The sequence below is a fragment of the Trachemys scripta genome, chromosome 13 (assembly GCF_013100865.1).
Source record: "Trachemys scripta elegans isolate TJP31775 chromosome 13, CAS_Tse_1.0, whole genome shotgun sequence".
Taxonomy (NCBI): Eukaryota; Metazoa; Chordata; order Testudines; family Emydidae; genus Trachemys; species Trachemys scripta.
This window is the reverse complement of record NC_048310.1, coordinates 6,937,153-7,009,241: the sequence shown is the minus strand read 5'-3', so window position 1 is coordinate 7,009,241 and position 72,089 is coordinate 6,937,153. Positions and strand designations below refer to the sequence as shown.

The 72,089-nt window shown below is 45.9% G+C and overlaps 1 protein-coding gene across 1 annotated transcript; it reads right to left on the bottom strand.

Annotated features, from left to right (window-relative positions):
• Positions 1-15,570: 15,570 nt before the first annotated feature.
• Positions 15,571-61,777, bottom strand: KLHDC4 (kelch domain containing 4). The gene is made up of 12 exons (XM_034788560.1): positions 61,397-61,777; positions 59,226-59,317; positions 58,070-58,148; positions 55,421-55,519; positions 49,955-50,091; positions 38,434-38,526; positions 37,439-37,598; positions 27,906-27,987; positions 24,985-25,193; positions 23,520-23,922; positions 17,109-17,228; positions 15,571-16,177 (listed from the first exon to the last, which is right to left on the bottom strand). The coding sequence occupies exons 1-12, from the start codon at positions 61,493-61,495 to the stop codon at positions 16,002-16,004; spliced, it is 1,749 nt and encodes a 582-aa protein (XP_034644451.1). The 5' UTR covers positions 61,496-61,777; the 3' UTR covers positions 15,571-16,001.
• Between the last annotated feature and the right edge of the window lie 10,312 nt (positions 61,778-72,089).

The following is a 72,089-nucleotide window of genomic DNA, read 5'->3' as shown; positions in this document are numbered from 1 at the left end:
CGCATTGCAACAGCTGCAGGAGCGGAGGAACGCGGCTGGGTATGCCTGTTACATCTTGCCATGGACCGCTTCAGACATCATGCTTGGGCTCTGAGCATGTAGTATTTTTGCACTTTGTATGCAGGATGTATATTCCAGCTTCCGACATGTCCCTGTAAAAAAACGTCATTGGCAACAGCAGCCTTTAAGGATGTATTCTTTTCTATACGTCACTTAATTTTGTTCATTTTAACATCTTTGTAATGGAAGTGGCCTACTGAGGTGCCTTCCAGTCCTACCCTTCTATGATTCTATGCCTGCCTTGATTTTTTTCCCCATTCCTCCCTCCCCCGCCCCGATAATACACCTTCATTAAAGATGCAGTACCCCAGTCCTGAGCTTTTATGGTCGCAATGACAAAAGCATGGTTTTAGCTCAGTTGCTTGGAAATTCCTGACGTCCTGTTGCATTCCAAAAACAATGCAACTGTTTTCCCTGCCTACCTCCATCCCCAAAACCACATGCAGTCTGTCCTTGCCTCCTACGTCAGCTGTGCACTTCAAACGGTTAACTGCCTCTCTTTGATACAGTATATATCGGAACCCTATCTGACCCACAATTACACCTACTGCAAGGCCATTGGATAAAGCGGGTGGGGGAGTCATGAGGGTCAGATATGGCCCAAATACAATCCTAGATTTTATCTGTGACCAAATCCGTCTCATCGTTTTCCATACAGAGTGTTGGACACAACCTGACTTGTGGACTTGGCTTTGCTTTGCTTACATTTTAGCTGTTTCTCTGCTACCTTTTCAGCAGATTTCTTTATTACACTGCACTGGATTGCTATATTTTTAACCAGAAATAAACTCAAGATTAGCGCATGTGCCAGTTAAATTCAGTTCTTTTTCTTAAACTGCCACGCTCATTCCGTCTTGCCATTTTCTTTCCTTTTTTTGTTTGTTTGTTTTCCTTTCTGGGTAGAGGGTGTGGGATGGAAGGAAGGAATGGCAGATAATGCGAACCTAGTAACCTTTCTGATCATTTTGTTTCCAGGGGAACAGTCCATCTTTTTTGTCCATCTTCATTTTTTTCCCCCACTCATCTTTTTTAATATTGAATGGTTGCTGCAGACCTTAAGTGAACCAAATAACGACATAATGTAATTGCAGCCCTAGGAAATCATACATGCTGCGATATGTGTTTTGTAATTCTGTTTGCAACTCTTTGTAAAGATTCTAGAGAACTTTTTTTGTACATTCCAGTAAGTGCATGACCCACAGATACCTACAGAAGCAGGTGACATATTTAAATGCAAACACAGTACAATATTTAGATATGTATAAAACAGCACAAAAATGCATATCATTATCAAATAAAAGTACTAGTGGTTTCATGCCTAGGTTTCTCACACTGGTGACTGACTAGTTATTACTGCTTTTCTTTCAGACCTCCAAGGAATCAATATATGGCTACCCCAAATTCAACCTAAGTCCGTTTGTCTTTCATCTCTTGGTTTCTCCCTTTGAAGCACCTGGCATTGGCCACTGTCAGAAGACAGGACGCTGAGCTAGATGGACCATTGGTCTGACCTACTATAGCTGTTCTTATGTTCTAGTTTCTATGGGACTAAAAATTCAGTCAAAGAGTCTAAGATTCAGTGGGTCTGAAAGACATCTGAAGATTAATATTAATTAATCCCAAACAATGTGATTAAAAATAATGATCCCTTGATTAATCGAGGTGAGTTGAGCAATTTGTCTTAGCTCTGTGCTTTCACATCCACCCAGAGTCAAAAATAGTATTGACAAGTAGCCCAAAGAGATAAACAACTCATTGTACTCTCTCTACCACATAAGTACTGTGTTCATGGCTCTCTCTCTCTTCGGCATGTCTTAGACACGCATCACCATAGTATCTAGACACCACATCCATATATACTCTCCATGTTGTTTTATATGTATACTCACATGCATAGCTAGACAGATGCATGCAAGCAACTGTGTGATTCTGAAGACAATTGACTTTGCTTTTCAGTCTTAGGGATCTTCTCATTTTCCTAAGGAGGAAGTGGCAGCTATTTAAAACCAATCCAACCTCATGTCCTGAGCCTGCCCCCAAGCTGCAGGAATGGACCAAGCTCCCCACCCACATCCCCCACCCAGATGCACGTGGTTTCCTTGCTGGACTCCAGAAAGGCTACCTTCATATCTCACCCTGGACCACCAGTGGATCATTGTGAAGTCAAGACTTTCAGGGAAGAGTAAGAAAGAAGGATACAAAAGTCCCCCGGATTGGCTTAACTCTAGTCCATCTGGCTGTTCTTTTTCCTCAAGGAACCACCTGGATTGACAAGGTCCCTTGGAACGTGCAGTAACATCCCATGGCTCATTTCACACAGCCCTATGACATGGAGTCACCCACTCAAACCACTGACAATTGCACGCAGTTGAAACAAGCTTTTCATTTGTTCTCTTGCCAAGGTCCCTTTCTCTACATGCTAATCAGTTACCATGCTGATACAGCTGAAGAAATTGGATGTGGTTGGACTGAGTTGCAGGAGGGGGAAAAAAAGCAGCTTAATACAAGTGTGTAGTTTAAGTAACTGAGGGCCTGATTTTCAGAGATGCTGAGCTCCTGCAGCTCCCAATTATTGCCGCTGGAGTGTCGGATGCCTCGGCACTTCTGAAAATCAGGTCGTCGCTGAATTGCAGGAAGAGTGTTTAGTCTATTACTATTGTTTTTCCTCTCTGACCTACACTGTATAGATCTCTGGCAAATCCTGCCCTGAACTATTACTGAAGGCAATGCTGTGCGTGGGACCAACAGGGATAGCTCAATGGTTTGAGCATTGGCCTGCTAAACCCAGAGTTGTGAGTTCAATCCCTGAGGGGGCCATTTAAGGATCTAGGACAAAAAGCTGTCTGGGGATTGGTCCTGCTTTGAGCAGGGGGTTGGATTAGATGACCTCCTGAGGTCCCTTCCAACCCTGATATTCTATGTGGTGCGCATTAGAGACATGCACTGTGGATAAGAGATCCATAACGTGCATCGGAGGAGAGAGTGGTTCCCTTCACTCGTAACCTTGTCTCAAACCTCACAATTCCTTAGAGAGTTGCTTTTTCCTTCATACTTTATTCCTCTTCATATGAATCCACTTCAGGTTCCAACAACACAGGTAGTGACCATTCTGGTATTTAACTTTAGTGTCGACATCAGCTCATTTTTCCAGGGTATGGATAATTGTGTAATTACCACACTGACCTAGGATAACTACCGTGGGCCAGTGAATCCTATGGTTATCAGAGGGTGTCCAAAGGTCCAAATACAGAATACGCATAGGAGCATTCGTGCCTCATAGGAATAGAGCCTTACCCATCCCCCACCCTTTATGACTTCTTAGAGCTCGCTTTGCATGGCGGAAGGTGGTGGTGGTGGTTTTTTGTCCTTGAGGGTGTAAAGGTACCCAAATGCTTGGCTGCTGCTGAATGCTATTAGTACAACCAGGTATAGTGCACCTGCCGTGCAGCAGAAGGTAAATGGCCCAGCCTATCCTGGCATTGGTGGGTCGTAGGGCCATTTTCTTACAGGATAGTGGCACAGCCTGTGAAGTAATGGAGCAGTTTGGATTTTGGCAGCCCCAAGGAGGGCTGGTTCCATGTGTGTTGTACTGGTGACCCCTTTCACACAGCAAGCCTCTGAGTGCAAAGTCTCTAAGGTGCCACAAGTACTCCTGTTCTTCTTTTGCGGATACAGACTAACACGGCTGCTACTCTGAAACCCCCCCCCCCTTATGAATTAAAACACTTTTTTTATATTTAACACTATTATAAATGCTAGAGGTGAAGCAGGGTTTGGGGTGGAGGCTGACAGCTCATGACCCCCCATGTAATAAACTCATGATCCCCTCAGGGGTCACAACACCCAGTTTGAGAACCCCTGTGTTAGAGGATAATTGGTTACTTCCTGTATCTGTCACGTATTTTAACACCACTGGCAATTTTTAAATCATGATTAGACATTTTGTTAAAAATCCTGCTCTAGGAATTATTTTGGGGACGTTCTCTAGCCTGGAGGAGGAGGTCAGACCAGATGATCGCAATGGTCCCTTCTGGCTTGCAAGTCTCTGAACAGGATTCCCTTTGTCAAATATACACACGCACACTCTCACCCTTTTCTGGGTGCTACCCTCAATCTGTATCGAATGGACTTCTGTTGTGCGTACGGTATGGAATGCAGGACCCTGCTATACTTTCCCGATGACAAGCTGACATTGAGTTAAGGAGCTCCATAGCGCTGAAGTCAGAAGGTCTGGCCTCCCAAGGAAGCGGACACTGCAACGTTATCCTTTAGCTCTAGTTTCTTGCCTTGTGTTGCTGTAGAGGGGATGCTGTCTGGAGACACTTGAAATCAAACACAAGGAGTCGATTACTTGGCATAAGGACACGGATGCTGAGAACCGCAGCTAATGCTGATTTACTGCAAGAAAGGTACCATCCCTAAGCCCGATCGCAAAAGCAGATGCGTGAAATCCCCGCACCACAGCCATGTGGACATGCGATGAAGGCACACATCAGAACTGGAATGCACAGCATGGCCTCAAAAGAGCAGACACAAGGGCAAGCCAGGGGCCAAAGAGCGGCATGTGGTGTGCAGCAAATAAACGGTAATGAAAAGAAAGTGCTAATAGCACAGGTGGAAGAAGAGATCTCATTCAGATCTGAGGAAGGAAGCACAGGTGAGTCAGCAAGGTATCCAGATAAGCTGAAGAGATCAACATTACAGGGTGCTTGAGACATTCAGAAACAGCACTGAGCATCATGGAGGTACATGTGGGACAGCTGAGGCAAGCCTTGCTCTCAATGACTTAAGTTATAGGGGAACTAAGTGCGCTTCAGCAGCGCAGTCTGGGTGGCAGGAGGAGCACGCTTGATCATGCACTGAGCACTCGCTCCATCACCCATGACCCCAGAATGCCACTTGCCAAGGCATTATCAGGGGCTGATAGTCAACGTGAAGTCAAACGGTGCCACATGAAAAATCAGGCCCTTCCTTGGCATGCAGGGCTTGCAGGAAGGTGATGAAGGAGAGAGATCAGGAAGGAAGGAAGGAATGACTGCAAGGAGGAATGATCCGCAGGACTTCGCATCAAATGACATGTAATCTGACCCCTACAATGTGGCAGAAGCTGTTGCGGTCCCATCTCTCTGAGAGGTTCTGGTCTGGATGGTTTACATTGCCATGAAGATTGTCTGTTTCTCTCTCTCTCTCTCTCTCTCTCACACACACACACACACACACACACCTCTGATTGTGAGGATGATGCTGTGTGCCTCACTCACTTACACATCTTCCATACCTCAGAGAGCATGGGTGTATAAAGCTCCACCAATACATTTCTATACAGTGCATACACAATACTGATGCATCTACCTGTTTACTTTCATCTCCCAATTTGGATGAAACACAAAGCCAAGTCCCAATCGCTTGTCATTAAAAATCCTTCGGCCCCTTTTCAGGTGTGTAAGCACCAGAGGCCTATCAAAGCTCTGATTCCCCTAGATTGACTTGTTTTAACTGGATCTGTTTTTCTTCTTCGCTTCCTGTCTCTACCCTGCTGCACAATGGCAGCTTTGTCTTGCCCCAGAAGTGGCTGCATTTTGGTGCCAGGTAAAGTGATCCCGCTGAGACTATAGAAAAAGCAGTTTGAGGCTTGTGAAAGGCACCGGCGAATCATAATTGATGGCATCAGTAATTCCACTCCCACCTCTCCACATGCTGACAGCATCTCAGAAAGCAATTCTCTTGATTAGTTGTAATGCTGAGGCATTCTGCTCTAGTGATGAAGGTCAGGGCAGCCACTGGGCCCATCACCATGTAACAGGTTGATAATAAGCAGAGCTTCTTGACATGAACTAAAAAATTTGATGAGCTTCTGCAACCCGAGGCCTGCATTTGTGAAAACCTTTGTGTTCTCGTCCTTCCCATCTCGCTGAGAGGCATGGTAGCTCAAGGTTTTCTCCATTAGAGACATACCAGCAGGGCCCATCAATGGTACTCAGTGCAGGCAGGAGGGAGGTCATTTCTCAAAAGCCTGCAAATGGAAAATATGTCCAGATTCATTCCAGATGAGGTGGGTGAGAACCAGAGCAATCCAGCCCCTGGCGCCAGGAAATGCCAACAATGTCCCTCTGCAGGAAATACCACACAGAGTGAAGGAAACACCTGTGGAATAGAGCTGGTTAGGAATTCTCCACTGAGACTTTGTTTTGCCCATCAGAAAATGCTGATTTGTCAAAACTGAAACTGTTTGCCGGAAAAGGTTGCTTCTGACAAATCTTCCACTTGGAAGACATTTTGGTTTCAGAGTGGTCAAAACAGCCTGTTTTGACATTTTCAAAGTGAAAACTTTTGAAATGACTGAAACAAAACACATCAGCTGACCTTATCCAAACTTTTGTTCAGATTATGGCTTCATGAAAATTTTCTAGATTAATTTTTTGTCATGATTCTGGAATGGAAAAAAAATTCTCATCCTCTAAAATTTGAGTGGGACAGGAAAACCATGTCCTGCCCTGCTCTAGTGCTGTGAGATGCACGTCTCTTCTCCTGTCATCCTGCATGGCACGGTCAAGCAGCAGGGAGAGAAGATGGGTGGTGAACTGGAGACATGCAGACCTCTTGCTGGTCATCCACGAACATAAATCAAATACTTTTGTCATCCCTGCTGGACTAAATGGCTTGATTAATTTAACTGCCACTCCCTCACACTGATATCTGCCCTGCTGCTGACACCTCTTCTATCTGACCTCTGTAACCTAAAGCCACTTGGGGAAACCAGGTGTCAAGGTGTCACCCCCACTCTGAACTTTAGGGTGCAGATGTAGGGACCTGCATGAGATAACCCCTAAGCTTATTTACCAATTTAGATATAGTAGCTGCCACCACCAAATAGTTTAAACAAATGTTTATGGGAGTGTCATTTGGAAACTCTGTCTTCCCCCCAAATATTTCCCCAGTCCTTATCCCCCTTTTCCTGGCAGGATTGAGACTGATTCACCTCCCACCAATTCCTGGTGAGCCCAGATCCAAAAAAACCCTTGGATCTTAAACAAGGGAAAATCAATCAGGTTCTTAAAAGAAGACTTAATTAAAGAAAAAAGGTGAAAGGAATACCTCTGTGAGATTAGCATGCAAGCTACTCTCACAGACAACAGATTTAAAACACAGAGGATGTCCCTCTGGGCAAAATCTTAAAGTTACACAAAGAAACCCTATTTGATTCTCCCTCTCTGCGAAAGAAAGACACAAAAGAAAATAAACAATCTAATACATTCCTTCTCTAAACACTTACTACTTTTAAGAAATGTTAGATGGCTGATTCCTGGATCCTTCATTCCGGAACAAAACTTACTGAACAGACAAAAGACTGATTTCCCTCCTCCCTCTTTGAAAACATTTTGTCCCCGCATTGGTTCCTCTGGTCAGGTGTCAGCTGGGCTATGTGAACTTCTTAACCCTTTACAGGTATAAAGAGGAATTAACCCTTAACTGTCTGTTTATGACACCAGGTATCTAAAATGGACCCTGTTTTATGAGGAAGGGCTTTAGACAGTCATCTGATCAAACTTTCACCATACTTAATTCTTCTAGTGCCAAGAGCAACAGATGACAAGGTAGATACAGGCAGTGCCTTTGTTAGTTTAAAATGAGGAGTGGATAGCACCTGAGAGTACCGGTATGTGAGGCGTTTAGTGCTAGGTCACTAGTTCAAATCCAGGCCAGGCCATTTGTGACTGAAAGCGGTTATCTGATGGCAGCTGGAGGGCCTACGCAAAATGAACTGGGGGGGGGGGGTCTCAGTCCAGTTCCAACCGGGCCCAGTAAACCACCACTACTGGCAGCTTCACCAGAGACACCAAGGACTCAGCATGCCTGTAGTGTGTTTCACTCAGGGGTCAGCAGGGTGTGGCTCGATTGTGGGGGCAGAAGAACTAAGTCCTGAGCTTCCTACCTCCCTGCTCTCTTTGGCTTGGAGGTGTGGTTGCAGCCCCCTCGCCCCCAACACAGAGATCCCAATCAGTCTCAGCAGCTCACTCGTCAGCTGTCTTCCTAGCATCCAGTTATTTTGCCTCAGCAGGGAGTGGGGGAGGGAAAAGAGTCAGGCCCTTACCCTCCCATCTGGGGTCTTACCCACAGTCCAGACCCTTCTCCTCTGGCTCGCTTTGCCGCCAGAGGCTGCCAACTGGCTTCCTCTCTTTGGACAGCCTCTCCTTCACTCACCGTCAAGTCCCCCTTTGAGCAGGTCCTCCATTGGGCACTTGTTCCGCAGCTGCTGAGGGGTGGGGCCCTTCTGACCCAGTACTGCTCCTTCCCTTCCTTAGGCTCTGTGCGGGGTCTGTAAACACCATCATCACAGTGCCGTAAAGATCAAACAAGGTCTTCACGATTAGAGGAGGTCCCTTGAGGAAGGGGTGAGGGTTGGGCAGCATGCATGTGAGAGCTGCATGTTACCCATACTTGTCCTGTGGGTAAACTTCAACTTCCAGGTTTCGCAACCTGCTACCTGACCTTTCCCAAGCAAACCCGCGTGAATCAGAAATGACTGGGCAGTCGCTCCAAGCTGCAGAAGGGACCCCATCACAGAACAACGTCCCCAGCTTTCTGCCAGTACACACGGAGCTGGTCCGTTTCTGGATTAGCCAGGGCACTTCATGATCCCACCTGGTATCCAATAAGCTCTTATGTCAAGTCTTGTTCATTTCTATCTATTAGCCACCCACCCACAAAGAGATTCGCATCTCAATTAATAAGGATGAACAATCTTTTTTGTTGTTGTGGGCTACAACCCATGTTAACCTTCAACTAGACATGAAACCACTAATCTTTACATTGTTGCCTTTTGTCTGATTCCTGAAGTAAATACAAGTTTTCAGTCAGCATCTTCATTTATTCTCCATTTCCCCCCCAAGTGCATGCCAACTGTTTTCTGGTTACAGTGCAATTATTGTGTGTGTGGACTAACAAGGAAAGGGAACACTGAATATATTCTTATCTTTCTCATACATGCAGTGGCGAAAAAAAAATGCCTTGGCCTTTTCTCTTTATTTTATTTGGGGGGAGAGGTGGAAAGCAGCTTGATTATTTACCAAAAAAGAAAAAAATTCTTTCCTGAATGTAAATGCTTAAATTCTAGCCTTTTTGCAAAATGAGCAACGTAATACATTTAAAGGGACACTGCCAAAATAAAAATCACATACAACATACACACACTAAAAAAGGCACCACCCTTCTATATGTTGCTCATCACCCCTTAAATCACTGAACATTGAAAAAATTTGTTTTTTTATGAGAAACCGTGGGCTCCAGTAGATAAAACACTGGCCAGGAGACCTGGGTTCTAATCTCAGCTCTGCTCAACCTGCGGTATGACCCTGGGCAAAGTCACTTCATCGTTCTGTGCCTCAGTTTCCCCCATGAGGATAATCGTACGTACCCTTTTTTTGTAAAGCCCTTTGAGACGTCTGGGCAAAATGCACTATGGTCCCAATCCATTGTCAACTGAAAGGTTTCAATGGGCTTTAGACTGGTCCCCAAAAGAGCTAGGCATTTTGAGTTGAGTTTATTGTTTGACATAATTTGGTCCCCAAATATGCGGTTTGTTCATATTGTGCATTTCCCTCAGCTTGAGCAATGAAACCAGACTTGGTGGCTTTGCTTTCTGGTTTCACACACAACTATAGGAGCTGCTGGTGCTCAGTTCCTCTGACGATCAAGCTATCCGTGCAGCTGTGGTTGGGATTCCAACTTGGCAGGAGACGGTTTATATATATATATTTTTAAAGCTTTCATTTAAATAATAGAAACACATGAAAGCTTTTCAGTCCATTTCAGGGTCCCGATCCCACAGTTAGGCCCATATGGACAGATCCTTGCTCCCCTGCAGAGCTTCACTGATTTCATAGATTTAAGGCCAGAAGGCACCATTGCAATTCTCTAGTGTAATCACCTGCATAACACAAAGCAAAGGACATCCCTGCATTAATTCCTGCTTCAAGGCCAATAACTGTAGCTGAAGTAGAACTTTTCATGAGATTCCATGTGGTTTAAGGCTCTAGCCATGGGGTGCCAATAGCAGGATTAAGGCCTAGTTTTGCAAAAGCTGTTTGTTTAAAACAAACAAACAAAAAACCCTAAGCCTAAATTTTGGGGCCTAAACTACTTGATAGCACCCTTTTAACACTAGCAGCAGCAAGGTATTCCCATGGCCCAGGGGCTCCCCACAAGTATTCCAAATGGGTCAACACAGTTTGATTTTCCTTCTGGCTGGTTGGGGGGCGTGCGCGCGCGCACACACACACACACACACACACACACACACACACACACACACACTAATTTGAGCTTTATTGTGGCTTTTGTTTTCAGTGAATCTCAGCAAACTCTCCTTTACAGCATATTTCGCTCCCAGGACAGAATTGCTCAACATAGTTATTCCCATAAGAAAAAATATAAAGACAAACCAGGAGCCATTCCCCCTCCCGCCAACCCCATTCCGGTGAAAAGCTAGCTTGGCACAAACACACACAACTACATTTCAGATTCACCCTTTGAAGAAGAATAAAAAGGGGAAAAAGGAAAAATTCAAACCACTGTCACACTCTTTCTAGTGCATCTGCTGCATAAGGCTCTCTCAGCAGTCTTACACGGGCAGTATGAGAAAGAAAGAACCTCCCTGATACAGCTGCTAATGTGCTTCCCTTTTTTTATTTTATTTTTTTTTTGCCCATCAGCTAAGGAACCAAAGGCTATGGAAAGATGCAAAAATAATAAAATAAATTTGGCAAAATAAATAAATAAATAAATAAAAAGCATGCTACCCAATCTGTTTTGAATTCTGGAAGGGAACACTGAAATAGAGCCCTGCTTCCCGACCCTGCTATTTTTTAATTGCTACTTTCGGACAATAAAAATCAGCAACACAGCAAAACTGCAGGTTCTACGACTCTTTACGCACGACCACGGATGCGACACAAAATGGACTAAATGGCAGTGAGATGAAGCCTTGTGAACTAACCCCACTGACAAGACAACACACTGCTTGATGCTTTTAATGGAGCGAGTGCTGGTAGATTCCTTCCCTGGGTATCCACAAACACTGTTTTCACCGCTCCCCTGCAATTTTGCATGCAAGGTGCTTCCTTATCAGCTATGTTTTTATCTTAACAATTAAATAGTATGGGCAGCTTGTTTTATGGAACCTTGTTTATTTAATCTCCATTTTGTTCTAATTAGTCTCAAGGAACCTACTGCCACTCTCCTGAGAGCTACATTCCCTGGCGACATCCCACAGAAGCGATACACAAAACAGTCTAGGGTTTCTCCGCACGAGGGGCGCTGGCTCTTTACGGGGTTGAGTCGTTGCTGTAACTGAGGTGCCCGCACGCCCTCCGTTATTATCCCTGTGGGCGACAGCAACGCTCTGCTGGAAGGACAGCAACGCCCTTGGCACAGCGGCTGTTTAGGGGAGCAAGGGCGTAGGCGACCAATTCAAAATGCTCATGCCCCTGTCCCCCTCCCCAAACCCAAGACGTAATAGTTTCCCAGGGTAGAACATTTTACTACGCAAAACAGGCCTGGTTGCTCTCACATAGATGAGCACAAGGGATGTAGAGGAATCACTGTCCCACGCCCCTGCACTTGGAACAGCCAGGCTCCCAGGGCCTGTGTGTACAGCAGTGTTAGTTACTAGACACCTCACAGGGGTTGTGGGTCTCACCCTCCTGCTGGCATGAGAAACCTTTTAAAGGAATATGGCTGGAGGGAGTGCATGCATGATGTATGAGAGAAGGAACCCTCCTGATATAGCTGCCAATGTGCTTCCCTTTTTTACTGCTGCCCCTGCCCCCCCGCCGCCACCACCACAGGCAGTCTGGCTGCCTCTGGGCTCTGATAGCACAATGCTGCCCCTCCACTCCTGATGGGGTGGTATATGCCAGCTTAATATAGCTGCTGCCCCAGAGGGCTACCACAGAGGGTGCAGTTAGACATTTGCCTGCCCAAGAAAGCAGGAGGCAACGCAGTTCAGTTGAGCAGCTGGGCACCGGCCTGGCAGTCAGGAGAGCTGAGTTCGAGTCTCAGCACTTCTACTGACTGTAAGCAACTCACTTCCCCTCGCTGTGTTTAGTGGGGGCAGTGATGATGACCTTCCTTCATTGTCTATGGATGCAGAGCAAAGAATTTTTGGCATGATGATTCCCACAGAAGGTCCTGGGAGTTTTGAGCACTTTGCACTCCCAACACCCATAGCAGCGAAGTCAGGAACCGTTAGGACAACAGCAGCCACAATTCCCCCAGCATATTAAGTAACCTGATGTTTCAAGCCAAGCCACTATCAACTGCAACATGCAGCTGCAGCCCACAGAGCCTACACACCATAGCTTGCAATGCTCTACTTGCTCTGGACCCTTTCTGGTTGAAGCACTGCCCTGTGGGACTTGTAGTCTCTACAGGTTGCACCTAATTAACGATGGGGAAAATCTGCTCTGTACTTTTTTCAAAGTAGATGTAGCGCCTGGAAAGTTGCCAATGTATCCTTTAGTCAGGCAAAATTCAAGCACCTTTGCTTTACACCCATCCTTCTCCGATTGCAAAATGGAGCGATTCTGCGTCAAGGGATCATAGCTTGTGCCTGTCGCTCCTGCTGCCATCAGTCAATCCTTGTTAGAAATACTTCGTTTCAGTTCCTGGCCCCAACATGCTGCTAAGTGGGTAATCATGTTTTCCATTACCCTTCTAGCTGCGAGTCTGTCTTTGTCTTGGGTATCAATTTCATAAAAGCTTTTAAAGGAATAAATAAGGGGATCGCTGTGGAATAAATGAGATTCTCTCCTGAAACCCACAAACTCAGGCCATCTCGCAGATTGCTCAGAGTAAAAACAAAACAATACAAACCAGGTCACAAGTACTGCTTGAGGCTGAACTAATCCTTCCACATAGGGCCATAACCAGGGCAGGGCAGCCGCCCAGGGTGCAAAGCCGCAAAGCGGAAAAATGGGGTGGAGAAATAACTTCCCCTCACCCCCAAAAAATGGCAGGGGGCACAAATATGCGTGCTCACCCCAGGCACTAAAATGTCTAGTTACAGCTCTGCTTCCACACCAATGACGTCGGCAGTGGGTGGTGTCTTTAACATGGAGGCAGGAGCAAGGGGTTAATGGGGCGACAGCACCGTGTACAACGGTCCTCTCCCTAGTTCCAAGTGCAGCTTTTACTCGTGCTCAAAAGATGCAGGGGCACAGACCCATAGCAATGGGCACTGCAGCCACGAGTACCAAGGCCACCACTTTCATCTGTAGCTATCTTCCCCTCAGAAGAGCAGCAGAGGCCTTCTTGGAACTCCTGGCAAGCACTCATCCCGTTTGGCCTCCCAGCTGGAGACACATGGGGATGACTGGCATGAGGCCAGCATTGGCAGATGGTAGCCACTGTAAAATGCTTCTGTCTTAACTACTCAGCAGGCTGGGGGATTTTGGGTAGTGGATAGGCCCGAGCATCAAAACACTGGCTCTCTCTATCAGCCTCCCACTGACAGCTGGTTCAGCAGGCTGGGTACTCTCCCCTTCTGGGCTTAGCATTTACTCCCACGTCTCCCATCTCATGAGCCAGTCACCCACTCATTGCCGTACTTCATCGTGCTTCAAAACAGGTCGACCTAAACTTGGCCCCAATTCCCACCTGAGCTGGCTACGTCGAGCTTTCCCTTCAGATCAGCTCTAAGGCTCGGCTCCTCAGAGGTATTTCACCTCAAAAGGTGAAATCAGTGGACGTTAGGAGCCTAAATACCTTGGAGGACCTGGGTCTAAGCCGTGCAGCGCTGCTGAAGGCAAGCGAGCGAATGAGACCCACCTAAGTCCTGCTGCTTGTGTGAGTCAGCAGAGAAACTCCACACCTCCAGTCAGTGGTTGATGTTTCTCACCCAACCTTGAGCAGCTCTTCCAAATAGGACCCTAGAGCCCAGCCACTGTTCCCTCCGTCGGGCATACCTGTGATGGGAACTGTATGTTGGTCAGCTTGTGGGGACACATTTGGTTCACTCGCAGACATTAAGACTAGAAGGGACAATTATGAATATCTAGCCTGACCACCTGCATAACATAGGCCATATAATCTCCGCCAGTGTATAATTTTGGCTTCCACCTCCTGTGCTACCTCAGGATTTGAGCCCGTACCTCTGGCACCATAAGCAAGAGCCAGGCTAACTCTCCTTTGGGTTTCAAACAATGCCTCCTTCACTCACGCCATGGGGAGAGCGACCATTAAGCCAAAAAAGTGACACTGCAAGGCAGCTACCACCAGTACACGTTGCTGTCACAGATAAAGTCGTCATGCCACCAAGCAAACGATTCCAAGCCACTGTCGAGGACCTGTATACAGTGTGCCCCTTCTGCTGAGCTGGCCTGGATTGTGCTTTAGGGTATTGAGGAGCGGACTACACCAAGACATATAGCTCAACCTCCCTTCCTGTACCCTGCCATGACGAAACGTGGGTGGAACTCCTAGAGCTGGCAGTTTTCCGAGGCAGCAGGGCCAGATTCAGGGGAGCCAAAGGCTTATGCTAGATGTGAATTTGCTTGTGTATGCAATCCTCTACTGAGAGGTAGACACCTCTGATAATTAAGGGATGGCATCAGTTCCATAGTGACTCTCAGCAGGCCTTTCCTGGATAGACTGTCCTCTTGCTATAAAGTCGAGGTGGGGGAAATGAGACAGGCACCCATCAAGAGGAAGATGAAGGATCCCACTTCAAAAAGTCTCCCTCAGGCTGGGCATTTTTATGTTGATATTTCTGAATTAAAATAAAACCTTCAGAGATGTAGGCAAATGCAGGAGCTGGAGAGAGGGACTTGGAAATGAGCATATGCAAGAGAGGGACCCTGGAAAATACAGCTCCCTGTCCTTATTTAGAACGCACTGTCTCTCGAGATCCAAATATCCTCCGGAAATAGATGCTGAGAAAAAATTAAACATGGCTAGATGAGGCTGCTGCCCAGCAGGAAAATAGGCTGCACAATAAAGAGTTGCAGATCACAGCAGAACTCCACAAAAATAATACTCAGGAACAGGACGAAAGGAAGGGAGGGTGCCTTCCAGAGAGGATCCCACCAAGCAATTGTAGGCTTGTAAACCTGTCACACCTCCGTCCTCAATCCACCTGGTCAGCTCTTGTCGACACCAAGAGAACGGCCAACCCAGTACAGAAACAGGACTATTAGTGACTAAGCAGTCTGGCCATCGAGAGGCTTTCCACTCCACGTTGTCCGAGCACTTGGGGACAACAGACCCGCACTAGGAAAGAGATCTTAGTTAAATTTGAAGAGGAGTGAACTTGCGGGGGTCCTAAATGGAACTGCTTTGCATTTGAACCTTAAATGGATCTATAGACCGTTTTGCCAATAAGAAAAACCAATGGTATCAGTGGGGTGATTAAGGGGATTCTGGTGGATGCAAAGGGGGCCCCCCAAAATTTATTTTGCAAGACAAGAGCAAAGGAATTAAAAGTTAGGAGGGTTAATTCAGGAAAAAACAAAATGACTCAGCCAAACAACTTTATTATGAAAGCACTTAGAAAAAACCATACCCAGCCCCTGGCCAGATGAAGGACATCTGGGGCTAGGAACCTCAAGTGATGTTCTGATTCTGTTAAGCAGTCTGTCTTCAGCCAACTTAAACAGCTGTCAACAAATTTACAATGTGTATTCAAATTTTAGCAGAACACATTCCCGGCCAGCAATCCTGTTTACGAAGGCTTGTTTACAGGGTGATAATGGCAGAAATATACTGTTAGAGAGGCACGCCAGCCTTGGACTGCCCGAGACATTAGTGTGTAGCAGCCAGGGGCCTTTGGAACCTACGGTACATACCGGATAAGAGACACATCAGGTTTAGATGGTTGGTTCAATTGGCCGTCGTCCCAGTGAGGTGTCTGCACCCACACTGCTCATTCTCAGCATCACATGCATTTAAACCGAACCTTCATAAAAAGTCTTTGCCATCGCATGTGCCAATTTCGCCACCTTCTTCTCCTTTGCATCAGGGCCCATATTGTGGCGGGCTAGTTTAATCCAGTATTGCTCAGTCCTGGGCAGATAGTCTGTGTATTTCTCATCAAGCTGAACAGATGGGTGCCGCTCCTCTTCTAGCGCACGACAGGAGGGAAACAGAAAGGAAGAGAGAGGTCACAAACAGCTGATGAAAGCAATCTGCTTGCCCGTGTGCCGGGCTGGTTGAGAGGACGCTGCAGCGAACATATTTTAATGCGACAGTTTAAAGACTATCGATAGCTAGGGGAAATGGTTTTTCTCCCCAGGACACAGGCAAACCTGGAACAGAGTGTACTATGGAAATAGGATTTCTTTTGGAAAGCTCAACTTGCCGCTGGATTTTTGCCCAACTGTTGGAGTCTCTTCTGTGGGCTTGGACAGTGCCTGGAGGTCCTTAAGTTGGGGACCAAATGGAACAAGAACAATAAATGGCTTTAAATGAAAGGACTAGTAGCCCTGGTTGGAAAGGCAAACAGACATATGTGCAGTGCAAACATACTAGCTGAAAATGCCCTCTCCCCACCCAATATCCCCCTTCTGAGCCCACACGTAGCTGTGTCAATGAACCTCAATCCTGACCTGCAAAACTCCCTGCAGCTCTTTCTGAGATAGAGGTGGGAAGTAGTGGTCTAAGCACAGGACAGCAAAGCCAGCAGATTTCTAACCCATGACCCCCCTCCCCCTGACGGCTTAGTGAGGACTGACACCTGTAACCGTACCCGGAAGGTGAAAAGCGCTGAGCCATTACCAGTTCCTAAATTCCCTGTAGCATCTTATTGCTGGAAAATCCCAGGGGGCTCAAGCGGTCATTAAAAGGTGGCCTGGGTTGCTAATAAAGCACAGCAGCTTCAAATTCTGAAGCCACTTCATAAAACCAGAGACAAGGCTGAAAACCAGAGACAAGGCTGAAAGCTCTAGAACATCACAAACTGGAGCAAGGCAGCCAAAATTGCAGATTGTGGGGCAAAACACACCCCGAACAACTACCAATCCATGTGTTCTTCTCATTCCTTTTAGCAGAATTACCTTCATCATCTTCACTCTCTTCATCAGAGCCTTCCTCCTCATCATCACCACCTCCCTCTGCACCTTCTACATCATCCCCCTCCTCATCGGACTCGGACTCTTCCAGCCATTCTTGAGTTTCTTCAACAGTAAAACAAACATATACAATGAATAAACAAAACACAATAAACCCTCTTGGGGTGGCTGGAATTGTTACTGGGAGAATGAGACAGTCAGACAGTGTCCCGTCTTTCTGAGCTGAGCAGTCGTCACATAGCCACCCTGCAGTTCAGCCACCATGAGACACCAAGTTCTGAACTTCAGTAACTCCTCGCTTAACACTGTAGTTATGTTCCTGAGAAAGGCGACTTTAAGCGAAATGATGTTAAGCGAATCCAATTTCCCCATAAGAATTAATGTAAATAGGGGGGTTAGGTTCCAAGGAAATTTTTTTCCACCAGACAAAAGATAGATATAGATATAGATATATATACACATATACGCACACACACACACACACAAAGTATTAAACAAACAATTTAATACTGGTACACAGCGATGATGATTGTGAAGCTTGGTTGAGGTGGTGAAGTCAGAGGGTGGGCTATTTCCCAGGGAATACCTTACTGCTACACGATGAACTAGCACTCGGCTGAGCCCCCAAGGGTTAACCCATTGTTGTTAATGTAGCCTCACACTCTACAAGGCAGCAGGAATGGAGGGAGAGAAGACAGCCTGGCAGACAGAGATAGAGACACACACCGTGTGTGTGTGTGTGTGAGATGTGTATTGCCCCTTTAAGTACTCTGACCCCACTCTAAGTACATTGCCTTTTTAAGTAGATCAGCAAGTTGAGACAGTAGCTGCTGCCAGCAAGCTCCCTCCACCCTGAGCCCTGTCGTGTGTCAACCCCTCCCTCCCCCGCTCACTCTATGGATATGGGGTAAGCAGGGTGCAGGAGCGGGGGGGACACCCTGACATTAGCACTCCTCTTCCCCCCGACCCCTGCACAGCAAGCAGGAGGCTCCGGGGAGCAGCTCCAAGGCAGAGGGCAGGAGCAGCACACGGCAATGTGGGGAGGGACAGCTGAACTGCCGGCAATTGCTAGCCTGCTGGGCGGCTGCAGCACAGGGAACTTATGGGAACAGGGATCTGATGGGGGGGCTGCCGGTCCACCCTGGTTCCAAGCCCCCACCAGCTAGCTCCAATGGGCTGCTCTTCCTGCAAGCAGTGGACAAAGCAGGCGGCTGCCAAACAATGTTATAAGGGAGCACTGCGCAACTTTAAACAAGCATGTTCCCTAATTGATCAGCAACCTAACAACGAAACAACATTAACCGGGACAACTTTAAGTGAGGAATTACTATACTGATTAGAGTTTATATGCATGCATGAAACAGAGATGGGGGGGGGGAAAAAAGGCCGATAACAGCTATGGAAGACAGCATGGTTCAGAGCCTGGGTTGATCAAGGACACCTACGTTCAATTCCCACCTCTGCCATCTGCTGTGTAACCTTAGGCAAGCCATTTCATCCACCTGTGCCTCAGTTTCCCCTCTCACCCTTTGTCTGTCTTGTCTATTTAAACCAGGGGTTCTCAAACTGGGGGTCGGGACCCCTCAGGGGGTCACGAGGTTGTTACATGGGGCGTCGCAAGCTGTCAGCCTCCACCCCAAACCCCACTTTACCTCAAGCATTTATAATGGTGTTAATTTATAAGGGGGGGGAGGGTCACACTCAGAAGCTTGCTCTGTGAAAGGGGTCACCAGTACAAACATTTCAGAACCACAGATTTAAACCGTGAGCTCTTCAGAGCATGGATTGTCTTCCACTGTGCCTGTACAGCACCTAGGACAATGGGACCTCGATCCTGGTTGGAAGTTCTAAGTGCTACCATAATACAAATAATAAAAAAAAATAGTAAGAAATGCAACGTTGGCGCTTGCCCCACAGTCTCATTAGATTGTAAGCGCCTCAGGGCAGGTGGCTTGCCTTCACAAATGCACCTCAAACGAGGCTGGCAGCTATACCGATTGCATCTGAATAAATGAGAATGCTGACAGTGCTGTGCAATGCCACGTGGGATGGGAATTCAAGGGCTCAACTTCCATGCTCCCAGTTTCCCTCCTACAGCCCATTTCCCATCCTCATCTACATGAGAACAGCACAGAGAGGCACTGAGCAAACACGGGAAGCAATGAGGCTGCATTAAAAGGCCACTGAGGGAGAGGAGAGAGAGCACGAGTGGTAGGGGGAAGAATAAGGAAATTCCATCCGGATTATCTAGTTATACAGATGTGAAAATGGGAGGGGGTTGAAGACACAGCCTTACCAGAGAACCTGTTCTCTACACTCACCTCAAAATCACGTGCCAAAGATATTAAGTGAGAACCAAGGACCTGGCTTTTAAAGCTTTACCCTCAGGGGCATTTCTGAATCGATTTGACTGGAAGCACAGGGTAGCATCAGTGGTTCTGGCCTCTCTGAGGGCCGTGGGTACTGAGGTGGATTTAAGTGAAAGCTTGGAGTGAACATGCTGTAGGTGGATTCATTAGGGGAAAGACCTGAATTAACTTTCCTGACGCCATGCGGAGAAGCCGCAGTCAGTATTGCCTGCCAGACATTGCCCCACTCCTAGAGAATAACCAACAGGCAATATGCTTGCAAGGCTACCCTGAAAATCTGGACCTCCAGATCTCTTTGGCGGTGTGCAGGAACTGCCGCGGTTAGTGGCAGGGAAAGCAAGCGGCAATGAGCTCTGAAAGCCTGGGGAGTGTCTAGGCGAGGGCGTCACAATCATGTGTGGAATCCCCTGCTTCATGCCGGTCGTTTTGACACATCTGTATACTGAAATGTGCTCAATTCTTGTCCCTCCTGCTGACTTCAAAGTGACCCCATTGATGATTTTATCACCTCCTCACAGCTCAGGTGAAGTGGAAGCCCCTTTATTTCTGGCTACGGAGTATCACTCCCAGTAGGAAGCGAGCAGACTTGGCTCATAAGATTTCCCAAATTCCTTATCCTCCCTGCATTCACCCCAGGCAAAACTTACTTTTACACAAAAACCACTCAGGGCACAATGCAGTACCATTAGGAGAGGCCATAAACATGCTTTATGACCAGGGGATTAAGGGAAGAATTTGTGATCCCACAATAAATAAGGCCAGTCGACTGGAGGTCATGAGGCCAGGGAAGGTTCTTATACGGATTAAGCTATGCCAAATTTAGTTCCGCTGTGTGTAAAGGGAGCCTGCTGCCAGCAAGTTAAAGAATACGGTCCCTCCTGAAATCTGCTCTGCAATGATTCACCTGTTTCCATGTTGCCCTAAATAGACCATTACTGAAAGACTGTAGGCTTAGGTGAGATTTGGCCCCAGTTACCATTAGTGCTGGAATAAGGCTAACTCTGACTGTCCTTAAAGTATCAGGTGCTGTGCGGGTGAACTCTAGGTTGAGATTGAATACAAGCAGGACACTGGATGCAGAGATCCAGGCCATGTGCATGAACTCAGACTGTGGCTTTGAGAACAGGATTTTATGTCGGAGCTGCTTTAGTCTGCCTGTCTGGGAGAAAGAAAACAAACCTGCTCTATCATCATCATCATGATGGTTGCACAGCACAGCGGCCGGAGCACAGGAGAGGGAGTCAGGAACCCTTGAGTTCTAAACCCTACCTGTGCCACAGACTTTCACTGTGGACTTAGGCAAATCACTTGACCTCCACTGACTTAATGTCTTCATTTGTGAAGTGAGGACGTAATTTCCTCTCTCGCCCCACTGGCTGGCAAAGATTCACTTCCCTCCAGAGACAGGAATGACAAATGGCTAGTTTGGAGACTGCACATGAATGCACAATGAGTGAGAGGAAGGATGATGTAGTAGTTAGGACTTGGGAAACCTTGGGTCCAGTCCATGCTCCGCCACAGACTTCATGTGTGACCTTGGGCAAATCACCTAGCCTCCCAGAGTATGTCTATGCTGCAGTTAAAAACCCTCTGCTGGCCTGTGCCAGTTGACTCAGGCTCGCGGGGCTCAGGCTGTGGGGCTGTTTAACTGCAGTGCAGATGTTCAGGCTCAGGCTTGAATCTGGGCTTTAGGGCCCTGCGAGATGGGAGAGTCGCAGCCGCTACACCGCAATTAAACAGCCCGTTAGCTTAAGCCTCTTAGCCTGAGTCAGCTGGCACGGGCCAGCAGTGGATGTGTAATTGCAGTGTGAACATACCCTCAGGGTACATCTTCACAGCCAAAAAAACCCCCACGGCAGCGAGTCCCATTGCCTGGGTCTACAGACTCCGGCTCACAGGGCTCATGCTACAGCGCTAAAAATACACTTGTGGATGTTCTGGCTCAGGCTGAACCTCCGGACTCTGAAGCCCGGGGAGGGGGATGGGTTTCTAACCGTGAAGCAGAACATCTAAAAGCTATTTTTAGCAGCGTAGTGCGAGTCCCAGAAGCCGGAGTCTGTAGACCTGGGTTCGGAGATTTGCTGCCATGGGGGTTTTTCGCTGTGGAGGTGTACCTCTGTGCCTTGGTACCCCACCTATAAAATGGAGATAGTAGTCCTGCTCTGCCTCCCGGGTGCTGTGCGGATCAACATATTAAAAGACTGTGAGGCGCTCGGATATTATGGTCTGTTGTGATAACTGGGCTTAAAAATTGACCCTAATTGTGAGTTCAACCGTAAAATGTATGTGAAAGTCCGTAAGATGTCACAACGACATCTAACGAGAGACGTTGATGGGAAAAGACATGAACGGGAGACAGAAGAACTGCACTAGTCCAAACAAAAAGGCTACAAGGGCTGTGTTAAGATCATGCCTGGTAAACAAGGGAAGTGAGAGACTGGAAATCAGTGAACCAAAATTGGTATTTTGGAAACGAGGCCTAACTGGTGGACAAAATGATGAGGGGGGTTGGCTATTTCACCCACCACTCCCTTTGGGGTCCTTGAAGGGGACGACTTTGGGAGAAAAACTGACTACTGGAGGGAGCTTCACCATTATGGCTGCTACCCCACTGTCTCCTGGGACCTGGACCTTCCTTGTCCTAGCCCTGAGAGATGCTCTGACCAGACGGGGCCAGAAAGAAGAACCGAGGTGACGCCACCACCTTTTCTGGCTATAGCTGAATCCCAACCACCACCTGGGATGAAATGGGATTGGACTTTAACAGCAATAGCAGCAGTAGCAACAGCTCCAGCTCCTCTCAACTAACTTATTTTTTCCCCCACCGGACAGTTTTTACCATCTTTGATCCCATCTAAGAGAAGGTCAGACAAGGTTTTTTTTTCCCTTTTAAAACTCTCTCCAGTTAAAGGCAAAAGGAACAAGGGAGAAAAAACTTTAAATAAAACAGTTTAGAGACCTCTACAACATTATCTAAAATAAAAAAAAAAAATTAAAAATTAATGCAATAGCATTATTTGCACACGATAATGCTGTGTTTTAAGGTGTGATATCCCTGCTGTCTACCAGAGTGGAGTATATCATATTGAACAGGGAGATTATTCACAATTCCCCTTCTTTTTTTGCTCTGATGCTTCATGGGATATTGGATCTTAAACTAGCTACTAGTCCAGGAATGAGTTTTGCCCGTCCGGCAACCTTAAACGGCACATATTTGGGAGAGAGGCTGAGAAAAATGTTCTGTGGGAGGGAGATGGCAGCGATTTGAGAACTGCTCAGAAGTTTAAAACTTTAGAATGTATCTTTGGGGAGATGAAGTAAGGGCAGAGTGTAGGTGGGATTAAAGGAGCAAGATAAATGCAGTTAGTCACCTGGCTATCACCACTACTTACACTCCGTGGTATAAATATTGTAATTAACTGGCGTGTGCTCACAATTACACGTATGTTTGACAGAGCTAAAATTCGGTCGGGACGCGGGACAAATACCTAAATATCGGGACAGTCACGATTTTATCGGGACATCTGGTCACCCTAGTTTGCAAGCCACTGCCCTCTGCTGGATGGAATCAGAACTACACACCCGTGCACCAAAGGACTTGTATTGTTATCGGCTAACAGAGATGCTCCTTCAGCTTACATTTTAAGCACATGTGTTTTCAAAGCAGGAGGATCTGAGTTCTGTCCCTATCCTCACCACAAAGTTGTGTGCAGCCCAAGCATGCAGCATGGTGAGAACTGTGAAGTATCTTGGAGCCCATGAATTTGTACCCTCCCAAGCTATGGTCTTTCTGAAAAATGCCAGCGTTCGAAGGGTTAATTTCAGCTACGGCGAAAGCCACTCCATTTTTTTCATGGTGCTGCTGAAAACCGCACCTGCCCAAGAGCCCTCTTGGGAGGTGCAGGTGCCATATCTGCTGGAGATGGTGCTGGCAGGGCTGGCATGGGTACACTCAGTGGATGCCAGCGCCAAGTATTCTAACTGCCTGAAATGCACAGGAAAGGATTAACCCGCAGCCATAACTTACTTGGATCCATCTCCACCAGGACCTTCCATTCCTCCATCTTGTGGAGGTCGATGCTATAGAGGTCATTGAGGGTGAACTGGCGGTCCCCCACTTCAAACATCCCCCCGTAGACATAGAGAACCCCATGCTTCACTGCCAGCATAGCATTTGAACGTGGGCACGGCTCCACCTGCTCGCCGGAGGCTTCATCACCGGCCTCTTCTTCGTCTTCAGACCTCTCCGGCTCCACTTCAGGGGCAGAGACCACCTGCTTGATCGTCATGACAGTCCCATCCTCTGCCACCACCTCTTTGACGATCTCCACGGGGCCCTGAGGGGGCTGGCCCTCTGCCTCTCCATCCCCGGCGCCCTCTGCCTCAGCCTTTTTGCCTCGCCTACGTTTCTTCTTCTCAGATTTAGGTCCCTATTGATAGGAAGTACATTAGAAAAGCTGTCAGAGAATACGGTATGCGACTGTGAATCTGAGCAACACTTACGTACAGCATAACACACCATACAGTGGTGAACACAATGCACTGAAATGCAATTTGGGGATTCAATTAAGGTTTATTGGTGCCATAATTCTCAGAAGATGGGCACATGCTCCAACCGAACAGTGACTGCTCCTCTAGCTGTGACGTGAAGAACAGGAAAGGCTGTGGTGTGCAATTGTTGCTTCTATTAATACAAAAGTGTGTGCTGGGGCAGGAGAAACACAGCACACTCTCACTCACACATACACACAGAGATCTCACTAGTTTGTGGTTGGCGCAAAATACAATGACCCACCATTCTGAGAAATCAAAACACTGTGACTGAGTGCTAAATGACAGCACCTTAGCAGGAAGAACTCCAGGTCTTTCAGGGTGCTGTACCAAAGGGCTGGGAAACAGTTTGCCAGGAAATCAGACACAAACTTGCTCCTGGAGCTTTGCCTGTTGTTATGCGACTGGTTTTCCCTCTTTCAGAACAGACCAAGAAGCACTGGGGTCAGGAGGAAGGAAGTTGAGTCAGGTCATCTGCATCTGGTTTACTCCTTGAAAACAGTTGGAGTAATGCCAAAAATCTGGGGCGACATGTCTGAAGGTTTAACATTCTATCTCCCCCTTCATCAGTCAGCTAAAGGGTATGTTTTCACTGCAAAAAGAGGCATGTTTTTATATCAGGTTATCTATCTCACGATAAAATCCACCATTGTGGTTTTTACCCCAATGTAACTAGTCCAGCTCAACCGTATATCCTTATGTCCTGGAGTTCACCTTGACTAGCTACATTGAGATAAAAGCCCCAGTGCTTCGTTTCCACAAGGATTCTATAATGAGATAGCTCCCGCAGTGTATCAAATTACGCCAAAAAGTTGTGACTTGTAGCTACACTCTGAACAGAATTAGATTTAAAACCATAACGAAGTCATAAATCAGAGAAGCTTCAGATTCCATGGGCTAAGATAAACAGGGAGGAGTTATTGTATATCTTTTTCCAATACCTTTAGTTGTCCAGGAAACCAGCGGTTCTTTCCCATATCATAGAAATAAATATCACTGAAGAACTCTCCTTCAATGCGCTCTTCCTCTTCTTCGTCATGCACACCTCCGAAGAGAAGGGATCGGTTATTGGGGCCTATTGCCACAGAGAAGCCAGACCTGGGAGTTGGTTTCACACCTGACGGGCTAAGCCGATTCCATACCCACTTGTCTGGTAATGGAAAAAAGAGAAGGAAACAAAGAAAGTCAATTCACACAGGGGGTGGCTGAAAATTCCAGCTGCTTCAAAACTTCAAAGGCCCTTCAATTCTATAGTAATATCAGCAAGAAACTCACTGACCCATTTTGGTTTCCTTAGCTATTTCACAGTATCTTCAACAATTTCTTTAAATAATGTTAATCATAACGATTTGCATTTGCCAGTTTAATCACCCAGCTAATCCATGTGTTCCATTTTCCATTCTTTGCCCTCAGAAAGCAATTGTGTATGCAAATAAAAATTGTACATCTGCTCTTTAATACAAAAAGCCATCTTCGAGATATGCTTTTCAGAGTGGGGCGGGAGGAAGCACATGTGTGTTTAACGAAGGAAGAGCTCATATTTCTGTTCATAGCACAAGTAATACACTGGCAAGGTCGGACTTAATTCCTCTGTTTATTTGCAGCCTAGAATGCCATAAGCAGCTGCAATGCAAACTTTACCCACAGAGTGCATTGCAAGTAGAGTATTGGCCCTGGAATACAAAAAAAGCTGTCTCTAGGAACGATTGGGAAGCATGCCGCATTCTGGTACCTTTCCCGGGCCTCTTCTACCAGCAGCCATGGTCTATGTTGCCTTTTAAGTGCTCTAGTCTTCCAGGAAAGAATACCAGGCTTACTCAACAGAGACTTCAGGTCACACTTAAAAGCAGTACCCCAGGGTGGAAAATAGCCTGCGTTCCAAGCCCTCCTCCTCCAAACCTTTCTAACCCAAATTTTTAGCAGCTCCATTCCAGTTCTGAAATGCAAGACACAAATATGTTGTAACCTACATAGGACTGAGTGGGCATTGGTAGCCATGCAAACCAGAATCCAGCAGTGGGTCACTGAAGAGTAGCGTGCCTAATCTGTGTGTTTGGGGAGAGAACAGGGTTCATACTGGGACCGGCAAGATGACAATTGCTGAAAGGTGCACGGAGGAAGAATTAAGTCTTGACAACTCTATCCAGCTTACTCATTTGGTTATATAAACAGTGGCTAGTGGATATTAAACAGGAAAGATCATAGTAGGTAGAGATGGGAAACACCTACTAGATACATAAGTCATTCACTCTGTATGCACAGGACACAGATCCTGTATTGACAAGAAAGCAAGCGAGGGCCAGGTTTTCAGAGCTGTACCGATTCTGCTCTGGGGAACGGACATTCCAAAATTTTGTTTTGAAAAAAGAAAAAAAAAATCCAAACATTTTGTTCTGACCTTAACGAAACTTCTCCGAGGCTCCGAGCTGCCCCGAATCCTAGCAGCCTGTGAGGTGGGGAGCCTGGGAGCACATGCACGCCAGTTCTAACTTGTAACACAGCCCTTCCCTTCCCCTCAGCTGCTCTGGGCCTAGGCCTCGCTATGGGCAGAGAATGCCAACTGGGAAAAACCGCACGGGGGTTTTACTGCGCACACACATGAAGACTCAGAGGAGCAAACACCAAACCCAACAGCATGAGGACAAGAGCTAGCATTTACACTTTGGTCTCCACGGCTTGAAAGCGTGGCCTAACCAGAGGCAGGCTTGAACCAGAGCAATGGACCTCTCTATCCCACTGTGATAGAGGCTGGATCCAGAGCCAGATCTGGAGGCAAACATTGCTACCTGGGGCGGAGTCAGAACCAAATCTGGACATCACAGAACACTGGAGAACGTCGGATTCAGTCCTAAACCCAGATCTGAGCCAGATCTCAAACTCAGCCCTAGTCCTAACCCACTGGACCTGCTAGCTCGCTCTCCCTACATACACGTCATGGCTAGTACTAATCACAGCTCCAAAACCTATACCAGCAATTGGCTTGGGCTGCGCGCAGAGGCACTGCAGCAAGGAGTAGCAATGACACACCCTATTGCATTCCCCTGCCACAGCTGCACTAGCATCATTCGACCCTCTCTCTGCTCCAATTGCTTTGCTATTTCGCTTACTAGGTTACTCTGTTTCTGTCCCGTCCGTCAACAAGGTGCTTTAAAGGAGCAAATCCTGTACTGCTCCTATGATCCTGTAAGTCTCTGAACATCAGTGACCCAGTATGATTCCACTGCTGGGAGAGGGGCAGCATTGGAGGAACCTGTACAAAAATCACGCACCCTCTCTGTGCCAGAGATCCCATCCCTGCAAGGACTGCCATGCCCTTGGCATGTGGGTAGCAGGCATAGGGGAGGGCAGGCATGCAATAGGATCAATCTCTTATGGAGAGAGGATACAGCAATTGTGAAATCTACTGCAGCTTTGGGGCCACAGAAACAGATGCTGAATAGCCATGGGTGCCTAAGAATTCCTTCTCCATTGTCCTCTACAAAGCTGCCTGCATGCCTGGGTGGGGGAAACGTTTGTCCCTAAACGCCCCACATGTCACCCAATTCATCTCATCTTCCCATTCAACTTGTATTTTCCTTTTTTAAAGCAAGAATCCTGGTACAAATCCTCTAACTGCTCCTGGAAAGAAGAGACATTCAAATCAACTTGTCCTGGGGAAGCGGTCCATCTGGTCTGCTTAGAATCGAGGCAGATCCAGCGACATGGTGGTTTTCATAATTGGTGAAATTTGTTCTGGGTAGTGTTCTTTTTTTTTTATTATTCATCTTCATTGAGAGGGAAAGAAGACTGGCATATCAAAGTGGCTCAGCATCAACCACAACCCGGCCCTGTTCCCTCTTACAGTCGCTGAGTGGCAATTCACCTTCCTCCTTGCCCACGCCTTCAGCCTTCAGCAGGAACATGTCGGTGTGCAGAGTGCCTTTGTCAACATCTTTCTTAATTCTCTGCAAAGAAGAGAAGGATAAAACACAAAATAAAACACTTTGCAATGGCCCAACACATCTGATTCTCCACGGCCTTGCACCTGGCAGTCATCTGCACCAGACTAGTAGAACTTTACACCCAGTTTGCAGAGCTGCAATTGACAACACAAGGGGCAAGGCAGTAGCCAATCAGGCCCAGTATCTGTGCACCCCAGCCTTTAACTAACTTGCTCAATGACTTCCTTCCCAGGGAGGGAAGTTGCCATGCACGACGGAGATGACGAGAAGGAAGTAGCTTTAAGTGGTAGTGACAAATTTTATAAAGAGAGAAAGAAGGGCATTATTGTGGCATCAAGAAACCCAAGATCTATTCCTGATATTCCACCGACTTCCTGAGAGACCCTCAGGCAAGTTACAAGCTCCGTGCCTCAGTTTCCCCATCTGTGAAATTGGGACGATGACACCTACTGCACAGGGGTGTCATGACCCTAAATTCACTGGCATTTGTAAGGTACTTTGGGATTCTGAATCAGAAGGCACAGCAGAAGCTGAAAGTATTATGGTTCAAGTTCCCCTGAACTTCCGTTATTGCTCTCCCAGGTCATGCTTAACTACAGTTGCCACAATTCCCACACGATCCCTCAGGTCCCCTACCCGGCCATGGCCAGTTATAACAGGAACTGAGGTGAGGACAGCCTTCTGCACCTTGACTACGTCTGTCACTGTAAGCGTTTGGCATCAGCTTTCTCTGCTAAACAGACTAAAACAAGGGGCCCAATCCCGGTCTTCCTGAAGGCAGCAGCAAACCTCCCACCGACTACAGTGGGAGCAGGACCATGCCTCAGCAGATGTAATTAGATGCATGGTTTTAAATGCCATTCCTCTCCCCCACTTTTGTTTCTTATCCTATGAATTCCTGTACTTCGGTGCTCATAGCAACATGTGTTATTTGAAGGTAGCAGTATGCAATGCCACCGTGGGAGGTCTCTTAATAATGTCATTAGCCACCCATCCTTCAGTTGGAGCTCCCACTTCTCGTCCCCCCAGGAGTGGTGGCATTCAACATTCTGCGCGCAACAGATTCGTTCTGAAAACAGGATCCAGGAAGCGCAATGGGAAGTGGGCCCAAGCCAGGATGGTCTGGTGCAAAATTCAGGAGTGTTCAGATCCCGGATGTTGACTCAGGCCCATCTCAGAGAACACAACACAACTCCATCTCGTACAGCATCTTGTATACAAAACATACCCAGATTCAGAGAGTCCAGGGCCAGGAGGGACCACTGTGATCATACTCTGACTTTGTGTATAACACAGGAAAGAGAACTTCCCCCAAATAACTCCTACAGCAGATCTTTTAGAAAAACATCCAGTCTTGATTTAAAATTGCCAGCGATGGAGAATCCACCACGGCCCTTAGTAAATTGTTCTAATGGTTAATTACCCTCACTGTTAAAAACTACACCTTATTTCCAATCCGAATTGGTCTAGCTTCAATTTCCAGCCATTGGATTGTGCTACCCCTTTCTCTGCTAGACTGAAAAGCCCAGTATCAAATATTTGTTCCTCACACAGGTACGTACATGAGTTCAATGAGACAGTTACAACAATAATAATACATTCATAATACACCTCTACCTTGATATAGCGCTGTCCTCGGGAGCCAAAAAATCTTACCGTGTTATAGGTGAAACCGTGTTATATTGAACTTGCTTTGATCTGCCCGAGTGCGCAGTCCCACCCCCCCGGAGCGCTGCTTTACCGCGTTATATCCGAATTTGTGTTCTATGGGGTTGCATTATATCGGGGTAGAGGTGTAGTATATTATAGTATGATTATTGTTACAGGGTCAAATGTTAAACTATTGGGAGAGAGGAAAGAGAAAGGCAGAGACAGAAGAAAGGGAGGCAGGACACGTTTCCAGCTGAGGTTTGAAATGGGACATGGAGTGCACAGGGAGGCTGCAAGGATCTCTGGAGAGATTCAGGGCAGCTGGTGGGAGCAGTGGGATGAGCTCTGGCAGGTTGGTTCAAGGAAGATGGAGGAAGGTTTTTAAAAACCAAAGGGCCAAATTCTGTCCTCAGGTCTGTCCACACCAGCTCCCGCTGAATTCAGTAGGAGCCTCACACGTACCCGTAGGCGGAATGTGACTCTAAGAGGCTGATGCGAATCCCACCGAAATGAATGAAAGTCTTTCCGTTGACATCAATGGGCTCTAGACCAAGAGGACAGCTTGAACTGCGACATATTAGCCCAATGCATCTCTGTTCTTCCCTGAAGTATTAGGGAAAAACACCCTGCACGTGGGTAAGAGAATCATTGTTTTAGCTCCCGTCCTGAGAATTCTCACCGCTGTTGGGACACTGGGATTTCGCCACCTCTCCCACTTTTGTTGGAAATGGCATCCCACCCCACCAAAGAGGCCCAGAGGAGTCCCTGGGCTGCAGAAAAGTGCTAACAGCCTTTGATCACTATTCGGCTCCCATTGACTCCAATGGAAACAGCACTGGTGCCCTGATTTCTACACGGGGTCTGTATCTTTAAACTATGGGTGAGTATTAGTGTCCCTAAGGGTGAAAGGAAAGATAGCGATGCGCACTGCAATCCGGCTTTGTTACACATATGTTACAGAGTCTCACAGCAGTTGCCGACTGAACCTCCCACAGCTTCCCATGCCCCAGCGGCCAGGGGAGGCACTCCCTTCCAACAGCGAGGGGCAGATCAGTCTCCAGCCCCAACCTCGCCCCTGGCCTCTTCAGAGCCGGCAATGTCAATTTACACGTGGGCTGAGATTTTCAAAGCACTCAGCATAAGGCCAACTCTGTGGTGAGAGTTTCACCACTGACATCAATGGGAGCAGAGTTAGTGATTTGAAAAATCCCACCCAGGGTGGTTATGGGGCATGAGCTCCTGTCCACAAACTCATGCAGCTCCTCAAGACACACTTGAACCTTGGTTCCAGATGCTGAACAGCAAGTGTTTTGTCTGCTACTACATCCCCTGCTCCCATATAACTGCGTGAGAATGAAGAAATTGGTTGCTCCTAAGTGTTCCTGTCCAAAAAATTCATTATGCTCTGGATTCAGCAGGCCTTAGTGTCCCCTACCTTGAATTTCAGCACAACAGTAGAAGTCTCCCAAGAAATACAAGTGTACATTTGACATCCAAACCTCTTGCCTACCACATGCACTGGTGCTTGGACAGCACACCAGGAATTGTATCATTTGCCAGAAGTGCCGCATTTTGTTGGTGCACTGAATGGAAACACTACACTGGAAGTATTCTCCTCTTCTGGGGTGGTGCCCGGTTGCCTGCAGTGCTCTATATATAACAAGTCTCCAGACCCAAATACAGTAGCCATTATTCCTGCTGCAGAACTTGAGCTGAGCGAGGTAGGAGCTTTGGGATGCTGGGGGCAGAAACTCTGTAGGACATCAATGACATTTGTGTCTTGGGAGAAAGAGGGAAACAGCAGGAGCTCTTTATGTCCACATCGGCTGTTACTAAGAGACCAAAAGAAAAAGAAAAAAAAGCCACACAGCAAATGTCTGACTTGATGTATATTTCTTGGGTGTAATTAGGGGAGCTCTGTGCTGCAGGTATCAGCACACAGAAAGCTGGGAGCTTTCCACTGTGGACAGTCTAGTAACCATCTCCCTGGGAGGAGCCTCCAGTGCAAAAAACAAACAAACAAAAAAGCAAGAGAAAGAAAATGTTCCCTTCAAGGAAACACCCGGCAAATACCAATTCAATTAACACGGTTAGTGTCCACATCAGCATCTCATCACAATAAAGGATTCATGTTATTTTCCCTACAATCCAAGCTATGTTCTGGCTTTTTTTTAACATACGGGCACAAGAGAGTGTGTGCGCACGCGCGTGTAAGGGGCACATAACGATGAGGGGCATAGATCTGCTAACAGCACAGCTGTTAACCACAGCAATCTGAACAGTGCGGGGTGGGGGGAAATTACATGTTCCGAGTGCTGTCTGCTCCAGTATCATAAGGGCTATGAGGAAGAACTGCATTATTTCTCACCTGAAAACCATGTGGCTCCCTGTAGTAAACACACTGTATAGAAAACATGATAATGCTTTAAGGACGGAAAAAAAATCGATGAGGTGGAGTGGGAGTTACAATTCCTTGTTTTCAAAGAGATGCCTCTCTCTCTCTCTCTCTCTCACACACACACACACACACACACACACACACACACTCAAATCACTGTTAAAATGCACAGACACCAAGCAAGATTACAAAGCACTATGATTCAACAGAAACATACGGTTGCTCTCTGACCTGGCAATATTAAGCACCTTCCTTTTCACACAGAGGTCCACATTTTTAAAGGGGCTTCCACCCTCACTCTAATTTCCCATTATATAAATGTTGGCATCCAATTCCTTGTTTTGCAAGCACAACTCAGAGTGTTAGATCTCTACCTTATATTGTTTGCATCCACAATTCATAAATAACATGAGCCCTTTCCAATTTCAAAGTTCTTTGCAAGCATTCACTAATGAATACTCACCTCAGCCCTAGTGTGGGAGGGAGGGTCAGGCTTTTCATCTCCCTTTGACAGAAGGAGAAACTGAGGCACAGAACGGTTAAGTGGATTGGTCACAGTGTTTACAGCCAGGATAAGAATTCAGGGCACTCTATAGTGAAGTCATTGAAACTCAGCTCTGTCTTAACTGATTTTAAGTGCAAAATCAAAGACCATTGTTGAAAGTTCAACCCACAGGAGTCTTGGCCAGGATGCGGGAAAGAACCTTTTGATATTCAAGAGACTCAACAACTGATGACAATCACATGTCATCCCTCTAAGCATTTCAGCAAGTGAGAGCCTAACCAAATCTGCTTTTTAAAAAGAGGCATTAGAAAGCTACCCCTTAAAATGCACTATGGCATACTTCTGTGCATTCAAAAATCTCTCTCCCACAAGGTGCCCTAATGCGGTTTCTAGCCAATTTTCACCGGTGAGGTGTAACAATATTAGCTTCCTGACGTCTCCCAGCTGCATTCAGAGTTCTAGTCAGGCACACTCTGCTAAGGTTGCCTAGCAATAGCGCACTCTCATTACTTTAAACAGCCCGAGATGCAGTAGCTGCAGCGCTCTCTTTCTCTGCCACACACAAAAAAAGAAAGCCAAAAAAATGGGAATGTCTTAAAACTAAGATGAGTGGGTGAAGAATGAATATAAATTAGCCAAGGGGATTTTTTTGTATAACCAGAGATAGCTGATAAGATCCCCTTAAGTTACTTTTCAAGGCATGAGGATGACAGCAGCCAAAAAAGTAGCCCCTGCTATTTTCAGCCTGCATGAAAATGAAAGAGACTATTTGCTAGAATACATCTGAATAGAGGGATACTGTGAAGATGTATAGTAGGTATATTGCAACAGAGGGTCCTGTGGCACCTTTAAGACTAACAGAAGTATTGGGAGCATAAGCTTTCGTGGGTAAGAACCTCACTTCTTGCATCTGAAGAAGTGAGGTTCTTACCCACGAAAGCTTACGCTCCCAATACTTCTGTTAGTCTTAAAGGTGCCACAGGACCCTCTGTTGCTTTTTACAGATTCAGACTAACACGGCTACCCCTCTGATACTAGTAGGTATATTGTTCCCAGTGTTATTGATAACATCGTAGATTAGTAAGGCTCAAAGAATTTTGAAATTTATATTTACTTTCCACTATTTACCTGCTGGCCATTTGCAATCTGCACTTCACTCGTCATGGAGCAGGAGTGAAGGAGCCAAGGGGTTGGAGCAGGGGGCTGAGAGTTCAGAGCCTTGGGTTTGAGTCCTGGCTCTGCCAATGCCCTCCTATGTGGCCTCGGACAAGTCACTTCATCCTCTCTAGCTCAGTGTCCCCATAATACTTACTGCTTAGCTACCTGACAGACTGGTCGTGAGGATCAACAGGTGCATTTCAGATGCTGTGCATCATACACACACACACCACAGCAAATAACATTTAGGCTGCAGCTAGGATCAAAATAGCAATAAGATTCATCATCAAGGCTAAAACTGTGTGGTCAGCTCCCTGCACTGTAGGGGAGCTTTAAACCCACAGGCCCTGTACTATCCCAAGGCCCTGCACAATATGCACTACTGGCCCTCCAGCCCAAATGCCATCTAACGCTAACACCAGCAACCCATGGCATAGACCAAATTCCCTCCCCTCCCTTGCTGCCTGCCCTTCCAGCTCACGTGGCAGGCTGGGTGGGACAAGTGGACAAGCTGAGGGGGGAAAAGGATCTTCTGGGGAGGGAAACGTTCCTGATCAAACGTAGGAAAATGAAAGATGAGAGGACTTCGCTTAGGGCTCCACAAAGCTTGTGTGGTGGTATAGCAGCCTGGATGGCAGAGAGAAGGCTGGAGCTCCAATCTTAACAGTGAACGTCCTGGTTCTGAGTCAGATCATTTTCCCCCCAGCCATGCCTACTAAGCCACATGGCTGAGCTGTTCGGAGACAGTGCTAAGAAGGAGAAGCTATTACAATTGATACTTGCTTTCTTGAACCATCGTATGTAATCTCCACACTGGAACTGGGCCCAGAGACCTCCGTGCAAATCGCACCCATTTACACCAACTCTGACCTTAGCCCCAAGAAAAATCTCCAGCTGGCTTTGTGAATGGAGCTCCATTTGGTCACTTGGCTTGTTACACATACAGGCTGCAGAGCCTCATTCTGTCTAGCTGAAATTTTTTCATAGCTCTCTTCAATGCAGTCTCTCTCCTCCAGTAGCTGAGGCAGGAACCGTGTCTTGCTCGGTGCTTGTCCAGCTGTGTGCAATGCCATTGGTTCTCAGTACAGCATTTCACACACACACACACACACACACACACACACCCCTGCACCCCTCTCATTGTCTCTGGGAGCCTATACTCAAATTATTCTAAACAATGCACAGTTTGCTGATTGACTTCACGCTAAATCTAGAGAGACTCAACTCCATAATCAGCTGTCAGCAGAGATATCAAGTACTAAACAACCATTCGTTGTAATTTTACTCATCTCTGCAAATGAAACTATCAGGACAGGTCTGAAAATTGTCACCTTGACATCTCCTGGCAGCTACAGGCCACACAAATTAATTCTGTCCAGTGCACTGGGTCACAGTTTGCAGCTACGATACAACAGGTCTTTGGATTTACCCACTAAGCGTGAAACTCACCCATGCTCTGGGGGACACACGCAAGGCCCCAGGTATCACTTAAGCCCAGAACAGGGATGTGCAGGCAGATCAGTCATGCAAAGGGATGGTCTCCGCTCCCCTCTGGACTACACAGAAAGGGGTTCCATGACAGTCATGAACAGGGCCGTGTGCGCCGTGAGAGGCTTCTGGATTTACCGGCCCAGTACCTCACATAGTGTGCAGACCAGCAGTTGCCACTGTTTTAGTCTAAAAGCTGTCCTTTAGGTCCATGAGGAACTGCACTCTATTCGAATCCCTGCTTAGCGCCCTGCTCAAAGGCCAGCTATTTGGCTGAAATTCAACCTTCCTGGTTAAAGCCCAGACATCCTCGCTCAGGTCCTAACACTATTCATCTGCCAAATTCCTAAAAGAAAAGTAACCCGGAAACATTGCGACGCAGCTCAGCTTGGTACAGCCGCCAATTGTAACAAAAAAACCGCACAAGCTTTAATTTCCATGGGCTGCAGCACATAACCCAATCCCAGCTGCCTTCGGTGGCCTGCAGAACCCCCACATCTGACAAGCAGGTTTTGCTGCTCTCCAATCTTCAGAGCAATTGGGGAGGAAAAGCAAGGAGCAGGACAAAGCCTATTCAGGTGGAAAATCTTCCATATTGCTATTACTACTTAAACAAATGTGCATCCGAGAAGATGCAGCCATGAGCGCAGGGCCGTGAGGAGGCACAAATGTTTCTAAATATAAAGCTGGAATATTTTTCCTCTCTTCTTCGCTCATTTATTCAGATCAGAAGAACAGTGCATCCTCCTCCCCCGATGCTGCACTGCTGGAAGAAATGCCTTTCTGCTGAGTTATAAAACCCAGATCCTGCTGCTCCGGTCTGCATTATAAACATTAAAAGCGTTTGCAGGAGCCTTTTGCAAATGCTGCCAATGAAATGTTTACTTCCTGCCTCCCAGCGTGGAGACAGGGACACTTGGTCAATGAGGACATATGGTCAAAAGGGCTGGCCTGTATAAATTACCTTGATTAACAAGGCAAGAAGCCCTGCAAAGGAAGCCTGGTGCTGATCAAAGGTCTCCTTTTGGCTGACTGAGTTTGCAAACTAGCTGTGCTCCCTTAACCCCTTCAGCAGTGCGAGAAAGGACATGCAGGCTGGCAGCTCCTGCCTTACTGCCATGCGTGCTGGAATGCAGGGGCAATGGGGCTGAGCAGAAACACTTTCCTATCTGGGATCAGGAGGGCGAGACATTCTTGGTCCCAGGCCGGGCATTTATATTGGCTTTGGGGTGGCATGACGGGGCCGGAGGGTATTATCAAGAAAGGACAGCCCATCTGCCACAAGTTGAAAAATCATGGGAAATATTGGTACTGATGCCTCCTATGTTCTGCCCTGCGGCCTGCTACTAAGTCCCCCAACCCCAATTTTGGCAGCTGTGGTCTTCAGTGTAGGTATCTAATAGACTGAGACATGACCCGTTAAGGGCCAGTGAACTCCCAGATGCTGGTTGTTACTGGTACGAGGCAGGAAAAGACCATTTATCAGACACTGGCCAGCTGGCCAACAGTCACTGATGATACTCTAATGATAATACACTGGATTTATCAGACACCATCAGCAAACTTTGGTTCTGGACTCCTACGGCTTCAGGCCCAGCAAACCTGGGCTCAGAAAAACACATCATTCATTTACAGAAAACAACACAGGAGCTGCCAGACCGTCAGACCCCATGTCCCAGCCACTGCGGTATCCTGTCTTCAACTACAGTGACCAGATGTTCTGATTTTATAGGGACAGTCCCGATATTTGGGGCTTTTTCTTATATAGGCTCCTATTACCCCCCACCCCCTGTCCTGATTTTTCACACTTGCTGTCTGGTCACCCTATCTTCAACAGTGGCCAGTACCACATACTTCAGAGGGAGGTGGAGAAAACGCTACAGTAGGCAATTATGGGATAACCTGCCTGTGGGGGAGGTCTCTTCTGAACTCAGGGCTGTGAGTGGCTGGTATATGCTCTGAGACTTTATCTCCAATCTTTTATCTACCTACTTTAGGTCCTTATCTGAGCCCCATTTCTGTAATATCTGAGCACCTCACAATTTGTAATGTATTTCGACTGAACACCCCAGGGCTGCGCTATTATTCCCATTGTACAGATGGGGAACTCACGCACACAGTGTCTAAGTGACTTGCCCAAGGCTACGCAGGCAGAGCAGGGAATTAACCCAGGTCTCCCAAGTTCTAGGCTAGGGCCGTAGCCAGCAGGCTCTCCTTCCTCTGACTGCCCCAGTTCACCAAGAGGAACCTCTTACCTGTTTGGAGTAGCCACCATAGACGATTATATTGCCCTCTGGAGTGGTAGCCATTTGGCAGCCAGACCTTGGAGCAGGGCCAGTCCCTGACGGAGACAGCTTGGTCCATGTGAAAGTGTCCAGGTTGAAGGCATACACATCGTTGTAATACACGTAATCTCTAGTTAGGGCACACAAAGACTGCCATTTAGCACAGGGTAAAATGTCACTTCGGGGACACAATGGGGACGCTCTGAAGAGCTGGACAAGTAATTTAGCCCCTTGTGGGCCTCACCTTTTAAAAGCAGGTTCATTTCCTCTGCAGCCGATGAATTTATGACATGACGTACAGTGTAAAATTTGAATTTGCTAGGGCAAAAATTACAAGTGCACAGCACCAATGTACAGCTGACAAAGCTACTTTAGCAGGTGGCAAAAACCTCTCCCAGATTCTCTGCTCTGTATTAATCATTACTTCCAAAGGAGTCCCAGCAAATCCTGGCAAACAGTAGAGTCCCAACAAAAGAGTTAACACGTTAACTACTTTTTTTGAGATCACCTGAACCAATAAAGAGTGCAACGCTCAAAACACCCTATTCTTCATGTAATTTATCTAGCTGATCAAAGAGGAGGTTGATCATGGTCTATACGTACCTGCGTGGGGAGAAGATTTCTGACGGTAAAGGGCTCTGTAATCTAGCCGGCAAAGGCATAACACGAGCCAGCAGCCGAAAGCTGAAGCTTGGCAAATGGAAATACCGTCTTAAATCTTTAACAGTGATGGTAATTAACCAACAAAATAATTGACCGCGGAATGGATGGGCTCTCGCTCACATGAGATCTTCAAAACAGGACTGGATGGCTAAAAGATATGTTCTAGCTCAACTACGAACTGTTGGGCTTGATACAGGAATGAAGAGGGGAAATTCTCCGGCCTGTGTCATGCTGGAGGTCAGACTACGTGAGTGTCATGATGCCTTCTGACCTTAAATTCTATGAATCCTGGAGCAACCAACCTGGCACTCTCGTGGAATCCTCCAAAGACGATTAACTGTCTCTTGCAGGCTACCATTCGGTGTCCACTTCTTCCTGAGGGCCCCCCGGTTACCCTGAAAAGCAAGTGATTACACTGATCAGGGAGGGTTCCTTTTACTGACTTCAGAGTTCGTTCTTATTTAAAGATATTGGCAACAGTTCGCTGAGCTCATTCAGCTTCTCTGTGCTACCCAAGATCTAGAAGCCTTCTCAATTATGACTCAAGCAGCTAATTTTCCAGGAGAGTTTAATGAATAGCAGCTAACTCCCACGATTGAGAGAAAGACAGAGAAAACAACATGGTCTAACGATCAGAGTGCAGGACTGGGAGCCAGGAACTCCTGAATGCTAGTCCCGGTTCTGACACTGACTTCCCTCTGAGGTCTTGGGCAAGTCACTTATCCTCTCTGCCTCAATTTATCAGCCTGTACTAAGGATATAATACCTGACTCACAGGAAAAACAAAGATGCTTACATAGTGTTTTTGTAAATCACTTTGAATTCCTCAGATTAAGGCATTCTAGCGGTGTAAAGAGTTGTTATTATTTTAGACATTACATAAGCAGGGGGATAGCTGTCAATGCCCAAAAGCAGTCGGAAGAACCCAACCAACTGAAAGCAACATTTTCTGAAGAACAATAAAGATCAACCACATTAACAGAAGTGAACCCTTATTTGACTGATAGGCACATTAGAAATCAGCCTGAACCAACTCTCCCAAACTTGGGGGACTCTAGATACAGCTTTGTGCTTGAGGCCCAGCACAAATTCATATGGAAACTTCTTGTTTATTCCCTTGTTTGTTCTTTACCTCGCTAGGTAAATTCTACACATATTAATCCCTGCTAAGGCACCAGTCCTGCGAACATGTATGTGATTAGCACTACTGAACTCAACGGGACTCCTCAAATAGATAAAGTTAACTCATGAGCCCTTTGCAGAATCATCGCCTAAATGAATACGGAACTGCAAGCCACTTGTTAATCAAGGGTTGAAAGAATCCACTGCTATCCTTCAATTGGCATTATGTAGCTATAAAAAGCCAAGGTAGATTTCCACAGATAAGAGCAAATTAGCCCTAAATTCTCCACAAAATGACAATCTCACACTAGTCAGAATAAAAAACCCAATCCGAGGAGTAGCGCGTAGGTAAGAAATGAATTAAAATTGCTCTCATGTATTTTTATTCTAGCAGGAGGAGGTGCAGTTTTCTAGGCTTTTGTTGTTAAAGGCATCTTCCGTTTGATCATGCATTAAAATCACTATTTTCTTTCTCTCTGATAAAGGAATTGCCAGTAGGTTTCCCCAGAGCATAGTGCCTTTTTTTTTTTTTTTTTTTTTTAAGAGGGGTTTTAAATCAATGTTTACAATAAAATAAAACCATGCTTTCAAGGCAATTTTGGACCCATAGATATTCTCGGTCTCTACTGTCAGTGTTCTCTCTGAAGCCAATTCCCATTTCTGAATGGTAAAAAGTGTATTCATTGATTTTCATGACTGTGCTTAATAAACAAGCACACGCAACTGTGCAATCAACTCCATGGTTTCCAAACAATTAATATTCCAATTGGAAGCCTGACCCGAAACCCAGTGAAGTCAACTGAAAGACGCCCATTGACCTTCGCTGCCCTTTGGATCGGAAGATTTTTCTTCCCCTCCCTAAAAAAAAATCGCAATTTAGAATGCAAAAGAGATGCTAAAACATGGTCACTGGAATCAGCAGGCACCTTGCTGGAATGGGCCTTAAATGAACGTCTACTCTAGAACATTTGATTTAAAACAAAAATCCTCCCAAGATACAATCCTTATTTTTAAAAATACTTTTATCCTGAAACTTCATGTCAGGCGTCAACTCCCTCCTCCTCCACCTCAAAACAAGGCACTGGAGAAAGCGAGGTATGGGGGGGGGGGGGAACGACTCTCTTCCATTTAAATTGCAAAGGGAATCTGCAAAATCAGAGGCAGATCCCAAGGGAGATAGAGAGAACAGCACGGCAGAGAGATTTTCAAATAAACTGGTCCCCAAATGGATTTCTGCATTTCGGAGTTAAGATCTCTTCGAGCTAAGATCTCTCCCATGCTCACCAAGATACAGCATTATTTAACAAGATGGCAAGATTTAACCCCAATGGAGCAAAATGTATCAGTTTAATTTGAAAATTTCACCCATCTTTTATATTTTGTAAGGGTTAAATAACACTTTGAATAAGCACAAACACCCCTCTAAACCCTAGACCAGTAATGTTCTATACACTTCACTGACATAGGGGATCTCTCTATTCTACGGTTTTTTACCTAAGTTTCCCACCATTGTTACCATCAGAGCAGCTCCAAAGTAGGAGCATTAGAGTAGACGAGCCACTGGTGTTTTAACCACTGTGTCATCTAACCCTGCCCAGAATAGGTCTAGACAGGGCAATGTTAAAAACATCAGTTGCTACGTAAGTCTTGTCTATACTAGTACCACCATCGCCGGTAGTGGGAATTTTTTGCTAGAAAACTTAGTGCACCGTAGTAAGAAAACTCTCTCGTCTGAAGAGTTTATAATCTTTAAAAGGCAACACACAAATAAAGAGTGGGGAAATCCCACTCAGCTCTTAGCTCATGATTTACTTTCAGTTTTTAATCCATTTTTATCATAATTTTCAGATAAAACCCTGGAAAGTTGAAAAGAAAAAGCTCAGAATCATCTAAAGATGTACCTGTCTATAGAGACAGAAGGTTTAACACAACTCACACCACCAAATAGGAAACTTCATAATCTGGTCAAGGAATCCTGGCAATAATGTAAAATACTGTACCCTCTTCGTGGGCCAGAAACACATTTCAGAGACGGCTGAGCAAGTCTATGATTAAAGCTTTGTTCCATGGGGGTTGATATCACAATGCAGCCAGGTGGGAGAGAGCTGTAAATTCTCAATGCTTTTATCAGGAGAACAGGACCTAATCTAGACACGGAAAGGATGATTCTAATGGAGTTACACCGGCACAAATTCAGAGAAACACCACTGATGTCTGCGGAATTACTCTGTATTTACACCAACGTGACTGAGATCAGAATTCAGTCCCTGGACTCAAGAATTCATTATTTACCTGGCTAATCGTACTCCTTCCCTCAGAAAGTGATAAGTAAATCTTGAACAACATGTTTCTATTTTAGTATATGTGCTGCCGAATGAGGATGACCTCTTGGGATGTCCATAAACCTCCCATCCAGAGGCTCTCACAGAGATTTTACACACTAATGAACCTAGTTTCACAAATACCCTATGAGGCAAGAGATATTTACCTCAATTTACATAAGAGGAAACTGAGGCACAGCCATTCCGGGGCCCGATTTTCAAAGGTTTACATTGGAAATATGTGCACAAAAGGCCTGTTCATTTTCACACACAAATACCATAACTGTGTTCACTTCCCTAGCTATTAAATGCACAAGTAATCTGTTGTGTATCTAATTTATAATTTGCACATGCAATTACCACACTGATGCACAAAATCACAACATTTGCACACACAAATTAAGTGTGTGTATGTGTGCTTACTCGATTGAAAATCAGCCCCTCAAGTGACTTGCTTGTGCTCACAAAAGATATCTGTGGAGAGGTAGGCACAGCCTGGCTTCCAGTCTGCACCTTCAACACAAAACCTTGCGGGAACCGGGCCTTCTGGCTGCAATACTGCCAAGTGGTGCGGAAGCAAGAAGAGCTGTCATTCAGACAATGCCACACTGAAACGCATCCTAAACCCCAACGACTCATTCCTAGATCCCAAGGCCAGAAGGGACCATCGTGATCATCTAGTCCAGGGGTCGGCAACGTTTGGCACGCGGCTCGCCAGGGTAAGCACCCTAGTGGGCCGGGCCAGTTTATTTACCTGCTGACGCGGCAGGTTCAGCCGATCGCAGCCCCCACTGGCTGCAGTTCACCGTCCCGGGCCAATGGGGGCGGCGGGAAGTGGCGCGGGCGAGGGATGTGCTGCCCACGGCTTCCTGCCGCCCCCATTGGCCCGGGACGGTGAACCGCGGCAAGTGAGGGCCGCGATCGGCCGAACCTGCCGCGTCAGCAGGTAAATAAACTGGCCCAGCCCGCTAGGGTGCTTACCCTGGCGAGCCACGTGCCAAACGTTGCCGACTCCTGATCTAGTCTGACCTGCTGCATAGCACAAGCCATAGAACTTCCCCCGAGAAATTCCTAGAGCAGATCTTTTAGCAAAGAACATCCAGTCTTGATTTTACAATGGTCAGTGATGGAGAATCCGCCAGGACCCTTGGTAAATTGTTCCAATGGTTAATTACTCTCGCTGTTAAAAATGCACACCTTATTCCCAGTCTGAATGTGTCTAGCTTCAAACTTCCAGCCAGTGGATGTGTTAGACCTTTCTCTGCTAGATTGAAGAGCCCATTATCAAATATTTGTTCCCCACATATATACTTACAGAGTAATCAAGTGAACCCTTAACTTTCTGTTTGTTAAACTAAGATGATGGAGCTCTTTGAGTCTACCACTCTTAGGCATTTCTCTAATCCTTTAATCATTCTCATGGCTCTTCTCTAAACCTTCTCCAATGTATCAACATCCTTGGATTGCAGGCACCTGAACTAAACACAAGATTCCAGCAGCAGTCGCGCCACTGGGGACTGCTCCAGCTTGCTTTGTAAAGGGTGTTAAGCAATCGCTCCTAAAATGCTGTCCTGAAATATTTACAGCATATTTCACAAAACTGTCCGAGAAGTATCACCGTGCTTGTTAGTGCTCAGGGGCTCCAGTGAAGGGGGTCACAGGGTAGACAGAGTTCCATATAGGGAAGTATCAACCCGGCTTTTGGGGGTTCATTGGCTCACTTTGGGGCGTGAACTGGGGCCACACATAGAGAGCTGTCTGCCTAGAAATGAATGCTTTCTCCAGGAAGAAAAGATGCAAATTGATTAAAACTTTGTTCTGCTGTAGAGTGGTCAACAAATAATGTCTGGATTGGGGCCTCTGGGCACTGTTGTAACACAAACAAACAAACAAAGGTGGTTTCAACATAGCTGCTGGAATTTTAAAATATGCGTGCAAAATGCAAACAAGTAAAAATGGCTGCAATAATTACACGTCACATGTGTCCAGTAGTGAATATTGCTGCTTGGATCTGTGTGGTGACACACACAGCACAGGCATTAGGATCATATGCTCCATTTACCTCTCAGCCTTTGCAAAGCACTGGGGCTCTGTCTTTTCTTATTTCAAAACTATCAGTATCAATTAGACCACACGTCTCAAGCTTCCTGTGACGTCACTAAAGGCCCAGTAGCACAAACTGCTAGGCTTTAAATCACTAAGCCATCCTTTCTGGCCTAAGCTCCAGGACTGAAATAACTAGATTTCCTAGAAACGTAAGTTCAAATCCCAGCGGGATGATCTCAACTGTTCACCCTACACAGGTTCACACATTCAAAACCTTGTGGTTCTTTCAGTGGGGACTTAAAAGACTACGGTCTTGCCTACACTGCCTCTGTGCTAGATGTCCAGATATGTCTTTGTGACTCATGCCAGAAAGGGTTAAGCATCCTGTAGGATAAATGACCCAAATTCAACCTTTAGAGACATATTGGTAGATAATGTTTGTGTTTTTGTGTGTTTACATACATACATATATATATAAATATGTCAGAAGTTAACAATGTAATCAAACAGTTCCTGTCTATGCTGTATTCAGTTAATGAACTGTAAATATAGTGATATCACTGTATTGATCTCTCTTTGAAGTATATAGCAAATCACCTGCGAAAGGTGGAAAACAGGCAATTGCCTTTTGTTAATCCGTGTAGCTAATTACTGGTGATGCTTAGGAAATAGGTCTACTTCAAAGTCTCGATAATTGCCTATTGTTCGCCTAAGAACACCGAGCTGTCAAGAGAAGGCCTGGAACTGTCTTGGGCCCTGATCCTTTTCATCTCAGATCTGCTGGATGCTTTATACAGGGGAAGCTTGAGTCGTAAGCCTGAGATCTCCAGTCCCAGCCAGATCACCCTGAATATGAATATTGGACTATGCACTAGTTCTGAAAGAACTCTTTGCAACTACAAAGCTCACCATCTCTACTATAAAACTGATCTCAGAATGGTACTCATGTCTGTGTGTATGTATACTGATCTTTTAACTAATACTCTCTCTCTTTTCTTTTTTTAATTAATTTTAGTTTAGTTAATAAGAATTGGCTGTAACTGCGTATTTGGGTAAGATCTGAAATATTTATTAACCTGGGAAGTAATGTGTCCGATCCTTTGGGATTGGTAGAACTTTCTTATATGATGAATAAGATTTTCAGTAATCCTCATCATATTCGACTTGGGTGGAGGTCTAACCTTCTGGGTAACCAACCAGTAAGGTATTATAGAAGCGGTTATGAGGCTAACTTTGGTGGATCTAAGTACTGGAATGACAAACCAGGTGGGGATTGTCTGCCCCATTCTTTGCAGTTTGCCCAAATTAAGTACCCTCAGTATGGCTCCCCTGGGACCTGGGTCACAGTCTTATAATATCTGACTCTTATCTAGCGCATTTCATCCATAGATCTCAAAATGCATTGCAGAGGACATCAGTATCATTATCCCCATTTTACTGCTGGGGAAACTGAGGCACAGAAGAGCAGGTAATGGTGTTACCATGTAACCTTGACTAAAATTTCATCTGCCTCGCCACTGGTGGCTAATTTACCATGCATCAGTCTCCACCCCAGAGGTGGCTGCATTCAATAGAGCTACATGTATATCGTAGTATGTGAAGGGCTTTGGGATTATTTGTTATGATTTGCATTATAGTAGCAGCTAGAGTCTAAGAGCAGAGACTGGGGCCCCACTGTGCTAGGCGCTGTACCTACCTACCATAGTGAGAGACCGTCTCTGCCTCAAAAAGCTTGCGATCTAAATAGACAACACAGTACAAGAGCGGTAGACAGGAAGTATTATCCACATTTTCCACACGGGAAACTGACGCACAGATTGAGAGACATGCCTAAAGTCACAGACGAAGTCTGTGTAATCATTACACTTTAGTATCAGAGGGGTAGCCGTGTTAGTCTGGATCTGTAAAAGCAGCAAAGAGTCCTGTGGCACCTTATAGATTAACAGACGTATTGGAGCATGATACGATGCACCGACGAAGTGGGCATTCACCCATGAAAGCTCATGCTCCAATACGTCTGTTAGTCTATAAGGTGCCACAGGACTCTTCATTACACTTTATTCGCTCAGAAGTAAATATTCCAGTTCGAAATGTCATGGAAGCTTTGAAATAAATAATGTAAGAAATTATTAGGACTCTAAACACAAATCCCACACACGCTCTTCTTATTATTCGCATGACAGTTGCGTTTAGAGACCTAAATCAAATTCAGGGCCCCATCATGCTAGAGACAGTCCCTGCCCCAAAGACAGGACAGACAGAAAGTGAAAGAAAAATAGCAGCATTATCTCCATTTTACAGATGGGGAACTGAAGTACAAAGAGACTGAGTGACATACCCAGGGTCAGACAGGAAGTTTGTGGCATAGCCAGGAATTGAACTCAGGACTCTAGCGCCCCAGGAGCTTTTTACAAAAGGCTATTATTGGAAGGGATGAAAGGGGTCGAAATCAGGTGCTCCAAGATGGTTCTAGGAAGCCATGCAGCCCAACAAACACTGAATGCACCTCATACACGATGGACTGACCTGTCAAGTGTGCGCTTGCGTCACCTGAAACCACTCCACATTTCAAAGCCCACAGCAGGGTAATCTCAATAAATCAATTTTTGGCACAGTTTGGAAATTGTCTTCCATTTTTCCAGCCATTTCTTTGTTTTTGTTTTAAGATGAACACAGGGAAAGGCTGGAGAAACAGCTGTTTAGAACAGGGGTGGTTTGTTGCTCAATTCTTTTCCCCAGCAGTTCTCTCGCAACACCACCTGCTATCCCAGTGGCACGGATTAATCAAATCAACAGTGTTAAGGTGCTGGCAGAAGGCAAACTTGTAATCTCCCATATACTGGGCTCCGCTGTTTCACTGGATAAATTTGCCCACTGCATTCATTCATCTCCATGCAGGCTATACAGTGTGTGTGTGTTAAGCTGATGTTGCACCTGCTAACTGAAGCCTCAGAACACGAGAGTTGCTAATGCAACATGACTCCAACGTAGCCACACTGGTCCAGCAACTCCACAATCACCACACTCATTCATGTTTTTGACACGCAACTCCAGTAGGTATTCAGGTACTCTGCAAACACAGACTTCAACAGGTACGGGCTTCTAGTAACAATGGATTGATTATGCCTGTCGTCACCCATCCCCATGGGAGCAATAATCCCAACAGGTAGCCAGCATCTAGACCTCCATCTGGGCAACCACTTAAGCAGGTGTGTAACTTTATTCACAGCAACATTCCCATAAACTTCAATGGAAATACTCTCATGAATAAAGCTACACACATGCAGGATCGGGGCCCAAGAGAGCAGGCAAAAGTTCCAAATAAAGCAAGTGCAACATGTTTCACGCCTCTGACAAAAACGTAACACAGCAGATTTGATCTGCTTTGTTTGTCCTTCCCCCCTTCCCCTGCAGACTGTAATCAAGATGCCACATGAAACAGCACAAAGACAGCAGAAACTTGATTTTCGCACTCGGTCAGGTTAGCATTAAAACAAAGACGTCTCCCCCCATCCTCCGCGAAATCTCTCATTAACACAGATCTTGGACCTCTTCCCAAAGAGGAGGCGGAGATGCACTTTGTTTTTATTTTAACATCAGGAGCATAGCACATGTGCTATCATGAAATGCAGACCAGACTGAAAGACGCTTCCAGCAAGCGCGTCGCCTGCAAAACAAGGGGACAAATGGACACAGGGTTGCAAGCCATGTGGCCATGGTGACATAAGATCCCAGGGAAAAGGAATCGTGAATGTTAAAAGTTTCAGGGCTTGTTAAATGTTAATGGGATGCAATGATTATCCACATGCATAGAAACAGGAACATTGATTTAATTACGAAATAGTTACATTTCTAATTATAATCATATATTTGAGGGCAACAAAATTTAATCCCAACCAAGTGAATTGCAGCCAGGCATCACCACAAGCAACCAACGAGAGGAAGTACATCTACAAACAAAAGGAAGTACTTTTTCACACACCGCACAGCTAACCTGTGGCACTCATTGCCATGGGATGGTGTGATGGCCCAAAGTACAACTGGGTTCTAAAGAGAACTGGACAAGTTCATGGAGCACAGGGATGCAAGCCCATGCTTGGGGTCACTTGGGGTGATCACTCCAAATGTCCCTGATCTGTACACTCCCCCCGAAGCACGAATACAGGCCACAGAGACAGGAAACTGGGCAAGACAGACCATGGTCTGACCAGTTGTTCTGTTCTTATGTGGCAATGTTTCATGGGGGAGGTATCATGCTCTCCCAGCAAGAAGAGGTACCTAGTCCTTCTGCTCATTAAACCTGAAAGCTGGTATTTCAATACGGGCCCAATCCTACACAGTGCTGAGTGCCCTCAACTCCCATTGACTTCAAGGGAAATGTATTTATCGTTCTTCAAAAACTATATTCCCCCACTTGCCACGTTTGTTGATCATAACCATGCACTGGAAGTTTGAAACCAAGATCTCTTTCCATTGTACAATGCACATGGGTTTGTCACTGTGGGGCTGGAATATCTAACAAATCCCACGGCACCTCAAGAGCTACGCATCAAAGGGCGAGTACATACAGGAGTAGGGTCTGACCCAGGAAGGTGCTGAGGACCTTCTGAAGTCAATGAGAATTGAGGGCACGTACATCTGGCAGGACTGGGCCCCTAATGAAATGCAAACTTTAAATCCGTCTCAGCAGTGTGCAGAAGCTCATGCTAGGTACCTCCTCTCCTGCCAGAGACTTCATCCTACCAGAATAGTAACCCTCAGAAGCACCTGGATATTTTTGGGGGGTGGGAAGGGAGAGAGAGAGGGGGGAGGTCACCTGCAGAGCAATGCACTAGCACAGATTTTTCCAAACTCATATGAGCAAAATAGGTAGATCAGTTTGCAGGGACCCCAATGACCATAACTAGTTTTTTATACTTTCCCCTGAGAAAATATCACCATTTTTGAGGATTTAGCTCAACAATGACTCCCAGCAAATTAACGAAGTAATTCATTGGAGTAAACTGCACGTCCCCTTCGCATGATAAACTATGTCTGTTGTTAGACTGACACCTCCAGGTCCAAAACTAATTAGAGCAAGTCTGGTGTCCAGGTGCTAGCACTAGGTGCTAGCAGTCTGAAAGTTAACCAACTCCCTCTCAGCCTCAAGGGGGCTGTTGAAAATGAGAATCACTTGGATTCTGTTCGAGTGGTCAAACGTCTGAAGCCCATGCCAGGAATCCCCCATAACCGTTTCTTTGCATTGTCACTGACAGCCTCTGCATGTCACACACTTTCCATCCCAGGGTTTCAAAGGGCTACATTAATACTAGCAACTTAGGCCTCTGACATCTTCTTGGGAAGCAGGAAAGTATTCTTACCCCCATTTTACAGATGGGGAAAAACAGGGACGGTCACCCAGCAAGTCAGCTGCAAAAATCAGGAGAGAAACAAAGTCTCCTGATTCCCAGTCCTGTGGCTTAATCCCCTGACCACTGTCCTACTATACGTGCAAAGAACTGTAAGAGACAGTCCTTCTTGCCCTGAGGATCTCACACTCAAAGCAGACAAGACAGACACAGTAAAAATTATTATCCCCATTTTACAGATGGGGAACTGAGACAAAGAGAAATTAAGTGACTTGCTCTGGGTCACAGAGAGGGTCAGTAGTAGAGCCAAGGATTGAACCCAGAGCTGCTGTACCTCAGTCCATCACCTTATCCTCAAAGACACCTTCATCCTCTTTTGTAAATGCATAAAAGCGAACACAAAAGCTAGCAGCCAAAGTGCAGGGAGGTGCTGATATGCAAAAGACCTCAGCTATTCCACCACTGGGCCTCTCTGGGACGGTGATTGCTAATGGTGTGCAAGAGCTTTGCTCTGCGGCCAGATATTTAAACATGTTTTTAAACCAGAACTCAAAACCAAGGCAAGGTCTCTCCAAGAGCCTAGACGGATGGAGCAATGAAAGGGAATTGCATTAAAATAGGATAGCTGTCGCTGTCCAGAGCAGGAGGGGAGAATAAGCCACACGACACAGTGCTGGTCATGGCAGAAAACGACAATGCAGAAAAACAGCTGTGCTGCAGAACTCGTTCGATAACAAAGCGCTACAGTTTTGCCCACTGAGAGCGTCTCTCTTATTTTCCATTGATTCCTGGGTGCAGGCCCCCTGGGAGTCACAGAGCATCTCCACCTTTTCTAGCACATGCACCATGAGAAATAATCAGAGCCCACAAAGATAGACCTGAAGACAGCTGGAAAATCACGCAGCCACACAAGGGACCAAACCGGGCCTGAGCAAATGCAACTCCCACTGAAGTCAACAGGGTTAATTTCAGGACATCTCACTTACTTGATTTGCTCCCAAGTCTTGGTGGCCAAATGCAGGACCCAGAGATCCTTGTAGTGGTAAAACTGCTCTCCGTCAGGAGAAGCAAACTCTCCACCGAATACCCATAGCTGTCCACCACCCTGGGGCACCACTGCAGCCTGCCAGGGGAGAGAGAAAGAACAGGTCAGATAGCCTTTAAAAAGTCAGGGGCTCAGGAATTTAGTCAGTCAAACATGCAGCTGCTTCTGGAATATGACAGACAAATAGCACCAACTATTGTGGCATTGCTTGGCTACGGTAGCTCTTAAGGGATGGAAGGACGAGAAATCTGGAGATTAAATTCAAAATTGCTTATTGTCTACGGTGGATTTCTGGTGCACCCTTCACTGCAGCATCATGCTGCCAGATCTGATAACCTGGCTCACACTGGGAAAATTCATTGGGATTTATCTTTCAAAAGAAATGTTTAAAGTCTCTCCCACCAGCAAGAGGGGAAGCTCCCTAGAAGACTATCATGCCAAAGACTGGGGTCTGGCAGCAACTCTCCGATCGTTCAGCTGTAGCCATGCATCCCATAGACAACACACTGGCTGTCTGGGGAAGACACAGTGGCATACTGAAAGGGGGAAGTTCCTGCCTTCTTACATGTAGATAAAGTGCCACAAAAGGGCAGACAACCTCATGAGAGGAACCACCATGACAGGAAAGATGGTCCAGCGGCCTGAGAATCAGCCTATGATTTGGGAGATCCAGGCTCAATTCCTTGTTCTCGGTCTCCCAAGATTTGGGCATGAGCCTAATTTATACTTGCAGAGAGATAACGCATATGAAAATCATGGATCTGCAGGAAAGTATGTTGTAATATAGATACCTACCTGGCTATCTGCTTGTGCAAACACATGATTTCCACTGGGATCTGGTATTTGCAAACAGAAGTTGGGCAAGTACAAAAGCATGTATGTCATTGTGCGCACCACGTTGAAGATATGGCTCCAAATCAATTCCAAAGCCAAGATCCCAGCTTCACAAATACTTGGTAGCATTTGTTTGTGGCCGTTCTCACCCAAAGCCTATTGACTGTAAGGTGGAACAGCAGGATGTCATGCCAAGGGGAGATTCTGTGTCAGAGGCTACAGCTAACAAACCAGGCTGCAGATATGCACAGATGATCCAGAGACGCACTTCTGTTTACTCTAACTGCTAGCTAATGAGGGACATGCTTTACAAACAAAGTTGCAGTGAAGGCAAGAGACTAGTCAGTTAACTTTGCTGAATTTTCTCCCTGTAACAGTAATTAAATATCAAACAGAAAATACACCGCAAAGCGCTCCAGGTAAAATTAAAACAAAAAAATGACATGAACAGTTAATTGTCTGTTGCAATTCCCTGGTAGGCAGCCTGGTAGTAAGATTTAATTATTAGAGTGCCACCTGCTGGACACTGTCACTTCAAACAGCCAGGATTAGCAGTGCTTGTATTAGCAAAAAGGATCTCCTTTTAACAAAAGAAAACAGTAACTTCTGGCAATTTAATGCATTCGTTCTATGACACCATATTCCATGCGTATTTAAAATTATTATTTGAAGTTACTTTCCCAGACTTATCTTGTGGTTTATCAAAAATGCAGCAACTAATACCACACACATGAACGATGCATTTTAGATCCTAACCCATTTGAAAATGTAAATGCTTTGCCTGCCTGTGTCTGATTAACAATTTTATGTACTCATTAGTTAATACTTGTCACATCTACCATCTGGAATATACAACCTTAAATACTCCAATACCTTACCTATAGGTTTCACTCAACATCTATTTTAAGATTTTTCTTAGGAGATTTTGAAGTTGCGTAAATATAATTCACTACAAACAGCTTTCTGTCTGTCTAGTGTAAAGATTCTGGGAAAACAAAGGGCCCGATCCTGCAAGCACTTACTTCTAGGCGTAGTACGTACTACACCGAGTCGTCCCTTTGAAGTTACTGGGACGACTCACCGTAGTAAGTACTACCACACTTAGGAGTGAGCATTTGCAGATAGGACCATTAAATGTGAAAGGAAATTTCCAAGAAACCTAAAGACTGATATCAATCTTCCTTCTAGGGTCACACTTCTGCCTACAGAAAATGCTAGGGTCCTCATCACAGTGCACAATGGGAAAGGAATCAGTGTTTTAGAATCCTGTTTCCTTGCAGCTCTTTCCCCTGGTGGTGTAATTCATCACAAACTCTTGAGGCAAGGATCGAGTCTACCTCTATATTAGCACCGCAACCAGCACTAAGGGGCCTGATCCTGACTGGAGTCTTTGGGCACTACAGTAATATAAATATTAAATAATAAGAATTTCACAAGCTATGTAAAGTTGGACTAGGTCAAGACTTGAATCAGGAACCCAGGCACTGCGGGAAACGGAGTTGCCAATTCAGCAAGTGGAGCTGTTCCTTCAGACTCAGTAGCTGAGTCTGCTGTGAAACCTAACAGAAATTTGACAATAGTTGAGGCTGCTGGCCTGCTGAGCCCACAGCCTGTCATGCTGACCAATCTTGCCTCATGGTTTCCTTGTATTCTCCCCTAGGTCGGTGTGTCTCCATCTGTTGTCTCTTCTCTTATGCTGAGATTCTAAGCATTTGGGGACAGGGACTATCATTTTCTTCTGTGTTCGCATAGCACCTAGCACCAAAGGCTTCTGGTCCATGACTGGAGCTCCTAGGTGATTCTATACTACAAATAATAATACCTGGTCCAACATGCCAGTATGATGCCAGTGATACTGTGCCGCTGTCTTTCAGATGAGAGAGACAGCCAAGGTCCTGACCTCTTGTGGCAATCAGAGATCCCTTGTTTGTTTGGGTTTGTTTGTTTTGATAAATCAGATATTTACCCTGGTGTCCTGCCCACATTTCATACAGAGCAGTTACACTGCTCCTGTCTGAATTCCATATTGTTTTCACTTCGTCCTAAACTGCTCTGCACATGTAAAAAACTGTCCCACCATAGCAGTGGATGCATTTCAGTGACATTGCAGACCCTTTACCTAGCTTGAAAAGCACTTTGAGATCCAGCTGAAGGGCGCTACAGAAGTGCAAGGTTTTATTAAGCAACCTTGGGGGCTTTAAACCAACCAAGTAGTATTCATTTAAAAGCCCACACACACACCACCCTACCCCGAGACCACTTGTGCTGTATCAGTGTGTCATGGTGATTCTGTCTTTACCAACAGGGGGAAGAGAACATCAGAGGAGGCTGGGTTAGAAGAGAAAAAATCTATTACTTTTCTAATCACTATAAAAACTCCCAACCCATGCTAATCGTCCCACACCTACGCCCCCAGTTCTGCACTGTGAACCACACCAGCAGCCCCCTACTGAAATTAGTGGGGGGGTCTGCAAAGAGGTTTCTCAGGCAGCACAAGCAGACGATTGGGGCTTTAGTCAGCATCATCACGCTTAACTGGGAGAATTTAAAAGTACCAGAGGACAGACATGGACGACGTGGAGCAAGTCTGCAGTTTAGGTTTGCTGTCACAAGGGTAAATGACAGTTGGATCCCCACCCCAGACCAAGCACGTCACTGGACAACTGTCTCTGTATGTTACTGCAGGTTGAGGGAACAGTGTTCTGATACGGTGTGACAAATAACGTAGGGTTACCATACGTCCTCTTTTTCCCCGGACATGTCCGGCTTTTCGGCACTCAAACCCCCGTCCGGGGGGAATTGCCAAAAAGCCGAACATGTCCGGGAAAATGGCGGCTCTGCTCCTCCCCTGACTCTTCAGCTCTGTTTAAGAGCCGAGCTGCCCGAGCGCTATGGGCTTCAGGCAGCCCCCTTGCCTCCGGACCCCAGCCGCCAGCCGGGCACTTCCCCTCCCGGGCTCCGGCGGCGCAGGGTCCGGAGGCATAGGGGCTGCCCAAAGCCCGAGCGCTACCAGCTTCACGGTTTGCCGGGCAGCCTCCAGACCCTGCGCCCCCGGCTGGGCACTTCCCCTCCCGGGCTCCAGCTGCGCTGGGGAAGCGCTGGCCAGGGGCACAGGGTCTGGGGGCTGCCCGGCAAACCGTGAAGCCGGTAGCACTGGGGCAGCCCTTTCCCCGTGGCTGGGAGTGGGAGGGAGGAGGGGGTGGAGTTAGGGCGGGGAAGGGCGGAGTTGGGGTGGGGCTCGGTGGGGAAATGGGCGGGGCCAGGGCCCGTGGAGGGTCCTCTTTTTTTATTTATTAGATATGGTAACCCTAAATAACGTGTTCCTAAGGCAACTTTTTATACCTACTGGGCCAGATTTCCTCCTGCACCAAGATCCACCCTCTCCAGCAGGCAGCCAATACAACTGGCCAGTGTAAAATGAGTTGGGAGAGGGCTCAGCCTAGTTCCCAGGGCACAGCTGTTTGCATAATAAAAACCGCCTCCACAACTGGCACTGACAAGCAACCGTATTAGCAAATGCACCAGAGGAGAGAAAGACTGAACTGCTCCCTCACCTAACTTGAGCTGGTAACTCAGAGGTGAAGGGCTGCACATCCTCGAAGGAACAACAGAAGCCTGCTGGGTGGAGTATCTCAGAAATTACAGAATAATTTCCTCTGCATAGGCATCAGTTGCCTCTGCAGAATATGGGGAAATTGTGTGTGACAGATATGGCAGCTCCTGCTACATCCTTGGGAGACTTTACTGAATTAAGTTTAAATATCTTTGGGGTCCACTGTATTAATTGCACGGTTTATGTTCGACTGTGTCCCACTCCATGGGGGAGGGCTGCCACAGCTCCTCCAGGAACCAAAACCATGGATGGTGCTGAAGGCGTGTACTCAGTCCAACTGGATTCTCCAGAGACCAAAGGACAAAGAAAGAATTTTTGGATAAACAGCCGGAGTTTAAACTGCCTTGGGGCTCTTCTTCCTGATCCAGCAAACACACAGGACTTTCTGCCCAAGGGGGCCACAACTCTTGCGGAAGGGTTGGAAAGGCTTTGCTGTTACCGTAGCATTAGAAGGAGCTGTGTGGTCACTTGTAAACTGCAAGCAATACACTGGTCCTAGCCCTCGAAGACAAAGCAAGGACTGGCCATTTTCAGCAGTCTGGCTTGCTGGGAATATCACAGTGAAAGGCAGGGAGCTGTACAGCCTTAAAACCCCCTGGTCAGGAGGGAGAGAGACGTGGGTCTCTGCCCCAGAGAGGTGACAATCACCATCACCATGCCAGTCAGGTGGTCAGTAGTATATTGCTACTGCTATACTCTTATTATTCAAGCACAGAATTTTTAGCCATAGAGATTCTATGGCAGTTTGATTCATTTAAGTCACAGTGAAGGATCAACCCTCTAATTTCTCAGTACAACGAGCCACAGCTTGATCACAATGTTGGCATCGCATTGTGACTAGGATACTAAGAAGTCGTAACCCCTTGGAAACACAGCTGTCTATTACCATAGCATCTCGAAATACAACGTCAAGAGTAATTCTAAGTGCTGTTCCGTTGCCTGGGAGGTTAAGTGCTTTACCTGATGTGCACAGCGCCTGGGAGGAGGATTTGGGATATCTACTTTACTCCAGCTGTTCTTCCGGATGTTGTAAATGTACAGTTCATTATACAGGAACGTCTGTGGGAGGGAAAAGGAAAATGGGTATCACCAGAGCTCACCATTTAACTTTACCTAACAGAAGCGTGTCAAATTCTCAACCTGCCTCTACCAGACATTGAAGGAATGCAACAGTCCTTTTCTATTAGGCAAGAACAAGACAAGACCAGCCTTCTGGGTCCATGGCGTCACTCTGCTCTCATGCTAGGGGATCAGAGTGCCACAGGCAGGATTGGGTTTATGGCTTGCGGGGCCCTATGCAAAGCAATACGCGTATGGAACCATCCTGTTCCCACCCCATTGGTGAGACAGTCCACCCACCATCTCCCTGCCTGCAGTCATCTCAGACGGCAAAGAGCCACCACCAGCAGTCTGAGGCTCTGTTGTCACTGCTGACCTACACACAGCTTACATGGGCCAAGAAGCCAGGAGGTGCGGATGAGGAACAGCTTTCTAAGCCAAGGACGCTACTTGGGGAAGTCAGGCTGCAGCGCAACCTGCTGGTGCCTGGGTAAAATGATACCACTGTGGGGAAAATCAGGGATGGCTCCCTGGCTGGTGGATTGGGTGCGTGTTTGAGATGTGAAGCTCCTGAAAGATGGAGACCAACACAGCTGCACAGCCTAAGGCTGCCCATGATAAGGGGTCAACAAACATGGGGACAAGGGTGATCCAGTGGGTAGATCCACTTGGACTTCCAGCAAGCTTTTGACAAGGTGCCTCACCCAAGGCTCTTATGCAAAGTAAGCAGTCCTGGGATAAGAGGGAAGGTTCTCCCATGGATCTGTAACCAGTTAAAAGATAGAAAACAAAGGGGAGGAATAAATGGGCAGTTTTCAGAATGAAGAGAGGTAAATAGTGGTGTCCCCCGGAGGTCTGTACTGGGACCAGTGCTGTTCAACATATTCATAAATGATCTGGAAAAAGAGGTAAACAATGAGGTGGCAAAATTTGCAGATGATACACAATTACTCAAGATAGTTAAGTCCAAAGCAAACTGAAAAGAGTTACAAAGGAATCTCACAGAACTGGGTGACTAGGCAACAAAATGGCAGATGAAATTCAATGTTGATAAATGCAAGGTAATGCACTCTGGAAAACATAATCGCAACTATACATACAAAACGATGGGATCTAAATTAGCTGTTACTGCTCACAAAGGAGATCTTAGAGTCATTGTGGATAATTCTCTGAAAACATCCACTCAATGTGCAGCAGCAGGCAAAAAAACTAACCAAATGTTAGGAACCATTAGGAAAGGGATAGCTAATAAGACAAAAAATATCCTAATGCCTTTATATAAATCCCTGGAACGCCCACACCTTAAATACTGTGTGGAGATCTGGTCGCCACATCTCTAAAAAGATATATTAGAATTGGAAAAGGTACAGAAAAGGGAAACAAAAACGATTAGGGGTATGGAACAGCTTCCATATGAGGAGTGATTAAAAAGACTGACTTTTCAGCTTGGAAAAGAGAAGACTAAGTAAGAGGGGATATGATGGAGGTCTTTAAAATCTTGACTGGTGTCGAGAAAAATAAAAAAGGAAGTGTTATTTATTCCTTCACATAACACAAGAACTAGGGGTCACCCAATGAAATTAATAGGCAGCAGGTTTAAAACAAAGATAAGGAAGTATTTCTTCACACAACGCACAGTCAACCTGTATAACTCATTGTCAGAGGATGTTGTGAAGCCCAAAACTATCACAGGGTTCAAAAAAGAACTAGATAAGTTCCTGGAGGATAGGTCCATCAATGGCTATTAGCCAGGATGGAGCACCATGCTCTGGGTGTCCCTGGACCTCTGATTACCAGAAGCTGGGAGTGGATAACAGGGGATGAATCACTCGTTATTTGCCCTGTTCTGTTCATTCCCGCTGAAGCATCTGGAATGGGCCACTGTCGGAAGACAGGATACTGGGCTAGAGCGACCTTTGGTCTCACCCAGTATGGCCGTTCTGATGAGTACTATAAAGGCGGTGCTCAGCTAGGATAGACTGAAAGCAAGGGGAAATGACTGACACAAGTGGAACTTGTTAACAGCCAGCGCAGGCTAGGGTAGTGCTGAATCAAAGCCCGATGACTATAAACAGACTTGAGCTTTCAGGAATCACAAGGAGCTTCCCGCCTCCAGGAATATGGTAAATCAGTGCAAGATTTGCAGGCAGAAGCTGTTGAGGGATCACCAGTGCTTACCCCTTCTGGGCTAACAGAAGCATTTCACTTTCATGGTGGGGCAAACACACAGTACAACAGGAACCAAAGACACGGGGCAAATATGGTCCATATCAAGTCTAGAGAAATTATGATGCCCTGCAATACTGATGCTTGTGCAATCACTCTGACCCCTTACTGGACCCCAGTGCTCCTTGATCCTGCTGACACAGCTGAGCTCAGGTGTGAGACAGTATTAGCATGGAATTAAAGGCTATTTTGCTCTCATTCTGGGAAAAATGCATATTTTATGACCTCCGCTTTGAATTTTTGCTCCAGATGAAACCCATACAAATTACAGTCAAGGCAATGGGGAGGGAGGGGGAAGGATAGATAAATGGAAGAATACTTTACTTTTTGGCCATTGAAATATTCACCTCCAAAAAGGATCAATTCGTCTCTCTCGGGATGAGCAGACAAGGAGGCATTCAGCCTGCGTCAGAAAGAGAGATGGGCAGATATCAGCACATAACAGAACCATTTGTAACTCAGCTTGGAGGCTACTCACTACAGGTCTGGATGCATAATTTAACAAGCGCTAGCACTTCTCCCCTCCAGGCCAAAGTGCCTCTCCATCACCCACACCGCTACAAGTTTCTGATATCTTTTTTTATTTCCAAACCAAAAACTTTCTGAAGAAATTAACTTTTTTGGAAACTTCCAGAAAGGCTAATCTGAAATCCTCTCCTATTTTAGGAACACACATTACATTGTCATTAACCACGGCCTTTGACATGATTTTAATTTTAATGCTGATGGATAAGGAGCAAAGATTAGCTTTGTCATGGCACACAGCTATGACTCTAATTGGACTGTCTCATTTTAAGTTATCTGCATCATTCTTCCACAGATACCGCTGTTCGCTTAAGGTTCCCCCACCCCCTGTATGTAACAGGAGTTGACAGCATCTAGCACTTCACAGGATCAGACCTCAAAGAAGCTCATTGTTAACTGATCCTCCCAACATCTTTGTGAGGTAGGCGAATATCATTACCTCCTCCTTACAGAGGGGAAACACTTACAGAAAGGTCAACTGTCGTTCAAGACACTGAATCAGTGGTAGCTACAGGACTAGAACTTTGCAGTGCCAGGATACCGGTCCTGTGCTCCGGCCACTAGCCCACTGTATCTTGTATCTCACAAGGCATTCTCATAACAATTTTACTGGTAGCGTGCCCTCAGCTTTCCAGCCCAAGTCACAAGGTTCCCCTTCATTCATCTATGTTATACCGCCCAAAGCCCTCAGACCGAACCACCAGCTTTGATAAGATTCCCCACTTTGGCTCTTTTTAGCAGGCTGAAGGGAAGATTAAAAAGTAGCTGTTAGCAGAGTAGTGTTGCTGGTCCCTTTGATGCTCCGAGGACTGAATGCCCTATACATTTTTATCCTTCCATAAAAGCATTTTGGCCTGATACTACATCCTCCACTCTCAGGATATAACTTAAACACGTTTCATTGATACCACCACTTGCTGGATAACAACAGTCAAGGTTCCAGGTGATCTCTTACCTTGGTGAGGGTGGGGGACAGGCTGTCTCAATTATCTGGGTCTTTTTAGCATCTAATGTCTGGAATTCTGCTATCAGGGCTTCAAGATCCTCCTGAAAGTAAACAGCCAGTCAGGCATGAGTTTCTTGACACATATTGTCATCCCCATACCATGAAAACCTACACTAGCCACTACTTCGATTTTCCTATTTTCCTTAAATTTGATTAGATTCATCTCATTAAACTATGAGTTATCAAGGTTATATATTTTTTCATGCTACACGAAGGGCTGGTCTCCACTACTGTATATTTCTGAATTTGTAAGCAGGTTGTAACACAATGCCATGGTTAGTGCACAGTTCCTACCCCTACAGAGGTGTTTCACCTTTGCTGGTGAGCAATTCTGTAGCACAACTGGTAGTTGAAACCCAAGTCTTAGCACAGGGCAGCTGTTTCAGCATTTGTCTAACTGATGTGCAAATATAATCAGACAGATGTTAAAACCCACTGTTGTTCTTTCTTGGCCTGACTCCTGTGCAAGTACAAAGATAAATGTGTTTTCTATTTCAAATTTATACTTCATCTGGAGAGACAACTTCATGTGTTATCTTTTATTCTCCTTCAGTTTCTGTAAATTAAAAAACAGAACACACACAACCTCAAAGCCCCCGAATTATGCAAGAGTCAAAGAAAATCTCTTCCCCACTCCCTCTTTAGATAAGAGTTGGAAAGTTATAACCATCCATGTGTCCTAACAGTACGAGGACTGTTCATTCTTTCTTGGTCCAACTTTCTTTTTTTGCTATACTTGCGATCGCTGGGTAAGACACTTGAATGAATTAGTTTAAACTTTCTCATTCTGCAGCAGCAGGGGGGCTGGGAGTAAAGGGACACTGTCTCAGGTCAAATTAAATTTTTTTTTTTTAAATAGGATTTGTCAAATTGATTTTTTTTTTTTTTTAAGAGCAATAGAAATGTTTCTAGGATTTTTAAAGCTCACGGAATCATACAAATTGGAGATGGGGAAAATGAAAGATTGTTCCCTACAGTAAATTTTCTAGCTTTCATTCAATTAGGTTTAAATGCCTCAAAGCAATGGGGTTTACACTAGCTTCCTTGAGAAAGCAGTCCACAGCCTAATAGATCGGTCAGTATGTTATTCCAAATGTCCGGTCTTAATTTCATTCTACTAGTTCCCGTTTGCCCCACCCCTTCTGCGGGGCTCAATTCTGCCAGGTGCTGAGCCCTCTAGCCCCGTCCAGGCTATAAGTTTTAGTTTATTAGTACAGCATTTTTTGAATTAACAATTATACTCAACAGAATAGGTACACATTTTCAGACTGTCACAGTATGAAAGATATGAAGCAGAGATTCAACCCTTCTCCTATCATACAAATTACACTTCTAACACCGCCCCCATAAAACAATAAACAAAAATGAAATTATAAAAGTTGAGAATCACTTGATCTAGCTCAACCATAAATAAAATAGATTTCACACAATCCCTTTCTTGTTTTTGCCACCAACCAGGCCAATAAGTCTGAAACATTACCACTACAGAATAAATATTCTACGTTTTGAGCCAATGAGGGTCAAGATTTAAGACTGCCATTTGAGAAATTATACAAATATTAGGTAAAGTGGCAAATCTTCAACTTGGCCAATCTTCAGTCTGGCCAGACCCACATGGGGAAAACCATCGGTACCTCTCAATACCAGCCTACCTCCCTTCCAAATAAGCCAACTGCATTGTTTGAAAAGGGAGGGTTGTCTAGTGAAACACTTCAACACATGCTTAACTTCCAAGAGAAATGTTCCCTTAGGCATGGCTTGTGAAGCTCACGTTATAGGGAAAGAGCCCAGACAGAAGGAGAATAAATGCGACGGCTCTGTTTTGAATTTCACTTCTGTGTGTTGCTTTGCTGTTCAGAGAAATCCCTGGGGAGGATGAATATATATTGCATCTGCAAGCCAAAGGGTGAAGAGTCTCACACACACACACAGGCGGGATGAGACTGGAAGGAGTGAGCTCTTCAGAAAAAGCAGCTCTAATTAAACAGCATGTGGGAGGGAAGTCTTTTAGTTAGTCAAGACCAGGAGCTCTGGCACAGGGAGAGTTTGGGTTGGCGACACTCGGTTGGGTGGGGGAATCAGTCCCCTGGTCCCTGACCTGCCCCAGCAGCACCACTCACCTCCTCCTTCTTAGCTCTCTTGGAGACTTTTTTCTCCATCTTAGCAGCTGTTTTCTCTGCCCCTTTCACCTTCTTCTCCTTCTTGCTTTTCTTACCCATGTTTTCAGCCTGGGTTGCTGCAGGGGGCACTTCCCAGAGCCCCCCAGCCAGTCTGCCCTGGGCACCCTGCTCCTGCAGAGCTCACATGGGGCAGAGCCCAGCTGAGGACAATCACTTCCTAGGCAGTCAGGGGTGATTTCCTGCCTGGGGTGGAAAGGAAGGAGCTGGCCAAGTGCTGTTGTGAATGCCATCTGCTGGGCTGGATGGCTTCTCACACCAGTTTGCTGCCTTGCGGGTAGCAGAGCAAAGCCCTGGTGCAGCTGGGCTAGGAAGAGGCTTTGCTTCCTGTCCCAAAGGGAGAGGGACAAGGCCATCCCCAACTTAAGGCTTGTGCAAAGTACAGCACCCCCCTATTTAGGGGGGTCACTTTGAGCACGCCCGAAGGCACCCAGCGGTTCACCCACCCACTAGCCCACTGTGAGCCTGCTTTGACCAGTGCCCAAATTATCAGAAAAAAGTCGGAGGGCCCTGAATGTCAAGTGGCTTACTTTAATTTAAACAGTAGTGAGACAAAAGACAAAAGGCAGGTAGCCCCAAACAGTAATAAGCCCCCCACCCCCCAAAAAAAAATTCCCCTGTAATTGAAGCCCTAGCTTTGAGCTCCAAGACCACTGATCGCAAAAGTTTGCCCCAGGCACCCCAGTTGAGAGGGCCCCCAAAGCAAGTGATGTTGTGACCTGGCACATGGGGGGGGGGTCGCAACACCACTCAGGTTTGCCCCTCCTTAGATGGAGGCGTGAACGGACCAAACCTGAGCGGCGCTGTGACCCACACTAGCCACTTGAAATGTTAGGAGGTGTGGTTTGCCAACCCCAACCAGCCAGCAGTCATGAGCCAGGCCTCAACAAATTATTAGACTTGCTTAACGATTATGAGATTTGATAAAAATAATAAATGTGGGGTTCTTTTCATTTGCCTTCCTGTTTCTTTAGGGGGCACTCAGGTCATGTTTTGAGCTGTTCTCTACAACCAGGAGGGCTAGAAACTCACTTTTTCTAAGCCAGTCTCATGATTTTGGGGACCTGACTTATGATTTTTGAAAACTTGGGGTTGGCGATACGCCAGTGCTTTGTAAGTGTCACTTTGGTGATAAGGACCAACTAGTAATTATTAGGATTGCTATTAACTACGTAAGGTGCCACAAGTACTCCTGTTCTATTAGCTAAGTGTTTCACACTGATATTGAGCCCCCATTAGAATCTCGTCAAGCTGTAATTGGAAAAAGTGATCATTTTGACTTTTAGAGTATATTTTCTTAAATTCAACCGGCTTTGAACACTGTGAAAATCAGTTTGAGTTTAAATCCAAGGAGGCGTGATTTTCTTTTCATTAGGTTCCACTGTAAAATATGCTTGTGTAATTTTTTTTCACTTCCAGAAAAAAAGTAGAATTATTATATTTTCACTGAAAATAAATTAAAAAAAAAACTCTCCAAGAACGTGAGGCCAGGCTGCCTTCCACCAATGCCTAATCTATCTGTCTGCCAGTGTTTTTCCATAGTACCTATCTCTGTTATATCTAAATGCTGACACTGCTAATAAGCTAAGTACTTAAGCCCATACCCTAGAAACTGCAGGATCATTCAGATTTTTTGAATATCTGTCTAAAATCTGAATCTCAGCTTTTTCAAGATAATAAAAAAAAAAACAGAGTGAAAAGAGAACCGTAAAAATTCTTTAGCGCTGCAGACAATACACATCCTGCTAAACATATGTTTGGCTGGCAGTTTTGAAAATGCCAGGCTTATAATTAAGGCTAGAATGAGTCATCAATAAGTTTATACCAGGAAAGTGAACCGAGAACTTAGGAGAGTTTAGATGGAGTGAATGGGGCAAATCTTCAGCTGGCATAAAGGGTTATCGCTCCATTCAATAGCTCAGACACAATGACTTTTCTTTCTCTCAGAAAGAAACCCGTGGGTGAAATCTGGGCCCCACTGAAGTCAATGGGAGCTTTACCCCTCAATTCACTGCAGTCAGACTTTCACCTAATACATTTTAGGGAGATTTTTGAAGGGAAAAAAGGCTTGAGGTATTTAAATCTTTGAGGTTTGTAAGACAGGCAGCTGCCTCCCCAGAGCCCCCTTGTAGCCAGAGGTTGCTCTGCAGGCAACCAGCCTCGATTTCCCCTCTTAGGCCATTCAAAAACTTAACTTCAGGCTTTTTCTTGGTCAACAAAGCCCCTCTCCTTGGGGACTAGGCTTATTACTACAAAATAAACGGCAAATAAAACTCAATCACAAAACAAAGTCCATTCCTAAGTCCCCACAACCCAATGTTTCTCTTCTTCCTCACAGGCCTTCCTGCCAGGGGTCCCTGCATTCTCTCCCTTGCTTGAACAGGGTCTCTACCAGGCCACCCTGCCTGGAGAGCTCTGCTCACTCTTTCCTACTTCTTTAGCTTTTTCCCCTGTTAACTCAGGGCCCTGCAGAAACTTCTTATTCCCTACAACAGCTACAGCCATAGCTGAAGTTTCCTGGGTTTCCCCTCTTCATCTCAACTACCTGCTCCTTTTGTACTGGGAGTACCTGATTCCCCTCTGGATTCCCCTCCAGAACATTCAAGGTGCAAACTCTCCTATATCTGATATTGTGTTGTAAGACATGAGAAGTAATTCTTACACTCTACTCCGTGCTGATTAGGCCTCAACTGGAGTACTGTGTCCAGTTCTGGGTGCCACATTTCAGGAAAGACGTGGACAAATTGGAGAAAGTCCAGAGAAGAGTGATAAAAATTATTAAGATTGAAAAAAATGGGTTTGTTTAGTCTGGAGAAGAGACTCATAGAATATCAGGGTTGGAAGGGACCTCAGGAGATCATCTAGTCCAACCCTTTGCTCAAAGCAGAACCAATCCCCAGATGGATTTTTGCCCCAGATCCCTAAATGGCCCCCCCTCAAGGGCTGAACTCACAACCCTGGGTTTAGTAGGCCAATGCTCAAACCACTGAGCTATCCCTCCCCTCCAGGAAAAGACTAAGAGGGGACATGATAACAGTTTCCAAGTACATAAAAGGTTGTTACAAGGAGGGAGAAAAATTGTTCTTCTTAACCTCTGAGGATAGGACAAGAAACAATGGGCTTAAACTGCAGCCAGGGAAGTTTAGGTTGGACATTAGGAAAAACTTTCTACCTGTCAGGATGGTTAAACACTGGAATAAATTGCCCAGGGAGGTGGTGGAATCTCCATCATTGGAGAACTTAAGAGCAGGTTAGACAAACCCCTGTCAGGAATGGTCTAGATAATACTTAGTCCTGCCATGAGTGCAGGGGACTGGACTAGATGACCTTTCGAGGGCCCTTCCAGTCCTATGAGTCTATTATTCTGATTCCATATAGGACACAGGTTTATAAACAAAAAAATCTTACTGTTTTTTGAAAATGTAAAACGCTATGTAAGAACTGAATGGTTTTATCAGTCATCATGTTTCAAGGCATAAGCTAGGGTCACCAGGTATCCGGTTTTTGACTGGAACACCCGGTCGAAAAGGGACTCTGGCGGCTCCGGTCAGCACCGCCGACCGGACCATTAGAAGTCCAGTCGGTGGTGCTGCCTGGCTAAGGCAGGCTAGTCCCTACTTGTTCTGACACGGCGCTTTGTCCCGGAAGTGGCCAACACGTCTGGCTCCTAGGCAGGGGAGCCACAGGGCTCCGCACACTGCCCCCACCCCGAGCACGAGCTCTGCACTCCCATTGGCCGGTTTACAGCCAATGGGAGCTGGGGGGGGAGCAGTGCCTGCCGGCAAGAGCACCGTGCAGCCACCTGCGTACCTCCGCCTAGGAGCTGGACTTGCTGCTGGCCGCTTCCAGGGCACAGTGCAGTCTGCGGTGCCAGGACAGGCAGGAAGCACCCCCACTGCGCCGCTGACTGGGAGCCCCTGGAGGTAAGCCCGCGATTTGATCCCCTGCCCCAGCCCTGAGTCCCCCTTAAACCTGGAGCCCCCTCCTGCATCCCAACCCCCTCATCCCTAGCCCCACCCCACAGCCTGCACCCCCATCCCAGAGCCCTCACCCCCCGCATCCCAACCCCCTGCCCCAGCCCAGAGCCCCTTCCCACACCCTGAACCCCTCATCCCCAGCCCAGAGCCCTCACTCCCTCCCACACCTCAACCCCGTTCCTCAACCCGTAGCACTCTCCCACACTCTGAATCCCTCGTCCCCACCCCCCAAGCCTGGCGTCCCCTCCTGCACCCCAAACCCCTCATCCCCAGCCCAACCCTAGAGTCTGCACCCCCAGCTGGAGCCCTCACCCCCTCCCGCATCCCAACTCCCTGCCCCAGCCCAGTGAAAGTGAGTGACGGTGGGGGAGAGCGAGCCGCAGAGGGAGGGGAAATGTAGTGAATGGGGGGGTGGGGCCTCAAGGAAGGGACGGGGCGGGGCCTCAAGGAAGGGACGGGGCTAGGGTGTTCAGTTTTGTGCGATTAGAAAGTTGGTAACCCTAGCATAAGCTGATCACCAGCTGGGGATCAAGGAGAAATCCCTCTCCGCCATGTTATAGTACATTGCACAAAACTCCAAGTGCAATAATGATGGTGGCAGTATAGGATTTGCCTTCTTTGAAAGAGTCTGTTAAAGGCCACATCTGGAGATAGGAGACAAACTGTTCTGATACAGGAATTCCAGTGTTCCTGTGCTAAGAGCCCTGGCTCTCTGGAACTGTCTTGGGATGAGATAAGTTTTTTGCACAAACAGGCCCACTCTCAGGCACCCCAAACACATCCTTGAGCAGTCACACTCCCCACCTCCACACACACACACGCCAAGCGTACACTCAAACATACACACACAGATGGCAGCCAGATGTGCACACACAAACACTGCCAGACACAGACATGCACTCACAGATGTTCCCTTGCATAGATGCCCACCCTATCGCCTTTGTTTGGTTGACAATCTGCTGACAGGGAACATTACAGAGGCTTCAGTTTGCCAGTGTTTGCAAATTTCCTTTTATGATGTGAGACGCTCTGTACTATCATATCTGGCAGCCTGGCCCAGACTGGCCTGTAGCAAGAGCTTGCCCTTTCACTTTGTTATTTTTTACTGTCTGGAACATGTTCATTCAATGGGATGGTAAACGCTGCTGCATCAGCAAAGCAAAGAATAACCCACATGGAGCCTTCATGCCTGTAACATTTTTCATAACTGCACTGAAGATCAGAGGGGACCCAATAGCTTTTTCCCCCACAAGTCACATTTGTGCGCTAACACTTGGCTTATTTTCCCTTATTAAGGTTTCCTAGAGCCGGTAGCAAGGAAGAAATTGGTGTCACAAAGGAAGCAGAAGGATTGTAAGTCATTTATGACTGACAACAGGGCGGTGCAATGAGAGTAACAAAACTAGTCCCACACCTGAATGGGTGGATTGAAGAGAAATACATTCTAATCAGGGTTTCCTTGGGTTTATTTTAGGGAAAGGTGGGGTGATGATAGAGCCAATAAACAGGGGTGAATGTGGGACTGATGAGTGGGGGAAGCTTAGATTTTTTTTAGGAACCAGATAAGGTCATTTTGTTTGGTATAAACATAGAACAGTGTCCTTGCAGAGCTAGAGAACCAGCAAACGCAGCTGCAGAGCAATACAAAGTCCCTGCAGATTAATACCACACTATTCTGATGTGGCTGGAGAAAATCCTCATTGTTCCGGTAGCTTAGGGTTGGAGACAGGGTTCCAATAAGCGCTCAGATCTAATTACAATATTTGCATTGTGAAATGGCAGTAACGTCATAACACACCTTTAGATGCTCGCTTCTAATGTATCAGGTTCCCTATCCCTCAGGGTGGTAGAACAGTCTTGTGGTTAAGGCAAGGGACAGGGAGTCAGGTGTCAAGGGCTCTATTTCTGAAGACTCACTGTTTAATTTTCCCAGTCCATGCCTCACTTATCCCATCTGAACCCAGCAGGCCTTAATTAGTGCTTGATCCAACAGGTTGCCGAGCGCCCTGAGCTCTTAATGACCACGCTTTTCAGGATCAGGCTCGTAGGGTAGGTTTTTCAGAAGTGTCTGAGTTATGAGGCCAAGTTAATGGAACTTGTGCTCCTTAGGCACTTTCTAAAAATTCCTAACCTAGACAAATCTTCCAGGGGAGTTTTGCTTACATAAAGGCTACAAGATTTGTCCCTATATGCCCACAATCCAGAAGGGGACCCCCAGCACCAGCTAACCCGGATGAGACGACTCAATTCAACTAGCTGGCCTGGTCCTAATTCAATGACAGCAGTTTGTTTCATTCAAACTGATTTATATAGTTGATGGCTGATAACGCCTCACACCAACATTACAGCCACCATTTCATTTGCCTCATAATTTCTGTACTTTGAAATAAAGTTTTTGTAGTTTTAAAGCAACAAGGACTTTTTCACTGAGAAAAGCATGAATCTTTTCACAGGCATGTAACCCACAAAAAAACTCATTTAGGTCCGTTAGCAAATTGGTCAATGTCTAGGCTCACAAATCCTCTTTAATGAATCAGCAAAAGCCCTTTAACTCTCAATTTCAAGGTAATTTCATTGCTTTTTTAGTGCTCTGCAATCGAATTAGACTTCAGAGGAAAGATTGAAATGCGAGAAAAGGATTCAAACAGAGTGGCTTTAACATACATATTATTTATGGTTCCCAGCGATGTTGCAGACATTTTAGGAGGTTGTAGCTGAGGATGGAGCAGTTTAGGATGACTAATGAACCAAGACACTTGGAGATAGGCAGTACATATAATGAAATAAAATCCCAGCTGAATTCCACACCAGTCTACAAAATGGGAGACAGATAAGTTCACTCAGAGAGTCTTTTCCAACTGTAAGGGTCCAGTGGGCCCGGTTTTCAAATGTGGATGTTTCAGTAGAGGCACCGAACTCAGTGTTTAGGTACCTAAAAAAGGGATTTAAGTGTCTTTTGGAATCAAAATTTGAAAATTGAGCCTCTAATTTCTATAATTCTGAAAAGTCTAATCTGCCTCAAAATGGCCATATTTTGTTAATTTTAAAATTAATTTAGTGCATGTGGAAGGTCCTAGAGTCTGAACTGTTTTCTTTATCCACATAACAGGTTCTGCATGGGCAACACCAATACAAATTTCCCTGTGCGGCCCCCACATGACCCCTGCAATATCTCTCCACTCCAATCTGAAAAGACCACCTCTAACTTAAGGCTGAGCAGGGAGTTTCATTTTCCATCGGCACCATCTCTAGCAGAGAAGGTGGAACAACTGGTCATGCAGGGCAGCAAATTAGGGGCAACAAAAGGCCCGATAATTGTTTGTAAGGGGGACTGCAGATAGAGTTACATGGTTTTAGGTTTGTCTAAGGCAGCAAAACTCCTCCATCCAGCCTGGGTGCCCATGGCCCTTTTAATCCTTGACCTTTCAGCTGAGGCGACCAATAAAGGGGCCTTCACAGAGCAGTTTTCATGAAGCAGACACCTCCTCTAAAAAGTGGGGGGAGGCCACCAGCTTATTTCAGCTGAGTAACTAAACACAGCTGTCAGATGGGAATGACTTTTCATCTCTGCAGATTGGACCGATATTTGAACTTGGCTCCAAGGTGATAAGCACCTGAATGCAGCAATTCCACTTCAAAGACAGGCGTCACTAGCTTAAAGTGAGCTCACCTATAGAGCAAGAGAGACTTTCAGAAGAAGCATGGTTTTAACGCAAGTGTGCTACATAATGACCACAGCAGTTATTAATATGCCAGAAATGAACAACTGCAGGCTTCAATACCGAGAACTTTAAAAGTTTGCAGTACAAGAACTGCTGCAAAGACTGCAGTTGTGCATTTGTCTCTGCCTGTGGTGAGTATTTTCACGACAGCTTCCAGGTTCGTGCTATTTAAACCGCTCAGGGCTCCATTACTGAGCCACATTGATATTTGTCAGCTTTAAAACCCTTCTGATTAAAAAAATATATATAGCTCATCCCAGCAACCACACAATTTCTGTCTATAAGTCTTCACGTTACAACACCTTCTAACACATCATTGTCAGGAGCCATTGTACACCAGCTCCCAGAATGAGAGGGAGAAACCAGATATTAGAAAGAGACTCATATCTGTAATGCACCTTCTGTTACATCTTAAAGAAAGGGCTAGGTGCTGAAGTGCACTTGCATGGGCCCTAGAGAAATCACTCCAAGTTCTTCATTAATCAGGCTCGAGAGCCACTATCTAGGCGACCTAAGCTTCTTTGGAGGCATTTAATTTTCACTGTATAAAGTATTAAGGGTCAGAATATCCTGGGGCCCAGCTGGGCTGATATCAAATGAAAGTCAATTTTGTTTTTAAAAAATTGGTGGGGGGGGCGTTGTTGTTGTTATTGCTGATGCCCATTTCATACACAAAATGTAAAACAGTGAATCAGAGGCACCATTTCAAAAATATACTGTGGGTAAGATTGTCAGAAGTAGGAGCCTGAAGTTAGGTTCCTAAATCCATCTCTAGGTATAGTACCTAACCAAATGGCCTGAATTTCAAGAGTGCTGAGAATTCATTACTTTCAAATTATAACAATTTCCCAAGGCGTGCTCAGCACTTTCTCTGGGTGCCTAGCACTTTTGAAAACCAGTCCATGTATTGAGGTGCTTAAAGCAGAAGCAGGATTTAGGAGCCTAGCTTTAGAGTTCTGTCTTTGAAAATCTTGGGCCAAAGGTCTAAAATGCTACAGTTTACCTTGATGTCACTGGTGGCATGGGATGGCTGGGCAGAATGCTGTACTTTATATATGACTATATATATGATGTGCTGCAGTGTTCTGAATTAGTTGGCTGAGTGCTGAAGGCTTCAGGACCAGATATATTGCACTGCTGTAGTATAGGCAAGAGGTGATTAAGCTGTGAATAACTGAGGCCAGGTCATTATTTGCCAGGATGGGATGGAGTTTCCTTGCCAACTGGAGATGATGGGGGCTGGAGGTCTAAGCATTTTGCAAAACAGGCCTGTATTTGTCCGAAAATCTCTGTGCAATTTCAAGTAACGCTAGTGCATGGCTGAAGGAGGGAATTATCTTTGCAGTAAAAGTCCTTATAACTAGAACTGAGCAAATAATTTAGGGAAAATGTATACACATAAAAACATTTAATTCAACCTAAAACTGATTTTTTTTTTTGTTTCGAGTCATTTTGGGGTGTTTTTCACCCTTTGTTTTATTTTTATTTTTTTGTTTTAAAGTCAGCTAAATTTCTAAGCAAAACAGCATAAGAAGAGTTCTAGGTAAATTTAAAAACTTGTCTTTCTCACTAAGAGAAATTGATCCAATAAAATATATTACCTCATCCATCTTGTCTCCCTAATATCCTGGGACCCACATGGCTACAATAACACTGCAAGTTGCTAATATGTTGGTGCATACAACTAGGAATGTTTCCAGTTTTCTTGCCTTGGCATATGAAACAACAACAGCCCATAAAAGGAGCCATTTGCAGGGGCCTGGAGTGGCAAATTCCCCACAGGCCTTTAGAAGATGGGAATGTCTCGATCTCGTTGCTAGTGGAAACCATTAACATTAGTGGTGCCTCACCCTGTAGAATCATCTAAGCCTTCCCCTTTCATTTCTCTGAAGAGCAGTGAGGACATACATCATTGTCCTATTGCAGCAGCCCAACTGACTCAATTAATTCAGGGCTGCAAAATGCTAGTACACCTCTACCCCGATATAATGCGACCCGATATAACACAAATTCGGATATAACGTGGTAAAGCAATGTAGTGTATATAAGTGTATACAATGACACTTATATGCTGCATCCTAGGAAGTCTTTAATTAACACAAACTAGGCATTAGAGCAAGGAGTTATCAGTTTGGTGGGGATATATTGCTGAATATAGTTATACAATAATGTATCCAATGTGACTTCCCTTGGCATGTTAACATGTCCCAAAGATGAGCAAGTCCCTGATAGAAGCCCTCGAGCAAGAACCATGCTTAAACATGGGCTTTACTTGCACTGTTCTACCACAGTGTGGACAGGGCCTTAGATAAATGAAGTAAGCAAGCAGTTGCCTCCTTTCCTCTTTTGTTAGTCTTGATTTCATCTCATTCTGCCTTTCACTCCCTCCCTATACATACCTTTTGGCAAAGTCATTGCATGGATTATCATCAGATGTGTGAGTTGGGGGGAAAACTCACTACTTGGAAAGTTTCAAAAGCAGGAAGCATTCAAAGCACACTCCTCTGAGCAACGTGTTGTAACATTGGCAATACTACAATCAGATCGAATGAGCTTGTCTTTCTTAATTAACATGAGTGTTTGCAACTGGCTTCCTTGTTCCAATAATTTATTAAAACCCAGCAATTGACAGTGTGGGGGTGACCTGCAAATGTCGCTGTTGGGAAACATGAAACAACCCCTAGTTTCCTGAAATTGCAAAGGCACTGTCCTATCCATTGGGTAACATTTACATCATGTGTCTCTGCAGAACGGTTTGAGAAACACAGGAGTTTCTAGCACATAACAGCTCACAGTGGGGACCCAGGGAGGCTTAGTAAGCTGAATGTTTTTATTAGAGATGGCCCTGTAACAAAACACCTCTGATACTCTTTCAGAGCCGGAGCTTCGCTTCACATCCAATTCACATCTCGACGGTCCACTGAACAGAAACCCTGA

What these genes read in the sequence shown, in the direction of transcription:
- KLHDC4 (XM_034788560.1), bottom strand. Translation starts at nt 61,495, where the DNA reads ATGGGTAAGAAAAGCAAGAAGGAGAAGAAGGTGAAAGGGGCAGAGAAA. An exon ending in CCAGGCGCTGTGCACATCAG is followed by an intron (nt 50,092 to 55,420) that starts GTAAAGCACTTA and finishes CTCCCCTGGCAG; the next exon opens with GCTGCAGTGGTGCCCCAGGG. An exon ending in AGAGAGTGAAGATGATGAAG is followed by an intron (nt 16,178 to 17,108) that starts GTAATTCTGCTA and finishes GTCGTGCGCTAG; the next exon opens with AAGAGGAGCGGCACCCATCT.